General features: G+C 35.9%; 2 protein-coding genes and 3 pseudogenes across 4 annotated transcripts; 3 read left to right on the top strand and 2 right to left on the bottom strand.

The window, feature by feature from the left end:
- Positions 1-6,700: 6,700 nt before the first annotated feature.
- Positions 6,701-9,662, top strand: LOC125192440 (beta carbonic anhydrase 5, chloroplastic-like; annotated as a pseudogene). The gene is made up of 9 exons (XR_016137687.1): positions 6,701-6,964; positions 7,083-7,135; positions 7,831-7,992; positions 8,078-8,126; positions 8,206-8,319; positions 8,407-8,460; positions 8,821-8,903; positions 8,997-9,102; positions 9,233-9,662. The product of XR_016137687.1 is annotated as a beta carbonic anhydrase 5, chloroplastic-like (transcript).
- Positions 9,663-20,960: 11,298 nt separating this feature from the next.
- Positions 20,961-23,819, top strand: LOC125197284 (terpene synthase 10-like). Its single transcript, XM_048096009.2, has 7 exons — positions 20,961-21,212; positions 21,355-21,619; positions 21,722-22,100; positions 22,193-22,414; positions 22,738-22,876; positions 22,959-23,207; positions 23,296-23,819. The coding sequence occupies exons 1-7, from the start codon at positions 20,961-20,963 to the stop codon at positions 23,584-23,586; spliced, it is 1,797 nt and encodes a 598-aa protein (XP_047951966.2). The 3' UTR covers positions 23,587-23,819.
- Positions 23,820-35,207: 11,388 nt separating this feature from the next.
- LOC148927407 (putative late blight resistance protein homolog R1A-10) lies at positions 35,208-37,678 on the bottom strand (annotated as a pseudogene).
- Positions 37,679-40,000: 2,322 nt separating this feature from the next.
- LOC125197010 (2-oxoglutarate-dependent dioxygenase 19-like) lies at positions 40,001-42,056 on the bottom strand (annotated as a pseudogene). The gene is made up of 5 exons (XR_016128670.1): positions 41,791-42,056; positions 41,461-41,709; positions 40,963-41,168; positions 40,666-40,787; positions 40,001-40,437 (listed from the first exon to the last, which is right to left on the bottom strand). The product of XR_016128670.1 is annotated as a 2-oxoglutarate-dependent dioxygenase 19-like (transcript).
- Positions 42,057-48,195: 6,139 nt separating this feature from the next.
- Positions 48,196-52,903, top strand: LOC148927406 (uncharacterized). Its single transcript, XM_089056110.1, has 2 exons — positions 48,196-48,328; positions 48,871-52,903. Exon 2 carries the CDS (start codon positions 49,216-49,218, stop codon positions 49,741-49,743), a length of 528 nt encoding a protein of 175 aa, XP_088912236.1. The 5' UTR covers positions 48,196-48,328; positions 48,871-49,215; the 3' UTR covers positions 49,744-52,903.
- Positions 52,904-63,443: the final 10,540 nt, after the last annotated feature.

Raw genomic sequence — 63,443 nt, 5'->3', positions numbered from 1 at the left:
GAAAATTGGAAAAACCGAAAAACGAAAATTCCGAATATAATTTTATAGTATCGATTTTATTAGTAATTAGATCCAATCATTTTCCGATTCCCAATATTTTTCGTCACCTAAGAAAATGGTCAGTTTTACTTTTATACTTTAATGATCAGTTTTGTTATTATGACAAATGATAAATGCTTGGTGTTGGTGGTTGATTGAAATTAATTATTTGATTTGTGCTATGATACATATGACACAGAAAAATCTTCTAATAGTATCTACTTCCGCATTAAGGTACTCCATTGGACTCACTCGGATCCTCTACTGTGCCTCAAGGCACAGCATGAGATGCTGTGCTCAAAACGCAGAGATTTCTATATGAAACGCATATGTTTGTTTTCAATGCACTTTTTCATTCTTTTCAATAGTTTAAACATTAAATACGCATACATTGTCGTCTAATTTTAGCCTTTCATTTTATATTCTTTGGCATACTTAAAACCTTTATAAAATTCAGTTTTTTGTAATACAAGTATTTTCGTCACATTAGATTTTTATTTTATTTTATTATTTAATATCCATTTTAAATTATCACTGAATTATTTTAATTTCATTTCTAAGTATTGTAATATTATTACTGTGTGTTTGATTATTTAATACTCACTCCGTCTCATGTTACTTGCACTATTACATTTCAGTCCGTCTCGAACTACTTATATTTTTCTAGTTTAAGTTAGAATTAATGTATTTAATTAATATACTCCCTTCGTCCCATGTTACTCGCACTTTTAATTTTAGGCCGCAAATTTGGGACTGAATTTTTAGTCTAATTAAATTAGAATTTTAAGTGTAATGAGACATCACATAATAAAGGGACTCTTAACTTAATCTAACATATTAATTAAAAACATTAATTCTAACTTAAACTATAAATATTGTAAGTAGTTTGTGACGAGCTGAAATGGAAGAGTGCAAGTAACATCGGACGGAGAGAGTATTAGATTAAGTTAAGAGCCCCTTTATTAAGTTATGTCTCATTACACTTAAAATTTTAATTTAATTATACTAAAAAATCAATCTCAAATTTACGGCCTAAAATGAAAAGTACGAGTAATATGAGACGGATATCTATTTAATTCCCTAATTATAATTATCATTCGTTAAGTAAAATAATAATCAGCTAAAATAAAATAAAACAAAATAAATAATAATAATCAGCTAAAAGCTAAAATCATCAGAATATAAAATAATCAACTAAGAATGTGCATATAAAAGGTTGGATAACAGAATATGAATTGTGAAATAATTAATACTTATACGTACTACTAGTGTTTTTCAAAAACATAGAACTACAGTAAAAAGGATAGGTGTATTTAATGTTTAAAATATTGAAAAGAATGAGAAAGTGCATTGAAACCAAACATCTGCGTTTCATATAGAAACCTCTACGTTTGGAGCACAACATCTCATGTTGTGCCTTGAGGCACAACAGAGGATCCGAGTCCGTTTTATAAATGCCTGGGGTGTTTGTGGTTCATAAATTGTCTTTTTTTTTTCTGCCTCATTTTAAAATTTAAAACGATTTTATTTTATCATGCTTTGGCTTCAATTCTTTTTTTATTCATCTCACATTTAAAATTAAGCGACACTGGGTTTGTTAAATCGATACTATATCTGTCCACAAGAAAAATAGGCTTAGAAGTGAACAACATGTGTTTTGGTAGAATAGAGAGATAGAGTGAAAAATGTCTGAAGTGTTATTAGTGAAAAATGAGACCCGCATTATTGGAGAAAAACATAGTACTTATTATAAATAAATAGAGACTAATTTTGGTAGAAATTAAAAAAAAAAAAAAAACTCATAATTATTTTTTTGGTAGTTTTATTTGGAACATCATAGGTTGTGACTTGTGGTTGTGACCTTAATTACATTTACCTTGAAATCACACAATAGTTTACAACGGACAGTTTCATTTTTTAAAAAATTAATCCAATTAATGATGATGTATGTTGATAATTTTTCGCACTATTATATACTATCAAATAGTACTATAGAATAAAAGATAAAACATATTTCATATAATAAGTTTTAAAATTGGCCGACTTCCTAAGAAATTACTTATAAAATTACCCACAAGAGGAAATTGGCCAAAAGTTATTTGGCTTTTGTAACAATTTTTGGCTATAACTTTAGGATGCACCACATAAATACTACTAATACCGCAACAATACCCTACCGAGTGTGTTAGGTATTGTAAGAGAGAGACATAGAGATTGGTCTATTACGACAATTCAAGATTAATCTATTAATAGAAATCCTTGAACTTTGCAAGTGTGTATTCTCTTCTATTTTCAGACATTTGACCTTCAATCTCATAAGTTTCCCATGACTTTCCACTTTCTACAAGCATCAAATGCATCAGATTTATTCTTAAAAAAAATAAATTTATATATTTTGAATGGAATCATGGATGAAGGTCGTGTAATACTCAGAGCTTCCTAGGAACTTTATAGGGGTTGCCGTGTTGAACCCCCTTAGATTACTACGAACCAACTTCAACTTCTATGTCTTTAAGTTTCTGTCTCTTCTCGATAAATTTACCATATTCTCTATTTCCTGAACACATAATCTTCACATAAGCTAACTTCAACAGTTTTTCACGTCGAACAATATATCTCTTGAACATATTATTTTCATCATCTTCTTGCTCATGTGGCCAAGACGATAATATTACAAAACATGCATTATTTGTTTCTCATGCAAGCTCAATGCAATAATTTGAGTTAGTTGTGGTGTACAACATATCCTCATTCTTATCTAGACATACTATCATAGTTCCCTTAGTGATTTTTCAATTGTTTCTCTTTTCTCACAATATCCAAGGTCTCGTCATTAGCATGATGTACCTTCCCAAAATCGGGATAAACATACTTTTCTACTATTTCGGTCTCTTAAAAATGGAAACTATTTTTATTTTGGGTTGTCCCTTAAAAATAGAAACCTTCTAAACTTCCTATTTTAGGAGGTTGACATCACTTCCACTACATTTATCTTCCTCTATCTTACTTTACTAATTCTTCTCTCTTACTTTACCAATTATGCATTGAAAACCATACTATTTTAAAAGTTTCTATTTTTCAAGAACATAAGTAGTATTATGCTCACATTGTTGCATGAATGAAACGACACTCTAGATTCAACACCCATGATTTCACAGGACTACTCACACTCAAGACTAGCGTCTCACTATCATCAGACACGGTAGAATTTGTTATCTTCTTCTCTTTTTGATCCTTAAACTTATACTCCCTTTTATTCCACTCTAAGTGGAACATTTCTAATTCGACATGAAATTTTATGTAGTGTTGTTTTGTAGGTAAAGTATAGAGAAGTAAGTAAAAGAGAGGAAAAAAGTAGAGACAATGATGTTTCTATATTTAGAAATGTGTTATTTAGAGTGAGATATCCTAAAAAGGAAAATTTGTCACTTAGAGTGGTACGGAATGAGTATTTCTTTGATGCCTCATATTGATTCTTATAGTGTCTAAACTCCTCACAATTCCAACATTTAACTTGACCATATCCTTTTTAGACCATATACTTTTTAGATTGGTTCATTCATCTGAAATTTGATTCTTATAGTGTCAAAAAAAAATACTCTCTCCGTCCTATAAAAGTGACAGAATGAGACTATTGTTTGTGGACGAAGAGCGTATAAGACTTTTATGCAAGTATTATTCCAGATAATTCTATTTTATTAGAAATGAAATTGTAATGGTAATTGAAATTGAAACTGAAATTAAAACTAAAATTGAAAATAAAATTTTTGAGTTTTTATTTCCAAAAAGGTAGACTTAGGGCTAACAATTTTTGATCTGACACGATAATCCGACACGAATCCGCACGAAGTTAACCCGACATGAACACGCATGTTTAGGATTTGGTCCTTATAAGGTCGACCCAATAAGAACCCGGAAATTTTGGGTGGATCAGGTTGGGTTATCCGTTAAGAAAAAAAATAATTATTTTTATTAATTAAAATAATATATTAAATTTTAATTTTAATTATTTTTATTAATTAAAAAATATTATAATTTTAATTTTATTAGTAAAATATGATTAATACTATTATTAATTATTTTTTATAATAAAAAAATATTACTGCATTCTTAAATTTTATTAAAAAATAATTATTTTAATTATTTTAACTTTGATTAGTTAGATTTAATTTTAATATACTTTAATTTTATTATTTGGATTTAAAAAATATTTAAATTAATTATTTTAATTTTGTAATATCTTACTTTATCGTGTAATATCAAATTTTAATTATATAATATCATATGTCGGTCGTTATCGTATAACGCTTATATTGTTTAGTAACTTACTATCATTAAAAGATGACTGATATTTTTTTGGATGACACGAAATCTGCACGAATCAGACACGAATCTGTTTGGGTTGAATCCGATAAGAACACGAGATTTCGGATTGGATTGGGACTCGATAAGGTTGGGTCGATATTGAGTTGACCCAATAGGAACCCAATCAACACGATTTGCCAGTCCCAGTTAGACTTACCTTGCGGCGATGGACTACTGCTTCTGTGCTTTACTGAAATTAACCTCGTGTGTGTTAGAGCACTCCCAATGGAGTTCCCTTATTTCTCCCTTATTTCTCCCTAACTCCTGCCACATCAGCGCCACATCAGCATCACATTTTATCCCCAGTTTTTAGCCAACCCCTACAATGGTTTCTCCCTTATTTCTCCCTTATTTCTCCCTAACTCAACATTTCATTTTTACATCATCACTAATTTAATTGTTTTATTTTTATATATAATAAAGCTAGCTTATTTAATTTATAAAGATAAATCAAATAAATAGTAATAAAGTTCGTTGTATTAAACACGGGTACACATTACAACGAAGAAAATTAAAAAAAAAAAAAGTACACGAATGGAAATAAAAAATCAAAAAAAAAATTCAAAGAAAAAAAAATTCAAGGGCGGTGGGCGCGGTTTCTATTTGCCCACAATTCTTCGATGATATCGTGTTGTAGTGCTTGATGGGCCTCCTTCTGGTGTATGTCCATGAACGCCTGGAACCGTTCATGTTCGTTGTGCGGTACACCCTGGCGGGCGGACTCGGTTGAGACACCGTGACTCGATGATGCAACACTTGGGTCGTTGGTGACGTCGAGGACGCCTTCGTGTTCATCTTCGATGATCATGTTATGCATGATGATGCACGCATACATGATATCGGCAATATCCCCCTGGTAGAAAAAGCGCGTCGGACCCTTTACCAGTGCAAATCGCGATTGGAGCACCCCAAATGCCCTCTCCACATCCTTGCGCGCAGACTCTTGCGCTCGGGCAAAATACCTTCTTCTATCTCCGAGTGGGCATCTGATCGTCTTCAGAAACACGGGCCATTGCGGATAGATGCCGTCAGCCAGGTAGTACCCCATGTTATGCACATTGCCATTGGCCGTGAATTCGATGGAGGGGCCTAATCCGTTGATCCGCTCGTTGAAAAGGGGCGAGGAATTGAGAACATTTAGGTCGTTGTTCGACCCGGCTATACCAAAATAAGCATGCCAAATCCAAAGCCGTTGGTCGGCAACGGCTTCAAGAATGATGGTGGGATGCGTACCTTTGTAGCCGGTAGTAAACTGGCCTCGCCACGCGGTTGGGCAGTTCTTCCACTGCCAGTGCATACAGTCGATGCTGCCGAGCATCCCCGGAAAGCCGTGGGTCCTCCAGTGCCAATCCAGTAGGAACTGGCAGTCAGCTGCGTCCGGCGAGCGAAGGTAGTGCTCCCCAAATATCTCTCGCACGCCCTGACAGAAATTCTTCAGGCACTCGTTGCCAGTCGTCTCGCCGCATTGCAGATACTCATCGAACATGTCGGCGGACCCTCCATATGCCAACTGCCGGATGGCAACAGTGCATTTCTGTAGGGGCGATAGTCCGGGCTTCCCTGCTGCGTCTCGCTGGAGCCGGAACTCGGGGTAACGCGCGGACAACGCATTAACAATGCGCAGGAAGAGGGAGCGGCGCATTCTGAACCGGCGACGAAATACATCTGCCGGATAACGTGGTTCCTCCGCGAAATAATCGGCGAACAGCCGATCGTGCGCACCAGTGTGGTTGCGAGGGATGTATCGGCGCCGCCGGCGGATTGGCCGTTGGGGGGGTGGCTGCTGCATTCGAGCGATCTCGCTTTGTATGCAGCGGGAGATATAGTTGTTGATTGGGTTGTTGGCGAAACCCGCTACATCCCATCCGGTGGGAGCGGGAGGTACCTCTTCTTCGGAAGAAGAATGTGATATTTCCTCGTCGGACTGAGCACGAGACGATGAATCAGAACTCATTTAATAAAGATGGAGAGAAAAAAGATTGAAAATTTGTGTGAATGAAGTTTGTGGGTGATGAATGGAGGAAGAGGATGAAATATTTATAGGGGTGGGATAAAATAGCCGTTCGGCCAAAAAAAAAAAAAAAAATTTTAAAAATCGCCGATTATCGCCGAGCGTCGCCCACAGTGGCCGGCGATCGCTCGGCGATAATCCGGCGATAAATCGCCACTCGGCGAAGCAACGGTAACATTATCGCCGAATTATCGCCGACTTCGCCACAATGGCCGGCGATAATTCGGCGATAATCGGCGATTTATCGCCGAGAATTCGCCACCTCCATTGGGAGTGCTCTTATTGTTCTTGCACACATTGTTCTCTCCGCGAGAACATGTGTCCATTCTGATCAACCTATATTTATCTACTTTAATGATCTGTTTCCCTTTCGGTTATGTTTATACACATTCTTTATCTTCCACGAATTAACGAAGAAAGCCCTTTCAAATTGAGCAGTGAGAGAGGGTGGTGCAGAGATCTGCAATGGCCAAGGCGCTTTTCCAATCCTCGTCTCTTGCTTGCTCCTCTTCTATGGATATCTCCAACAATTCATCTAAAGCATCTCATGTAGGAGTATAAATTATTGCTTATTTGTAGAGCATGTGTTCGATTGTACAATCCAATTTCTTGAAATTGATGCACTGCTTAATTGTTTTGTTTTGTGTGGAAGATATTTGGTTCCCAGTTGAGATCTCTGGAAATTGAGCAGACCCAATTGAGATTCTTGGGTTCTTCTAAGTAAGTGCCCCAAAGTTTGAATCTTTATTTTGTAATTATCTTGAGATTATTGGATGCACCTTCCTTGTGCTTGTGCTCTGCATAAGTTCATTTCAGGCAACTGCAATCGTTATTATGTTGTGAGATTGTCTTATTCGTCGATAAAATGTCTAGAATCAACAATCATAGTAGCAGCATAACTAGTCAGTCTATCTCGTTGTTGGTTTGCTCTGAAACTCTGCTTTATATCAACAGCTTTAAATTCTTATGTATCTAGACATTTAGGTGTGACTATGTGTTGCTAGAAATCGAGTTTGCTAATGATTGTTATAGAGGTCAGAAAATTGGTTAGTTAAAGTGAAGTCCCTGCGAATTTGCATAGCACTTGCTTTGATTCTTTACCTGAAATTAGGGTTGTGTTGTTGGTCCTTGGATTGCCTGCGTCACAATGAGATAAAAACAATGAAGCAATTAGTAATAGTTCTGAATCTCAGATTCTTGCACTTTGAGGCTCTGATCATATTGTTTGATGATGGTTTATAGGACCTACTTACTTTATAATATTAAAGATTAAAGCCTTCCATGCAACACTCAGAGGTTGATCCAAAGAGATAAGCATGTTAGATTCTGATTTAATTTATGTGCGTCTTGGTAAATTGGATGTTATACTAATGTCATATTTTCTGTGTTGTATGACTTCCCTTATTGGATAACAGAAGAAACTCCACTGTGAGATTGAAGGCCTTAATGGAGTCCCTGGGCCTAGTTCAGGATACTGTCGAGAGCAGGCCGAAAGTCACAAGGGTGAGCAAGGAAGTGTCAGATCCTTTCAAGGAGTTGAAACACAGATTTCTTAGTTTCAAAAAGGATAAATACTTGTAAGAATTGTGTGACCATTTTCTCTGTTAAATGTAATGTAAAATAGGAGTTTCATTTGTTCTTATGCTTGTTCCATCATTTCAGGAGCAACTTAGAACACTACAAAGGGCTGGCTGAGGCCCAGGCGCCAAAGGTACTTCCTTTTGATACTTTGTAGCATTTTGAATGTTTCAAACGTTATTATGGCCAGAATATGATGTATTGAAGGACAGTTCATGGTGATTGCTTGTGCGGATTCACGAGTGTGACCCTCGAGTATCCTTGGTTTCCAACCAGGAGAAGCATTTGTGGTCCGGAATGTGGCAAACTTGGTACCACCACATGAGGTATGTAAAGTATACCCTTTTGAGTTCGTAGCACTTGAAACTAAGAAGCATGAGTGACGATTTGGAAGATTTCATTTCATTATGCAGAATGGACCTACAGAAACAAATGCTGCCCTTGAATTTGCCATCAATTCTCTTGAAGTAAGTTAATATCTGCTTAAATCATGCCTTCCTTCCTTTTGTAGTTATTGAATGGATGTGGTGCTTGTATACACGTTGTCTGCAATGGTAAATCTTTTTCTACAACCCATTTACGCACAAAGTTTCGATGACATGAAATATAAACTAGTGATATTTAGATATAATGACACTGAAAGTTAATAAGCCACCTGAGGTTTTATATTGTCAATGGTCCAGATATAGCCTTGATCAGGTGATCTCTTTCTGTTTTTTCCTTCTTAGTAAGGCGAGAGGGATCTTGTAAAGCTGTATATTCTCATTCACTTGTCAATTGGACTGCAAAACATCGAACTATATGCATATGTATGTATATTTCTTCAGGTCGAAAATGTACTAGTTGTTGGTCACAGCTGTTGTGGAGGGATTAAAGCATTGATGAGCTTGCAAGATGAAGTAATTACAAGGTTGTTCTGTTAATTGATTTACTTTCACTGATATGCATGCAATCCATCTGGCATCTGTTTTTTATTTCTCACAACTTCACGTACGCTGTCCAGTAGCTTCATCAGAAACTGGGTGGTTGTCGGAAAGCCTGCCAGGTTGCAAGCGAATGCTGCTGCTTCAGACCTCAGCTTTGATCAGCAATGCAGGCACTGTGAGAAGGTTTGCTTCGATCCTCTTGCTTGCTTATTAGCTTTATTTGGTTTGCAAGTTGCATTTGCTTTTTGTATGTTGATAACCATAGATGAGGAACAGGAAAGCTGTGATATTAGTATTGTTGTATTTTATCCAGGAATCAATTAACCGGTCGTTGATGAACTTACTGACTTATCCATGGATCGAAGAACGGGTGATAAGGGGGAAGCTTTCGATCCATGGTGGTTACTATGACTTCACCGACTGTACATTTGAGAAGTGGACACTCGACTACAAGGGTAGCACCATGGTATCCGAGAGCTCATGCTCTATAAAAAACCGAGAATTCTGGGCCTGAATTTCTCTTATAGGTTGTCTTGGTTGTACTGCTTAGTACACTTATATTCAAAATTGTGTGGGTGTGTGTGTGTATGGTATAAATAATTAGAACAACTCTGTCCTTTAAAATTCTTATGTTAATCATTTAATTTGTTATACTTTGAAGCAGCAACTTAGAGTAGATTTTTAGCTGTGAATTCTTGTAGTAGTATATATTCATTTTTCCTTATTTGTTTTGTTTTTAAGAATGTGAATTTTGTCCCTTATTTGTACATTCAATTTAGTTTGTGTATTTATCGGCTATTAACCCTAAATTAAAGACGAACACCATACGAAAGACGAACTACAAAGTGCAATTACCCGGTTGAACTTTTAGAAGAAGCTTATTTTGACCTGATTAAAACTTTTGAGTAAAATATACCATGACAAAACATTACAATTTCTTTGTGTTCATTTTTGTCGCTCTATCAATCCATGCGACGTCGCCTGGGAATCGTCGTCTCCTAAATATCCAGGGCTTCGAGATGCCTCCCTACATGACAATCCCAGCTCCCTCATTGCTACCACCACTTCTTCTTTCTCCAACTAACCTTCCACCAGTCACATTCCCCGGCACCTCCCCTTCTAATCCTATAGCCCAATATTCCCATAATCATTCCACCTCCATCAGCTATCAATAGTGCACCTTAGAAACAAAATGTGTTAAGTTGCTTAATTATGTCCCTCGGTTTCATAGTAGTGGAGTTATTTCGTCATTTTGGTATGTGATTATGGATTGAGACCAAAATAGGATAAGATTAACCGGTATGCATACCAATTCATCTTGCACCTCTATTCACAAATCACAAGTCAATCATCATCCATAACTATTTAGTTTTGGAAATAGGTATTTATGGTATATAAGTTAAATATAACTGTTATTTTAAGTGAATCATAAGGAGTTGTTGGTTGTACTAATTTGTTAACAATGAGACATTAAAAAACAGAGAAGAAGCAAATAAGTTAGAGAACAACAGGACCATCGAGGAACCAAACACTCCCATAAAATTACAAATTAATTAATGAAGACTCACTTACAGGTCAAAGAAAGCCAATTCTACAAGAGCATCTCCAAGGAGAGAGGTAAATGAAGAGGTAAACTAATATAATTATCATATTTATTTATTTTTTCATGAAAAATCATTCTCTAAAGAGAGAGGTATTTGAGAAATTATACCTTTTCCCATTTTGAAGAGGTATCTTTATCTCCCCACCAATGAAGAGATAAAATCTTATAACTACCATATTTGCCTTCTTTTCATGAAAAATATACTTTTACCTTTGGAATATATTACTTTTAGAAGGGTATATTTCACTTTTTAAGAAGATAAATACATAATATGCCTCGTCTCCTTGGAGACGCTCTAACAATGATTACTAGTAGCTAGAAACATCTAAAATTGACAAATATAAAAAATGTTCAGTTCTTTCATTGCATGCTAAAAATTTCTTGTCTTCTTAAGTCCAATAGAATAAAATAAAAATCAAGTGTATTAAAATCCACCAAGAAGTCATGTGAGGAAACCTAATTATAATTCTCTTAAAAAAACATATCGAAGTAACTAGGAACTAGAATAAAGCCAATGGAACTCAAGGATTTAATAATGTAATAGTTGACACTTATTTATTCAACCTCACATGGTGCTTGATAAAATTACAAATATACCTGGTATAATAAGATAGGAGTACTAATTAAATTAATCAAACCATATGAATATCGTGCTTGATAAATAACAAATATACCTGGTATAATACTAGTTTATATAAATCTTTAATATTGAGAGGGTGTCATGTAGCTTTCGTCATTTGTGGTCGTACATGTATATTAATTAGTTGTTCAAATCTTAAATGAGGCATCTTCCTATCTTCCATCTCCCATCAAAATATTTTCTTTATTCTTGCACATTGATATATACTATGACTCTTCTTACACCTAGCATCAGCCCACCAATTTCAAATCTTCCAAATGGAATCATATAAAAATATTACAAACATGTTCTTGATGTTTATTTGTATTGATATAATTTGATATTTGGATAATTGGATTACATACTTTTTTTATAAATCTTACTAGAGGAGAGTGGTTTGACGTAATTTTCGTGATTTGTGTATTTGAGTTAATATACTAAAATGTGAATTTGTTGTACAAATCTCTAGTAGTGCAAGCGTGTAATTTAGCTTTCTGGTTTGTGGTTTATGTATTTTAATTTGAATATTTAGTCCAAATCTGAATCAATTTCGATTATACATATACTTGCCCAACTAAGAGAAAGTTTTAAAATTATAATAATTAAAATAAAAAACATATATAATTGAAATATAAAGATACACAAGTGATAGAAACAAGGGAGAAGTTCGAAATAAAATAGGGAATAATTGGAGTGTCGAAAATGAGATGAAATTAAAGTGTTTATAAATGTTGATATGAATTTAAAAAGGCTTAGGTGTTGTTGACTGGCTACTTCTTATAAAAATAATAATTTTTAATTCAAATTTAAGAGTAGCATGAAGGTTGATTTGAAAAAATATTAAAATAAATTTGATATCTATAATTTAAAAAGAATTGAAGTTCATAATTGGTCTACAAACGATCGCACTCTCAATGACGTGGTCCTTGAAAAAATTCGTACCATATGTTCTAAACTACGATGAAAATATACGAATTAGAATTTTTTCACTTATTGACCTTTTTAAACAGGCCTCACATTCCTTTTGGTTATTACTTTTCATCCAAAAATAAAAAAATTTTCTGTTTGGATCCATATATTAAAACTAGAAACTTATTATTTTACCCCTTCAATCCGTCAAATATTGACCATTTTTGTCATTTTGATCCACCAAAATGTTGTTCATTTCTTATTACACTTATATTCTATTATAAAATTTATTTTGTAAATATAAGGCTCATATTTAACTAACTTTTTTTCATTCAATTTTTACATTTCTTGAAATCTTCGTCAAGTCAAACGTGGATAATATTTTGCAGATGGAAGAGTATAATATCTCTTTTTTTTAATGGAGCGAGACTCATTTTCCACTAACACATTTTTCTTTCTACCTTTCTTATTTACTGCTCCCTCCATCCCAACTGAGTTGAGTTTATTCTTCTTGGGGATGTCCCAACTAAGTTGAGTCATTTTTTTAGCAAAAAATAAAATATTCAGTTACTCTTACTTTATTCTATCATCTTCTTTACTCTGTCTTTATATCTTTCCTACTTTTCAACATAATTTCTTAATCTCCATGTCCAAAAATTATGTCTCAACTTAGTTGGGACGGAGGAAACGGAGGAAGTATTTTATATTAAAATTTATATTATTTTAAATATTTCTATTTTTAGATAACCCCAACCTGTCACAATTTCGGTAAGATTGCGCATTTATGTGACAAGTAACAACTGCAACTTATAAAAAAAAAAGTTCATTTCTCTTTCATGTATGTTCCATGCTAAATTAATCTATTATGAAATGACTTATAAAAAATTATTTCTATTTCATGTAAGTTGCATGCTTAATTAATCAATTACTTCTTCCTGTCCTTAATTAATTAAAATAGTTTGACTTGACACATATTTTAAGAAACACAATAAAAAAGGATGGAAAAATTAATAGAATATGAATTCTATCTTTTTATATATATATATAGGGTCCTATTAAGTTGAGATTTTTGGACCTAATTGAGAATTGAGATGCAATCTCAGCCACTCATCTATAATATTTATAAAATGTCAACAGCATGTAGTTTATGTCAACAAGGGGGTATTATTGTCATTTCAGTTCTAAATGTTTAAATTATATTAAAAACCCCACTAAAACTCTCGAATGTTTCCCTCCCAAGTTTCTCTTCCAAACAATTATGCAAATCTTCAAAAATCACTTATACAATTCTGCAAATCTTCAAAAATCAATCAAACATTGTTATTCATCTCCTAATCCTAGATCTACGAAATCAGTTTCCTACATCAATAAGTTCCAAAAATGAGGATTGAAGAACTAAATGTAAGGGAATCGGCTGAAGCTGAAGCGCCGATTGTCGCCGGAAAAAGGCATCCAAATCGGCGATCGATGAAGCGACTTCTACAGGTTAAGAAATTTATTCAAATTTCAAGGAATATTGCTTCGATTTTAGTGTATTAAAACACTTCTGGATTTGTTTTCTTATGAATTCGATTTCTGCTGATTTTTTTTTTGATTAGCAATGGTAAAATCAGAAGAGATGGAATTGAACATTGCTGCTGGTAAAAAAAGGAAGAGAACAAGCATCTCGTTCCAGTTAAGGATTTGTTTACATTTTTAAGATTATTGACATTTTATACAATAGCTATTGACATAGTTATAATAATATACTTGTGTTTTCTATAAACAACATATACTTGTCATTGACATGATATTGTATACTGTTGACATATGTAATTGTTGCATCTTCTGCCAATTGTTTGATGAAAGTTCTCAATGAAGTTGGCTACTGAAAGTTCGTCAAAGTGTTTTTATTTATTTTATTTTTATGATTTTGATATCAATTAATTTCGTCTCGCTGTAAAAACATGTTTCTCAGTATGAAATATCGGAATAATGTTTTTGATACATGACTAAATTTAACAAATTTACAAAGTTCATTTGATATTCAACAGTAGTAAATAAATTATAGTTGAGGTCATGAACTGCTAGTAATCATGGAGAGCAAAAACTACCAATCAGGCCACTATGCCACCTAGGGCGACGATCAGACGTTGCTCCAGTGCCTGCATTAGAAGCTTTACAATCTCAAGTTTCTAATCGTCGTGGATGATGTCTGGGACACTAATGCTTGGGATTGGATCGCGCATACCTTGCCGGATAAGGAAACGGCAGCCGAATTCTTCTCACCACTAGGCCTCGGGAGGTCGTTGATAAAATTTTTGAAAAATCTAGTTTACTTCATGAGATGCAGCCGCTCGGGCTGGAGCACAACTGGCAGTTGCTCTGTTATCTGACCTTCGGTGATATGCTGAAAAATGATAATGATGATGTTACATTGCTCTGCCCTCCTCATTTGAAGGAAATTGGAAGATCGATCGCCGAGAAATGGAAAAGTCTTCCTCTGTCACTGGTTGTGGTTGGTGGTCTTCTCATTAGGAGACAAAAAAGATTGATTTCTGGAAAAAGATTGAAGAATATACTGCTGATGCAGCTGAAATGGAGGAGGGTTCCTACATGGAGATCTTGGCTCCTAGCTACATTTACTTGCCTGCTAGACTTCAAGGCTATTTCCTTTACCTGGGTGCATTCTCGGAAGATTGTGAGATATGTGCCTTTAAACTCATCAAACTTTGGGTTGCTGAAGCCTTCTTCCCAAAACCTGCACTTCCCACACAAACCATGGACTACTATTGTGGTTTCTGACTTTTGAACTTAGTAGTAATCAAATGTCAATCAGTTCAACAACTTGTATTGAAATGTCAACAACGCAAATACAATTCTTATAATTGAAAAAGAACAACTATTTTCTCTTAATTTTTTTATTTGAAACAAGTTCAAGTATCATGATTATACAATACATGTCAACAACTTTTATATCAAATGTCAACAACTTATATAAAAATGTCAACATCTTGTACATCAAATGTCAACAACTTTGTATATATAGTGTCAACAATTCAAAACAATTCTTGTAATTAAAAAATAACAACTATTTTATATTAATATTTTTTATTTGACACAAGTTCTGACATCATGATCATACACCACATGTCAATAGCTTGCATATCAAATATCAACAACTTATAACAATATGTCAACAGCTTGTCAACAATTTGTATAAAGTGTCAACAACTCAAAAATATTTCTTGTAATTAAAAAATAACAACTATTTTATCTTAATTTTTTTATTTGACACAAGTTCTGACATCATGGTCATACAATACACGTCAATAGCATGCATATCAAATGTCAACAACTTATAGCAAAATGTCAACAGCTTGTCAACAACTTTTATAGTGTGAACAACTCAAAAAACAAATCTTATAATTAAAAAAGAACAAGTATTTTTTTCTTTTTTTTTCCTTTTTACCACAAGTTCTGGTACGATGATCATACAATACACATCAATAGAGAGAGCAAAATTAAATATCAACAACTAATAAGAAAATGTCAATAACTTGTAGTATATGTCAAAAACTAAAAAACAACTCTGATTATTAAAAAAGAACAATTATGTCTTCTCTTTGCCACAACTTCTGGCATTATGATCATTCACTTTATGACATTTTCCACAATGCTTATGAGATTTATTTACTTTTTCAATTGCTTTCTCTATGTATGTAGATATATGTAGTTGACATTATATGTATGTAGTTGACACGAATTATATATATAATTGACATGGATTGTAGTTGACATTATATGTAGGTAGATGAGATGGATTATATATATAATTGACATGGATTGTACACTAGTTGACATTATATGCGTATAGTTGACATGAATTACATAGTTGATTTCAACATCTTCAATGGCGATTTCTGCAAATGGTTTGTCATTTATTTGTCAAATAAAAAAGCTTGATTTCCCAATCCAGCTCACATCCAGCACAATTGATAATCCAAACCCTAAAACTTTTAATTCCATAAACGAATCAATAATTGATTTTGTTTCGTCTCGCTCTTCGATGGCGCATTTATGGAGCTAGATTAGTTGGTTTACGTATTTTTTGTTTTTCTGCATTTCTTTTATCACTTCTAATTTCAGCTTCTCCAGGCTCGTGTACAACAGCTTCTGCCCCAATTCATCCATTTCTCCATGCTGCCATTAATTCAAACATCATTAATTTACACTGGACAATTGATTGATTAATTAAACTGAATGAATCATCATACATTTACTGTTTTGTGAGATAAAAATAAAGAGATTACATACCTCTGCGTAACTTCAAGATGAAGCCATTTCTCCCATACTCCAGAATTATGAATTTGTATGTATCGAATGAAATGTTGCACAAGAACACAACCTTTACGAGTTTTTGATGAGAGACAAAGAATTTGATGATTATATAGAATGGAAGGAGCAATAAAAGACAAGAAATCAGCAAGAAACTTTACTGAATAAAAACAACCTCTTTAATTCACATTTAGTAGCCAGAATATCAAATGTCAACAACTTGTATTAAAATGTCAAAAACTAAAAATATCACTTATAATTCACATATCAATAGCCAGAATATCAAATGTCAACAACTCGTATTAAAATGTCAACAACTAAAAAATAACACTGATAATTCACATATCAATAGCCAGAATATCAAATGTCAACAACTTATAGCAAAATGTCAACAACTTATAGTTGCCATTATATGTGTATAGTTGACATTATATCTGTTTAGTTGACATGAATTGTAAATGTAGTTGACATGAATTGTATATGTAGTTGACATGGATTGTACACATAGTTGACATTATATGTGTGTAGTTGACATGGATTGTACACATATTTGATATTATATGTGTGTAGTTGACATGATTTGTATATGTAGTTGACATAGATTATATATGTAGTTAACCATTTTTTGTCATTTGAAAAATCCCCAACCAATAATTCGAGATGAAAAGCACAGCCATAAGTCAAATTTCTAGAAGCAAAATGATTAATTACGTGCCTAAAGTGCAAAATTGAATAAGATCCATCAAATGTCAACAACTCGTATTAAAATGTCAACAACTAAAAAATAACACTTCTAATTCGCATATCAATAGCCAGAATATCAAATGTCAACAACTCCAACTCGTATTAAAATGTCAACAACTAAAAACTAACACTTATAGTTCACATATCAATAGCCAGAATATCAAATGTCAACAACTCGTATTAAAATGTCAACAACTAAAAAATAACACTTATAATTCACATATCAATAGTCAGAATATCAAATGTCAACAACTTATAGCAAAATGTCAATAGTTTGTCAACAAGGGTTTCCAAAATCCAGAATCAAAATCTCAAAAACTACGTCTCAAAATATGCATCACCAACACACCAGCACCAACATCTCAAACATACTTCTCAACCCCATCTCCTTACTCTCGGGAGCTCTAATTCCACAGATCTCTCTCTCACCGAGAAGCTGGAGCGTCAACTATATGTTCTTGCAGAGTTCTTCTAGTTTACTCGATCTCAGCTTCTCGCTTTCACTCGCCAACTGCAAAAATCAAACAACGTCAACAACAAATCTGCAAAAATTGAAATCAGTAAAGCAAGAGCTTCAACTACCTCTGCTAATTTCGCGAGGAGTTGCGCCTTTTCCTTCTTCTTCTCATCGAAAGCCTCAGCCGATTCTCTATACTCTTTCTCCTACAAAGTCCGAAGAATGAGATAAATCAATCTGGAAATCAGAGATGAGAATAGGAAAATTTGTAAAATCATGAAATCAAACCTTCTTCTGATAGTTGATCCCCAAAATCATCACATCTCAGTTCACGATTGCAACCTTTTTGCAGATCGCGGCAACTTCCTTCCTCATCGGATCCGTCACGGAATCGAGCTCCTAATTAGCCACGGATCGGCGCCACAGCTCCGATTCCTTTTCTCTCATGATTTTCTTCGTGAATTCACAAACCTCATCGATTTTCTCCCTATCAAAACACAAAAACAACAAACTGTGCCAAAATTTCATTATTGCATTTTTACTCCAGCTGTGATCAATTATATCGGAGAAATTCGACAGTTCGTCTTTGCTCTCCAGCATAAGAATAACAAAATTGAGCAAAATTTTGTTCAGAACCACGTTTGCAGCAACCAAAAAAGTACTCTGTATAGAAGAAACAACACGCACAAATCTCACCGGAAAAAAAATCATGTGTGAACGTCTTCGGCAAAAAGCTGATGAATGACAATTGATTCCAACCAAATATTCAATTAAATCCAACAAGTTATTATCCAAAAAATAAAACAACAGTATTTGAAGATTTTAAAACAAAAGCAACAGTGAAACATAATTCACCTGAGAAGAGCGGCACTATATGAATGCGCGCTCGAGAGAGACGAATAAGAAATACGCCGAGCACCCAATCTCTCCCTATTATGCGAAATTCCGAATTTCAACGAATTCCCCAAACCTAGGGTGCGATTGATCTTCCAGAGAAAAGGAATGCTCGAATTGAACCTCTCGCTGATCAAATTGAGAGCAGAATCAAACACATTCGCGAATTCAACCTCCGGCAACGAATTCGCTGAAGCTAACAATGCAGATTCCGACGAGATCGGTGATCTTCATAAAAAAATCAGCGATCTCGAAGAGGAGAATCGCAATATCATTCACGGAAGGCTGCGAAGAAGGAGAAGAGGAAGAACAACATAAAAGCATTGGCGGAGATCGCGCTCCGAGAGAAGTAGGTTGGCCTCAATGATCCCGCGGAGCAGCAGCGTATTCAAGCCGAGGAGGAGCAGGAGAGATTGCGAGTCGGAGAGGAAAGGAGAGATTAAAAACTAAAATTACCATTCTGCCCTTTCATAATAAATTAATCCAAAAATATTTTTTGTGTGGTAAAATATAGACCACTCATTTAATAATAATGAGTGGCTGATATTGCATCTCATTTCTCAATTGCCCTAAAAAATCTCATTTGATCACAATCCTATATATATATATATTAATTTATAATAAAATGTGAGTGTAATGAGTTAATGGAATGTAAAGTCCATTATCAAAGTAGTAAAATGTAAATGTGTCAATTAATTAAGAACGGATGAAAATGAAAATTGGTATCAATTAATGAAGGACAGACCGATTATAAAATATTTTTATTAATTCAGGTCAATAGTTGAAGGTGAAATGTTATCAATTTGGAGACTAATGATTGAAATTATACTTTTAATCAAACTAGGGAAATATTTTTATTAATTCAGGTCAATAGTTGAAGGTGAAATGTTATCAATTTGGAGACTAATGATTGAAATTATACTTTTAATCAAACTAGGGAAATATTTTTATTAATTCAGGTCAATAGTTGAAGGTGAAATGTTATCAATTTGGAGACTAATGATTGAAATTATACTTTTAATCAAACTAGGGCGAATCATTCATGTGGTAATAACATCATGAATCAATTAAAATAATTATAATCAAAATATATAAGTTATTTAAGAGTCTTTGATTTATAATTTTAATAACTTATATCCTATATTGAAATATCATTCTTGTAAGGCTAATGCCTAATAGTGAACTAATATCACAAAGTTTCAATTTGTTAATATTTCTTTTAGTGTAGGTTAATGAAGGGCTGTCAAATTGTGCGTGTTGGGTCGTTATCGTGTCAACCCATTATCGACCCAACTCAATCGTGTCCCAATCCAACCCAATCCGAAATTGTCGGGTTCTTATCGTGTCCCGACCCAACGGGTTCGTGTCGGGTTCGTGCGTGTTATCGTGTACCCCAAAAAAAAGTAAACTCTCTGTTAATGATAGTAAGTTAGCTTGACACGACACGATAACGACTAAAACATGATGTTATTATACGATTTAAACATGATATACACGATAAAATAAATAATTACCAAATTAAAATAATTATTTTCTTAATTAAAATAATAAAATTAATGTATAGTAATATTAAAAATCTATATAATAAAATTAAATAATTAAAAAAAATTATTTTTAATAAAATCTAATCATAATATTTTCTTAAAATTCATAAAATAAATAATTAATATTTTTTAATTAATAAAATTAAAGAATAATATATTTTTAATTAATTAAAATTAAAGTATAATATTTTTAGTCAACAAAAATAACTAAAAATTAAAGTTTAATAATTTTATAATTAATAAAAAATAATTATTTTTTTTTCTTAACGTGTAACCCAAACCTGACCCAAACACGACCCGACCCGACCCAACCCGTTATCTTCGTGTTCTTATTGGGTCGACCCTATAATGACCCAAATCCTGAACGTGCGTGTTCGTGTCGTGTTAATTTCGTGCGGATTCGTGTCGTATCAAAAATTGCCAGTCATTTATAAAAAACATGGTGACGTTTAGTATATTACTGATTCGTACCAAGTCGATAATTGTAATTGAAAATATGGCGACGTGTAGTATATTACTGATTTTCAATTATTTAAAAAAAACCCTTTCTACAAATTAAATATTCAAAAAACTAAGGTTTTTAGTGGTAAATACTTTGAGCAATTTAATGTTATCAACGTAAAGCTCAACCAATCCAAAATATATACTACAAAAATAATAAAGTTAGTGATAATTAAATGCAGAACTCAGTAAACTTTTATTCCATCCATCAGCCCGCCATTTTCGAACCTTCCATGCACTATCAGATAAAATTTAGTAGTACTTACAAACATGTTATTGATGTTAATACTTAATACAAATGAGTAATTTTTATTGAGGGGATATAAGTTTATGTTTGGTATACTTCATAGTATTTTTATACTAGTCACATCTAAATCATTGAAAGTCTATATATAGTTGAGATTGCAACACCGTAATTCGATCACATCCAACTTCGAGACAAAAAGCATCAAAATGTCTTATTTATTAATGCATACACCTCTTAATATTCCTCACAAGCCACCCCACCGCTCTTACACCACCTTCCACGGCGGAGCTCCGATGAAACTTTTGTGTATCGCGTCGTCTACCCGAACGAGCTCCTCCACCCGATGCAATGCTGTGCCTTCCACTCAGACGACGACCGGCCCTACACGACGATCTGCAAACTACAAACCTCCCTTCTGGGATTTCAACTATATTCAATCGCTCACCACCCAATATACGGTATCATTTATTGAAATGTACCTGATAAATTGATAGTTTTTTACTACTTTACATTTTTTGATATAGAACAACTCACGTGTAAATATGCCAATTAACATTTACTATAAAGGATTAATTGGTTTCTTATTAAATACCACTATAGGAGGAGATACATTCGAAGCGGGCTGATGAGCTGATTGCGCGAGTGAAGATGTTGTTGCTGCACCGAGAAATGGAAGGCGATCGACGACTGGAGTTGATTGATGATCTGCAGAGTCTCGCTATATCTCATCACTTCAACCAAGAAATCAACCAAATCTTGACTTGTATTTACCATGAGAATAATTTTGATACAAAGGAAAGGGATTTGTACTCAACATCTCTTGAATTCAGACTACTAAAAGAGCATGGTTTTCGAGTTTCTCAAGGTACATGTTATGTCTCATTACTCATTATATAACATGTATAGTAATATAAATGTTTGAAGCTTTGAACTTATAATGGGACTAATTATATTTGTTGTATGATAGATGTGTTTGATTGTCTCAAGAATGAGAATGGCAATTTCAAAGCAAGCCTTTGTGATGATAGGAGAGGAATGTTGCAATTATATGAAGCTTCTTTCCTACTTACACATGGAGAAGAAACCTTGGAGTTGGCCAATGAATTTGCCACCAAATATCTCCAAAGAATTGTTGATGAAGGTGATGATGATCATAATCTTTTAGAAAGGGTTCGCTACGCTTTGGATCTCCCAATCCATTGGAGGATTCGAAGGCCGAATGCAAGATGTTTCATTGAAGCGTATAGCAGAAGATCCGAGATGGATCCAACAATTTTTGAGCTTGCAAAATTGGATTTCAACATTACTCAATCAATGCATCAACAAGAACTCAAACTCATCTCCAGGTATATTATTATTTAATCATCTATAATAGTAGTGTTTTCTCACATATTCTCTCATAAACTTTACTACTACAATTTGTGAATGACATTTATAGATGGTGGAAGCAAACAAGACTAAGTGAAAAGCTACCATTTGCAAGAGATAGGATAGTGGAGTGTTACTTGTGGACATTATTTGATGGACTCTCCCAGCCTAAATATGGTTATTCAAGGATTATGGCCACCAAAGCCAACATCTTAATTACACTAATCGATGATATTTTTGATGTCTATGCTACCTTGGATGAACTACACCTCTTCAATGATGCAATTCAAAGGTGAGTTACTTTTTTAATACTCTAAATTAAGTTGGTATTTATTTTGACGCTGTTTAGAGGGACCACTTATACTTACAAATTATACACAATCGATATAACAATAATTAGTCTAATGCTATAATTTGCTCATTACTATATTAGAGTTTTCTTATTATTACCACAAAATTAATAAAATTAAGGTAACATAATATAATATAGCAGGCTTGAGATTAGACTTATAGAAAATGCCATGCTAACTCTTTTTTTTTCAATAGATTGTCACGTGTAGCAATATGATTCGTAAATATTCAAATCGAATGACTTAATAATTGTTATTTTTTCAGATGGGATCTAGAAGCAGTGAATCAACTCCCAAACTATATGCAAATTTGCTTTCTCACACTCAACAACTTCATAAATGAGATGGCATGCGATGTTCTGAAAGAACAAGACATTCTCATTATTAAATATTTGAGAAAATCAGTAAGACAACCTCAATATTTGAATCACCGTATACGTATGTTTTTATTTCTATAATTAATTAATGATTGTAATTGTTTGACAGTGGCAAGATTTATGCAAATCATTTATGCAAGAGGCGCAGTGGCATGTGGCAGGGTGCACACCATCACTAGATGAATATATCAACAATGGATGGATTTCAAGCTCAGCTCCTGTGATCTTGTCAAACACATTCTTCCTCAGCACAAATCCAATACAAAAAATCGTTGTTGATAGCTTGTACCAATACCCAGACTTAGTTAAATGTCCATCAATGATTTTAAGGCTTGCAAATGACATTGCAACATCACCGGTTCGTATGCTTAATTAAGTCTTACATATATTAGTATTAGCATTTAAGGTATGATCATATCGTAACACATTTTTTAATGCTTGTTTAGAATGAGATGGAAAGAGGCGATGTGGCAGAATCAATTCAATGCTACATGAAGGAATCGGGAGCTTCGATTGAAGAGGCGCGTGACCATGCAAGAATTTTAATATGGAATAGTTGGAAAAGGATGAACGAGGAAAGAGTTGGAGATTCTCGATTTTCGAAAGAATTTATAGCAAGCGCTGTTGATCTTGGTAGACTGGCACAATATATGTACCAACTTGGAGACGGGCATGGAATTCAGAACCCTCATATTAAGGACCGGATTTCAAGTTTGTTGTTTGAGCCCATCGTTTAGAAGTTGAGCATGTTAAGTTCACGAGAATTCGATAGTCTCATATTCAATGATTCCCAGATTTGGACCGCATTCAAGTAATTTGTTGTTACGAGTTGAGCATGTTAGATTTTACGAAGCTTAGATCGGATTAGATACGATCCAAGACTCGTAAGTCGTAATAAAGTCTACGAGAATTAGGGACGGTCTCATGTTAGATAATGAAAAGATATTTCGAATATTTTTATTTGATTCCATGACTTAATTATATTGATTGGATAATAAAGTTGCATAATAATATCGATTGCTTGAAATCCTTTTCATAATAATACACTCTCTTTGATTTGTTGTTTCTTATTTAATTTTTTTTAAGAAGTAAAGTTGTAATTTTAATATTAAAAGTAAAATTTGTAATATATGTTTCTGAAAAAAGGATGGCAGAAGAGAACCACTTTCATTATCTAATCGGCCCACCTTTTTTCGTTTTAAACTTTAATTATTGTTAGCAGGTTATTTATTAGTGACAGATTTGGACTATTTATTGGGCCAGTATTGGCTTATATTAATGGCCGAATATATTTACACCAACTAATTAAATTCATAGCACACATTCTACTAATTATAATCGCTTAAAATATAATTATAAATTTTGTATATTATTTTAGAGTCCATAACTCCTGAACTGAATACGTATACATATCTAAATCAAAATTCCAAATTTTTGTATTAATATCCATTCAAATAACTGCGTACTGATTAGGAATTGGGCTCAGGTATGGATCAGTTTCTTGTAGTATAAATTATCTCATACTGACTCTGTAAGGAATTAAGAAAATGTAAGGGAAAGTGACTAAAAGTTTAGTAGAACATGAATTCTTACTTGTATATAGTTTTAATTTTATAATATGAGTAAAATAAAATATTAAATTAGGAAGTTTTATTATTTTAATATGTGATACTAGGAATGCGATCAAATGAAAACTTTAAATATTGTATAAACTTAAAACTATGATTTGGACCATTGAAAAATATCAATAGATCACAAAAAAACATCAACAGGAAAATGTCAATAGAATTTCAACAGAAGTCAATGATTGATGTTGTGTTGATACTGAGTTGACACTGAAATCTTGAAACTTTACACAGTGTTGATATTGCATTGAAACTGTATTAAAGTTATGTTGAGAAATTTTGAGTTTGTACAATATATAAATTTGCATTTATCACTGCCCTGTGATACTATACGTAAAACAAGTCCCATTGTGAAATTAATAAGAAACCCATGACGCCCTTTTCATTTATAATTATGTTTCATAGCTTTAATCTAAAATACTGGTTTCAGTATTGAGATGGATAAAGTACATATAGAGTATAAAGTGACTGTATATTAAGTTATAAACATGTTGGCCGCGGTCAATCTAATAGGTTGAAAAGTTTTTAATTAAAAAATACTATTTCTTTCGTCCCATAAAAATATGTGCACTTTTCATTTTTATCTATCCTATAAAAATATGTGCATTCCAATTTTAGAAAGTTATATCAATTTAATAATATAGGTCATACTATCCACTGACACTATTTTAACTATTATCTCCTCTCCTCTCTTACTTTCCATACCATTTTCATCATCTCTCTTACTTTATCAATTTTTCCTTAATTCTCGTGCTGTCCCAAATGCACATATTTTTTTGGGATGGAGAGATTAAGTTTTAGTGTTTTTCTCGTACTTTTGGATTTCATATGCCACAATTTAGTCAGTTCCACATTACCAACTATCAAGTTGCACCAATTGATGCATTCTTCCGTCATCCAACGGTTTACCATCGTAAAAGTCAATTAAAACAAAATTGAGAATTATTCCATCCCATCAAAATTTTAATATGTTTATCGTTTTAGCAGTGATTCATGTAGGATATGATTTCTAATTTTCATAAATGATTGATTATAATTAATACCAAAATAATGATACAAACACAAACTTTAGTTCAAATTGATTGCTTTTATTTTGATTTGTCGATCTTTGTTTAATTATGTTGTAGTTGATCAAGATGAAAGACTCCTCTCCAACTATTATTGAGGAAACCATGAAAATATGAAGATTTTATGTGATTATACAACTAAGAAGAGAAAAATATCTAAAATTTAGAATCATATTAATGAGAAAATTTTGATTACGACAGATTGTTTTTGAAAGTTTTTGGCCGAAGAGCCCGATGGGTTAGGGTTATGGTTGAAAGTTTATGACTAAAAAATTTCATAATCCAAATAGCCCGACAACCGATTAAATTGGCCCAAACCCGATTAAATTGGCCCAAACCCAAACGGATTCGCTGTTGACATCCCTGTGTATAACTATTCATAGGGTTACTTTTAATAATCAATAATGGGTATGAAAATCTGTTAGCATGTAAATGAAGATAGGGGAGTGATCAATTGCTAACTCATCATTAATTGCTAACTATAACTAATTTAAGGCCACATAATTTTAAAAAACGTGTGGTCTACAATTTGCCACGTGTAATTTTCGTTTTTATTAATTAAATCGAAAAAAATTTAAAAAAATACGCCAAATTAGGGTTTTGGATGAAAATGTCAATATAGTGTTTCGAAAATATCAACACAATGCTTTGAGAATGTCAACACAAATTTAGGATTGACATTGTATATGCTTTATATTGACATATTATCTTAGCTGTATTGACATTAGCCTGTGTACGAAAAATACGAAAATTCTAGATTTTTTTTTTCAAATTTTGACGTCGGAACATATGCATGTAGTATATCGTTGGAATCCTTATAAAATTATCTTTAATTTGATATATGTTATATGAATTTAAAGTTTTGGGATTTCTTTTAAAAGTTAGTTATAACTAACTTGACATTAATACCCCTATTGATTTTTATTGGAATTAATCCTATAGCTTTATTGACGTTTTTCGTTGATCGTATTAACATTTTGTGGTTAATGATCTAGGCCTTTAATTTGAATATCTAATGGCTATTATTGAGTTGTAGTTAACAATTAAGCATTGAGTTAGCAATATAACACTCCCCGATGAAGATATCTACCCACACAGTCGACGATCAAACACACACAAATACAATCGATCGTATCTCAATTCAAATTCCTATCCTTTAAATTCGATTCTGAAAAGGAGGCTCTTTTAATCTTTTAAATTAATAGCGATTTCATCCAAAAATATATTCTTGAAAAAGAGAAAAAAAAGGAATGAAAAATGAAACGAGAAATAAGAACATGATATTTCTGCACACATGCACCAAAAACAGTTGCATAAATAATTTTGAATTTGGAATCGAGTTAGGCTAAAGAACAAAGCCTATTGCAGAATAATTATTGGAACAAGTCCCCATGCCAAATCTAAAAATCTAGCATGACCCTTTTCTTTAATACTCAGTCCGTTCGCCGTTAAGAGTCACAATTCTTGGCGTCACGAGTTCTAAGAAAAGTTATGAAAAGTGAATTATAAAAAAGTTAGTGGAATAAAAATTTCACCGGTGTATATTAATTTTAAATGAAATTTGAGTGAAATAAGTTAGTGGAAGGTGAGACCACATTACTATTTATGGTAAAAGTGAACCTGGACTTCTATTCGCGGACGGATTAAAATGGAAAAATGAGACTCCTATTCGCGGATAGAGGAGGTAGATAAAATGTTGCATAGCTCTAATAAAAATAGAATGTTTATATCCGTGAACTTTGAAAATATTATTTGGGGTCTGTCAACTATGACTTCATATTAATTGAAATAATTTTTTATTATTTTCAAATTTTTGCGGATGAAAATACTCTTAATGTCTTGAAGGGCATATATTTTTGTACTACTAAACTTATCACATACTCGTACTATATTTTATAAATATCTTTACTATATATTTTTGACAAATTTTCTAAATATAATTTGATATTCAATGAGACTCCAAAAAGACACACTTATTGTTGGACGGAAGAAATAATCTGTATCTGATAAACATAATATTTCCATCGGTACTAAACTAAATATCTCATACTTTAGTTAATGAGAATTTTAAGAATTTATTTAATGTTAAGTTAAAAATGGGAGAAAAAATTAATGGTGTATGAGCCTAATTTTATAACAATTTTTTTACTACACACGAACATGAGTTAATAATAGAATGCGAGTCTTTATATTAAAAATATAAAATTAAAATACGACATTTATTAGAGTCCATCCAATTAAAGAAATATGAAAAAATTTATTGGCAATTAGTTTGGTAAATGACTAAGGCCAGCCGATATGGGTGAGCCAAATTGCCTCAGTCTCGTTGCCGACATGAGATGAGGGAGGGACCCCGTTGCACGGGATTCATCTTGACGAGTGGCTCAGTGCCACCCCACGTGGCATCCTTTAATTAAAATAACCTCAACTGCCAATTTATTATACTACTGGTATCACACTTGTGCTACGCATTAATATATTTTTAAAATATTAAATTTTAATTTTAAATTAATTAAATAAAATTAGAATTAATAACAATGAAGAACCCATATATAAAATAACTCGTTTGTCATTTTTAAAGCCGTCTGTCTCACTTAAAACTACAATAAAATAAGCAATAAAATCAATTTGCGATGCACAAAAATCAATAATCAATACGTATAGCTACTTTTACCTAACAATTTGTATAGTTTTCACCTTGCTCGTGTTTTCATCGTTGCCCAAAAGCAGAAAGAGCCGGCTAATGGAAAATGAGAAGACTACAGTAGATGAGAGAGATATCCATAGGAGAAGGATGAAAGTATTCAATGTAGTTTTTTTTTTTTTTCGTCAACATTACATGAAAAGTAAATACTTATAGGAAGATTTCATGTGCTCCACTACTCCACTAAACCAACTACATAGCAGTTACGTATAATTACTACCATAATTTATGATTTATGATTGTGAAGGGTTTATTTCGTTTTATTTTATTATAGTAATATTTATAATTGTAGTTTTGTAAATATCTCAAAAACTCCTCTTTTATATGTTTATAGATTGCATTTACATCACTCAGCATAAAATGATTATTCAAAACCTCCCAAAACTCCATTTTATATTGTATAGATTACATCCTTTTAAGATATTTTCGTCCCTTGGACAAAAATAAAATAAAATATTTGGGCCCGTATTTTAATACTCCCTCTGTCGTCTAAATATTGTCCTACTTTGATCCGGCACAAATTTTAAGAAATGTAATGTAAAGTAAGTTTAAAAAGTTAGTAGAATATGAGTCCTACTTTTATACTCCTCCGTCCCGGCTAAAATGACACATTCCTTGGTTAGCTAAGGATTTTAGGAGTTATTGGTTAATGTGTTTAATTGGAGAGAGAAAATGTGAGTGTAAGTATTAAAAACAGAGAGAGAAAGAGAGATGAATATTGTAATAGGAGTGGAAAAAGTGGTTGAGTGTATTAATTGGAGAGAAAAAGTTTTCAAAAAATGAAATGTGTCGTCTTAGTTAGGACAAAGTAAAAAGGAAAACACGTCATCTTAAGTGGGACGGAGGGAATATATTAGTTTTATAATAAAATGTAAGTATGAATGAGTTAGTAGAATATGAGGTCCACTATAAGAAAGTAGTAAAAAGTGAAATGAGACAAAATTTGTGTGACGAACGGAAATGAAAAATGGGACACACTTTCAGGGACGGAGGGAGTAAATATTTTGAGACGATCATTTATTTAGGATGGACCAAACCAAAATATTTAAAAATTTATAAGAATTAAAAATTGATTTAAAAAACATCCGTTTAAGCAAATTTTTCTATATGAGTATTACTTAAAAAATCAATACTATTCAAAAATAAGAAAATAATTGAATTTTGTATCTTTTGTTGTAATTTTGTTCAATTTAATTGGAATATTCGGATTACAATATTTTGATTTCTCTTAGAATTAGCCGATTATCAAATCAGGTTAAACCTAACTGAATACCCGACTTGGTGAAGTCTAGCATAGCCCGAATCTCATATTTTAACATTAAATTATTATAGTCTTGCTAAAACTCCTCCGTATTCAAAAAATAGAAACATTTGAAATGACATGATTTTTAATGCACAATTGATAAAGTAAGTGAGAAAAATTAGTAAAGTAAGAGAGATGAAAAGAAAAATGAATAAGGTAAGAGAGAGGAAGAAAAAGTAGTGAAAGTAGAGTTAGTGAATTGTGGAGTCCATGTTCTAAAATAGAAAGATTCTAAAGTTTCTATTTTTAAGGGTCAGTCTTAGTCTATAATAGAAATAGTTGCTATATTTAAAAAACGGAGAGAGTAGGTGATAAAGTTAATGGATTAAAATGAAAATAGAGATTATTTGTTAATGGATTAAAATGAAAATAGAGATTATTTTTTGTAAAGAGAGGGGAGGGGAGAGCACCACAAAATGAAAAAAAATGAACCCTATTTTGAGGTCTCTAAGTTAATGCCAGTCTTTATTCTGTCTTAGTAGGAGTGATTGTCATAATCGTATACTTCCTCCGTCCATAAAAAATAGAGCATATTTGACATTTTTGGTTATCCACGAAAAATAGAGCACATTTAAAAAATGAAAATTTTCAACAACTTCTCTCTTACTTTTTTCCTTTCTCTGTTGCTAATAAGATGGATCCCACATTCCACTAACACTACTTATCTCTTACTTTTGTCCTTTCTCTCTTACTTTACCAATTTCACATTAAAACCCGTGTCATTCACAATGAGTCCTATTTACTTTACCAATTCCACATTAAACCCGTGCCATTCACAATGTGTCCTATTTTTCGTGCACGGATGGAGTATGTCATTTTGGAGAAATTTCAGAATATGGGCTCGAGACATATAAATTTTTCAGAATAAGAGTTTTTTAATTTTTTATATATATTCTCTTAATTTTTCTTATTATTCCCACCTGGTAATTATAAATTGACCAAACTACCTTTTGATCTAACTTCTCAAAAATTTCAATATGTTAGGAGACCAATATTCTGAAAAGTCAGCAAATTTAATTCTTAATCTATTCTGAAAAGTAAAACCTTTATTCTGAAAAATTCGCCTATAAATATTAACATGAATTACATCCCTATTTTTCAGAATATAGGCTCACCTATTTACCATTTGAATATTTACATCCCTATTCAATCCATATCTTGAGATAGTCATGCTTGACCTAATGTTTGTAAAGTTCTGATCTATGATAGGAGTTGTGGATTTATTGGACTCCTTGCTATGGACTTCTATTATTTATTGGTTGGACTGCCATGTACTGAGCCCATATGATTAATTGCTGGCCCAAACTACCCTGGTAATTACAAATTGACCAAACTACCCTTTAATCTAACTTCTCAAAAATTTCAATATGTTAGGAGACCAATATTCTGAAAAGTCAACAAATTTAATCCTTAATCTATTCTGAAAAGTAAAAACCTTTATTCTGAAAAATTCGCCTATAAATATTAACATGAATTACATCCCTATTTTTCAGAATATAGGCTCACCTATTTACCATTTGAATATTTACATCCCTATTCAATCCATATCTTGAGATATTCCTGCTTGATCTAATGTTTGTAAAGTTCTGATCTATGATAGGAGTTGTGGATTTATTGGACTCCTTGCTATGGACTTCTATTATTTATTGGTTGGACTGCCATGTACTGAGCCCATATGATTAATTGCTGGCCCAAATTAAGTCAGGCCCGTTTCCTTGTGAGGGCTGCTGGATGTGCGCCACCTGGCAACTCCACGCGGATCAAGCTCCACAGCCGTCGGATGTGAGGTGTGTTTGTTAAGTGAGAGAAGGCCTTTTGGCTTCTCTCATTCGACATCTCTCTCTCTCTCTCTTGCTCTCAGAAACCGTCGTCTCTCTCTCTTCTCTCTAAGATTCCGGTGTATCCAGCCGGAGTTCTCCTTCGAGCTTTCTGTTCCACCGATGATTCTCAGTTCCTAAGAGTTCTACCAGTGTAGATTGAGTGTTAGGCAACTTCTTCGGTTTCCTTCTCTATCTAGGGTTTGGTCTGTTGTCTGTGACCAATCCCGAAGTGCTTGGAGTGTTTTGAGGGTTCTTGTGTTCGTGGTAGCGTTCTGAGTTGTGTGGGCTTGTCCGCGTGTGAGAAGGCCGTGGTGATCGTTGACCGGTGAGATCTAGGGTTCCAATGATCTCTGGTTTGAGTTCGTTCAATGGTGCTCTCCTTTGTGACTTGCTGTGAGGATTGGGGAGGTCTGAGGCCTAGTGCAGTCACTGCCGTGACCTGAGCCACTCGTGGCCCGATTATCTGACTTAGTCTCTTTTGTTCTTTGATCCTTCGGGATCATCTTTCTTGTGTGACTAATCTTTCTACTAAGTGTGCAGGTGATAAATCAGATGGAGCTAAGTGTTGAGTCTGGTTGAAGACTTACCTAGAGCTAGGGTTTCTGATTGTATCTTCTTGTATCATACTTAGTGTGTAATCGTGATACCACTGTTGTATTGGCTTGTACCTTTGAGATTAGCCATCTCAGAACCAATCAATAAAAGAGGTCCCGGTAATTAGTGAATCCTAAGTGATCTGATCCCTACAGTGGTATTAGAGCCACGAGGGAGTTACTTAGGCACGCTGGGTCGCAAATTAAAAGGAGGTGGGCTCTTCAGAGTAAAGCTCAAGCCTCCGGCATAGGCTCTCAGGTATAATCGGGTTCTCCTTAACGATAGGGTTCCTGCTCTGGTAAATTGGCTGAACCTCTCATTTACTGCTTTCTTAGAACCCTAGGCTTGGGCTTTTGATGCTGGTAGTAACCGCTGGCTGTGGTCTAGGTTCTGTGCTCTTGTTTTCTTACATGTTCTTGGTGCTTACTGCTTTATTTCTTTTCCGCTGCTTGCTTGCTCTTCTTTTCTTACTCAGGGTGTGTATCTCTGAGCTCAGTTCTGTGTCTTGAGTGAATTACCTATCCACCATGTGCCTTAACTTCCTTGAGTGACCCCCTGCGCCCTATACATTGGGTGATTGTGAAATGGGAAATCCTCTTGCCGGGGTACACGTGACGTGACAGATAGGGAGGAGCTCCCCTGGACTTGATAATAGTGTGTCTGGGATCACCTTGAGTTGTTCTTCCTGTGCGTGTGTGCTTGTTACAAGAGTAAAGGCTAATGAACAATAATATAAACTAGTTTGAAGCTCTAAGATTTAAAGAACAGAAACTGACACTATTGAAATTTTAATCAAAAAGAAGAAATTTCAGAAAATAATCCTCACAAAAGGATGCCAATTCTCCGCATAGGCCTACAGCTACCGCCACCCTATTTCTGATATCTCCAAAAAATATCAGCTGACTCTTACTGACCCGCCTTATAGGCGGCTGGACAAATTTGCGATAATTCAAATAACAATATCAATCTGCCATTCTCAACTTCAAATACTGGTGTCTTGCTAATAGTCATCTTTTTAAGTTCTTGCTGTCTGAATTTATATCTTTATTAACATAGATTGTGCGCAAGATTATAAAGCTAGGCGATCAAGGAAAAGAAATCTCCGTGGTCAGGTAGCGTCATCAATTATGCATGCAGACAATATTGTGTACATCTGGAAATACTAAGACAACAATTGGCATATCAAGTGAAGCCAATCTCCACTTAGAGCATCCAAAATGGCAATAGGCCAGCCCTAGGGTAGCCACAAACTCCTCCTGCCACTTCATCAGCAAAAAAATTCCTCCTGCCACATCATCAGGACAAGCAACTGGACAAGCAATAGGCTAGCCATAGGCTAGCCACATCATCAGCACTATTAAAAAAAACAACTAAATTTACGGAATTAAACACAAAATACGGAATTAAATTTACGACACATATATGGGAAAATTCATTAATTTCATTAAAAAAAAGTACATTAATTATAAAAAAGTTACATAATAAAAAAAATACATAAAACAAAAAAAACTATCGTCGTGCAGTCCTCCGCGCCCACAACTCTTCAATTAAATCCTTTTGGAGTTGAATATGAGCATCCACTTGGCGTATGTCGGCATGTGCCTGGAGGCGGCCGATTTCATCGTGAGGTACCCCCCTTCGTACGTTGGGGATGGCCACGTCGTGGCTTGGACCGGCTTCATCGTCATTGGCCCAAATAGTCAGTTGTACACCTTCATCTTCGACGATCATGTTGTGCATGATAATACAGGCGTACATTATAGAAGCAATGCAGTCGACATGCCACAAACACGTTGGACCCCTATTTGCCGCCCATCGGGACTGGAGCACACCAAATGCGCGCTCCACGTCCTTGCGCGACGACTCTTGCCATTCCGTAAAGTAGGCCTTCCTGTCCTCATTTGCGCATCTAATCGTCTTCACAAAGATGGGCCACCTAGGGTATATCCCATCCGCCAAGTAGTAGCCCATATTACGTCGGTTGTCGTTGGCGACAAAACTGATGGTCGGACCGACGCCCTGACACTGCTCGTTGAAAAGGGGCGACGAGTTGAGGTCGTTGTTCGACCCGGCTACCCCAAAATACGCGTGCCAAATCCACAGCCGATAATCAGCTACGACCTTGAGGATCATCTTGAGATTCTTTCCCTTGTAGCCGGTGGTGTAGAACCCTTCCAGGAAGCGGGACAGTTCTTTCATTCCCAATGCACACAATCTATGCTGGCTAACATCCCCGGGAACCCATGATTCTCCCCATGCCTGCATCAGATCCTGACAGTCTATTGGGGTAGGGCTTCTAAGTTACTGGTCCTTGAATATTTCAACGACGGCCTCACATAAATGCTTCAGACACTTCAGGGTAGTCGTCTCACCAATGTGGAGGTACTCGTCCCACATTTCTGCCGCGCCTCCGTAGGCCAACTGCCTGATTGCCGCAGTGCACTTTTGAATAGGGGTGTGGCCGGGTCTGCCAGCCGCATCGTGCCTGAAGCGAAAGCACTTATATCGACGCTCCAAAGCGTCAACGATACGCATAAACAACTCCCTGTGCATCCAAAAACGCCGCCTGAATAGGTTGGCGTTAAACCGCGGCTCCGGAGCGAAGTAGTCGTCATATAGCCGCTGATGTGCAGCTACGTGATCCGAGCAATCACTGCTCGGCGGTGGACAAGGGGTCTAGGTCGAGGTACCGCCGGCTGCATAGCCCTTCGTAGCAGCCGGTCTATCTCACTGGACGTATAGGCCTCCAATGCTTCGTCCATTTGCCGTTCGTACTCCTCATCACTACTACCACTACTACCACCCGCGTTACTCATTTCGCATTGTTGCTCTTGTACAAAAATTAAGAGAGAGAGAAAACTCATTAAGAAAAGTGGTGCGAATGAAAATGACGTGAAAATCGTGTATATATAGTGTTTCGAAAATTTAATTAAAAAAAAATGAAGCTGGCCGATCACTCGCCGATCGCCAGCCTACAATGGCGGAAAGTGGATCGGTGAGCGCATCGGCCAGCGCTCGCCGAAATTCTCACCGAAATGGCGCTCGCCAATTGAATGGTTTGACGAGCGGACCGGCCAGCGCCTAGAATTGGCTAGCCGGTCGCTCGCCGACCATTGTGGATGCTCTTATGGGTTCACCTATTTACGACAAGGAAAAAAAAAGCCCACAAGAAAATCCCTTGAAGAACTACAATCATGTTCATATCTTAAAAAAATAATACAAAAGCATTAGAAGTCGTTAGATAACTACCGCCTTGGTTCATCATCGGAACGCCAGACATCACAAACATAAAGAGGATCAAATCCCAAACTTTCCCGATCATCTCGAATCCATTTGGCTGAGCGCAGTAAAGACTGGTTATCTCTATCAATATCCCAAGTAGATATATTTGAGTGTTAGAATTTTTCGGATATCACTGGGAACCTCGTTGAGATACCAACAGCGACGAAGCACTAGGGAGTTGAGTCGGAAGTGAGTAGCTTCCGTTATCCAATGCTCCAGATTGGACTCCTGGATCAGCAAATAGGTAAGCTGACTGAATCCTCCCTCACTTGTTTCCCATGTCTTACCAATGCAAGCCAGCTTTCTTAGTTTAAGCACTTGAAGATTAGGCAATAAACCAACACTTTTCATGTCATCCCATCCAAGTCTCACATTACTCAAACTCAACTTCTTCAATGTTGGAGGAAAAACACAACTCATTATCTTTTGCTGTTCCACGAAAGACCAATCCATTTCTATCTTGAGAATTTCAAGTTTCTGCAGATATATTAGATTGTGGAGCTCATAATCACTCCACCTCTTGGCATACAAAAGAGCCAACTTTTTCAAGTTTGGGATCATTTTGAGGTTCTCTCTTAGACATACAAAATCTACTACTGTAGAAAGTGTTTGTAGATCTTCAAGAGCTCCTTTTGGAGCGGGTAACTCAAAACAAAATAAGAGGAGATGTCTTAGCTGTGGCATCCTCCAAATCTCCTCTGCGAAACTTCCTATGATCATAAAGCCACTTTCCCTTGGATAAATGATCAAGGTTTGAAGATTCACAAGGCTTGAAATGGCTTCCGAAATACTGAACCCATAGTGGAAAGCAAGGTATCTGAGATGAACTAGCTCAAACACTTCCTCATGCAAGTCATAGTGGTAAACATATGACAAATCCAGTATTCTCAGCAGTCTAACGTTTCCTATCGACAAGCTAAAATCTCTTTGACTCTTGGACGTGCATAACATTATAGTTCGAATAGTAGAGCCATTTACACCTTCAAGGAAATCACCTTCAACACGGGCACTTACATGGCGGTGGTTGCACGAATTCAGTTCCAAGGGCAAACAGTCTATACGAAGAATGGAACTATCAACATGGCCTTGCTTTAGGAAAAAATCCCGAATGTCATAATCCATTCTGACACTCTTGATTCGGCCATTGGACTTCCTTTCTATTACCGACACTAGATTTCTTCGGACAAGTTCCTCCACATAATCTTCTCCCGCCTCTTCAAAACTTTTACATTCACTTTCATAAAGAAACCCCTCAGCCACCCACAGTTTGATGAGTGTGGAGACATGTAAACCAACACCATACTCGTTAAACATAAGCAGATATAAGAAACACGACCTCAAATGATGAGGCAAGTATGTGTAACCAAGGGATAGTATACTAGATTTTCTGTTATCAAAGTCAGAAGAAGCAGCAAACTTGATGTTATCTGAAATATCTTCCCACGCAACTTCAGTCTGGTCGGCAACAACGAGTATTACAGATATCACCCCAATACAATCTGGAACCCATCTGCAGCTTCTGGCAATCATCTTTCCTGCAAATACCAAGTGACTAGGACAAGGATCCCCTTTGAATATCTCTTCTAGAAGCAATTTCCAAGCACGATCCTCATACATAAAACCCACCCTAATAAAATTGTGGGTGAATTCAACGTACGCAATAGTTTTCGTGGTTACGATTATTCGACTTCCATTGTTTTTGTTGGGCAAGATATCAAATATTAGTCTATCAAAATCAAAAAACTCGGAAGCCGTTTGATCATCAAGCACAATAAGATACCTCATCCCCCTCAGATTTTCAAATAAAGCCTGAATCAGTTTATTCTCGCTATTTGAAGAACTCTTGACTTTCATGGAACGCAGAAGGTCTCGAATCACTGCAGGCAGATGATATTTGCCGGATACTGTGGCCCAAGCACGGATGTAATTCTCCACAACTGGTGGATCACTGTAGGCAGTTCTGGCTAGGAACGTATTCCACAAGCCTTCCACTTCATATATTGCCACAAGTCTTAGCTTCGATGGCCCTTGAGAAATTACTTCGATTAATTCGTCGTTGGGATCATCCATGGTCTTAATGCCCTTGACTTCTCCAATGATCGACTGGATTTCCTCTGTGCTCATCAAAACCGTAAGGGAGATGATATTTCCCCTGTTCAGGCTTAGATCTGTACGATCCAACAGTCGGTTCCAGCAAGGAATCCGCCAATGGAATGTGGCCTCACTTGATAATCCTTTCAGCCATGGCTGTGGCCTCACTGATGATTTCTTCCCATCGGTTCATTTCGTGTTGAAAGTCGTCGAAAAACCGTTGCAGGAAAACAATGTGTGTATGAAGGGATGTAATTGCATCTTTGAGTTGAGGGGAAATGGAATGTTGATGATAACTGAGGACGAGATTTATGGTGTGTGAAAGTGAAGCAACAGCAGCATACGTGATAAGTCATATTCTAAGCCTTAGTTACTGGTCAGTATGTCGTGAATTGCATGTATTATCTGCAAAACTGTTGCTTAAGTGTGCAGGATTAAAAGATCCAAGTCAGTAGGAGACGGTTAGAACGTCGCAGGTGAAAAGAGCGCAAGATGGGTGCAATATTAACCAGGATGCATGCCAGAGAAAAGGCTCGAGATGGGGAAGAAGGATAGCTGGGATGATCAATAACAAGGGCAAGAAAGTCAATTTGCAAAGGAAGTCTACTGTAAAAGCAAGGGCAAGCCTCCCTATAAAAGAAGCCAGTTGGAGAGAGAGGAGAGAGATGAGAGTTCGAAAACCCAACCACCACACTTAGTTAAAATTCTCTCTAGAAGATCAGTTCCTTCAGCATTGTCCAGTTCTTCTCGTTCCTCGCCACAACTATGGTCACCTAAAGTACAGAAGTCCACTGAAGATTCATCATCCTATCGTTCCAGCCAGTTCGTCGTCGTAGTATAGCAGTTTCATCGCCCGGAGTGGCATAAACAATCTTTAATCGCTTTCCTAGTTTAAATTTTACTTGCTTTCTTCGTTGGATCTGTTGCAAACATTATTCCTTGTTGCCTTTTGAAGTATTTCGTAAAGATCCGAACGTTTAAGTTATGAAGTTTCTATTTCTCATGTCTCTTTGGTTTGAATTTGCTTCATTCTGCCTAGGAAAGCTAGATCTAGTTATCACTTTTAATTTTTAAATGTTTACGCATGTTTCCTGTTGAGTAGGCTGAATCTGGGATTGTTGATCTAAGGTTGTAGTTAAGTTCCAGTTTAAATTGTTGTGCATGAGTTTCTTGTTCTACGTTGTTATTACCACCTTGCATGTTAGTCAGTAGAAGTAATCTGCAGTCTCAACCGTTCATCTTAAGTTAGAGCATTTTAATTAATGGATCTTGAGTTTGAAATCATAAATCTAAGTTTATCCATGGAGTTTGTGTTCATATGATTTCTGTTAATACTTGTTGAAGAAGAAAACATCACAATCTACTTTTGCTTGGATCACTTTTGCTTTTTTGACTACTTTTTTCTTTTGTCTTTTACTTTTCAGTTGTACCTTCCAAACCTGTCAGAAAGTCACCCAGCCACCAGATATACCCTGTTGTATATATTTCCCAAATTAGTAACTGTCTTCTTTTCACATGTTTCTAAGATACCTTGTCCCCTACTTTCACGAACACAACCACATGTCTGTTACTTTCAGGCCTACTAGTCAGTAGGGTACCACCTTTACTTTCTGCCTAGATAAAGTCTCAACCCAAAAGCGTGGTAGCTAACCAAAACCACCCAGGAGTATCACCACAGTTATCCGAACGTGTCCATCCTTGTGGGATTCGACCCTTACCTCCACTATACTAACCAGTAGAAGTGGGTTGAAGAATTTATTTGATATGTCAGGTTTCGGTTGTCGTGCCAACGACTCAGCTAGTTTGGGATTTTCATCCTGATCAGTTGGACACACTCTCTTAATTTAACACAACACCCGTAAACCCACTTTCATCCTGATCAGTTGGACGCAGTCTCTCAATTAAACGTGGACGGAGCGAAGTACTTTATCTAATTAAATGTCCCATTTTATCTGACTTTATATTTAAAAAAATTTAAAGAAAATGAGTAAAAGAGGGTGAAATGTAAGTCTAATTCTTATATACTTCCTTCGTCCTATAAAAATATGTTTATTAGAAATGACATGAGAATTAATTTATAATTGGTAAAGCAAGAGAGAGGAGCATGGTAGTTAATTTTTTTTTTATATAGTGGGGTCCAAATTATTATTAGTTGTAATGGTGAGCATAGTGGTATAAGTTAAAAATAAATTGATGTGCAACTATGAATAATGAGTTGGGGACAACTTTTCATAAATGGAAATGCTCATATTTTTATGGGACAGACGGGGACAATTAAATGGAAATGCTCATATTTTTATGGGACGAACGATATAGAAGCACAAATATTTATATGGGACGAAGGAAGTATCAAAGTTATAATAAATGTAGAAATAATTAGCAGTTGTTTTCAATTAAAATTAAACGTTGAATTTCGATATAATATTATATCATTAAGGAATTGAATTTAACTTTTCGTTTCCAATTAGTAATAGAATTTTTTTTTAGGCTTTATTGTTAGTTTGAATGATAGATAGAGAATAATTTAATAAATGAAATTTAGTAACTCGAGTTTGCATATGGGTTGTTATTTGCTTCTCTCATATGATTGAATACCAATTGGTGCCGATCGCTATTGAGAAAGACCGAAAATATGCGTGATTGCAGAGATACAGTGACAACCGAATGAAAACATCCGTCGATATATAAATTTTATCTTTATTACTATCCGGGAAAGAACTGACAAAGAAAACCCGAACATTCACTCCATTACGTAAATTAAAACAAATAAAACAAGGGAAAGCACTAGGTTAAAAATAATCTTATTAGCGGATGACAGTGGGTGGAGACGCTGAAGGCGGCTCACTAGATGCCTTGGACTATGAGTTGTTGCTCGAACAAGGATTTACCACCAAGACGGCTTTGAGCGATGCTTGTCTCCAAATATTGTTTATACTCCATAGAATGGTATAATGCTGAGCCATCCTTTTCGACCAGTGGCGCAGCCGGCCCAACTATGGCGTCCCATGCCGAGGCATTCAATACCACGAGTGAAATTCTCTCTCTGTCCTTATTCACCACAGCTCTATGCTTTAGAGACTTAAACCTTCCATTCGTAAATATCTGTCCAATTTTACACACAAATTATCAATATGAATTAATATTTATATAAAGAGAGAGTCATGTTAGATCTTAAACCCTTCCCTCTCCCTCTTCTTCTCTTGAAAATAATTAAAAAGGTATCATTTTTATAAATGTAATCGAACAAAACATGCACTACATTCTATGAGTTATTATTGGATGTTCCCTTTTTATTTAATTTTAATAGAAATAATAGTGATAATGAATTACCTCAAAGTGGTCAGCAACATTAACCAAAATAGAATTGGGAGGAGATTGAACGTTGATCCACTTGCCATCATGCTCAATTTGTAGACCCTCAACTCCATTATTTATCAGAAATGTCAGCAAACCTGATTTTGAGTAGTATAGTTTGGTTTAACAAATAAGAGAGAAATAAACCAAAGAAAGAAAAGTGGAAGAAGAAGAAGAAGAAGAAGAAGAAGAAGAAGAAGAAGAAGAAGAAGAAGAAGAAGAAGAAGAAGAAGAAGAAGAAGAAGAAGAAGAAGAAGAAGAAGAAGAAGAAACCTGGATCGGTATGCGGCGGGAGGCCAACGGCCTGATCAGGTTGAGGGCATGCAGGATAGCAATTTCCGACAAACATTTGTGCCATTGAATCCATCTTCAAAACTTGATGCACATAATGTTCATCCAATTTCAGATATTCAGTTGCGGCTTCCATTATCTTCATATACAATTCTCGGATTTTTTTACTGTGATCCATCACAACTTTCCTACCATTCATCACAATATATAAAGATATGTTTAGTAGTAATTGCTATAAAATTCTTCTAATTCCAAATTCTTTATTTGATCAATGTATGGCATTGTTTTTTAATTTAATACCTTTTAAATTTTTATAGTTTGTGTGTTTTGTGTGTATAGTGTACGTAGGTAATGTTGCTGTGTGTAGTGTGCAGTGTTTGATTACTACCAAATACTCCAACTTTATGGTATTATTGTTAATTTCATTGTACCACATTCCATACCACATTCCATATATAGAGAAGTAGAAGAAGATGTAACCTCAGGTGTTGAGGGTGGTGAGGGCAGTGGAAGTCGGGATGGACACGCAGCCTTAGATACTCTCTCCAAAATGTGATGCTTTGGTTTGAAGTATTTGCAAATTGCAAGTGTCAAATTGCCACATTGAATTGAATCTAACACTAATTTCGATTCGTACTGCTTCTTCTCCGAATCTGGCAAATCGAAGAACTCTCTCGCAGCTGCAATCGCGTCCTTCATCAAGCCCTCTGGTATCCCATGATTCACAAGCTGCAATTTAATTATAATCATTATTAATCACATAATTAGAGGAATTTATTTCGCAAAAATATAGTACTAGTATGTTCTTACGATGAAGAAGCCCCAATCTCGACATGCTTCCGCGAAATTTTGGATGGCTTTGGAGCGTTGATGAGGATCATCGGATATAAGGGCAGAGAAATCAACAATTGCGATTGAATCACATGGCAAAGCTGTGTAGTCATTAGCATAGATGAATTTAGAAGGCACGGCTTCTAGAGCTTTTAGGCTTTCATGAATTGAAGCTGATGCCATTTTCTTTTTTCCTTTCTCTTTTTGGTTGTTTTTGGGGTGTGAGGATTGTTATTGGTTGTCCTATACTAGTATATATAGTAGATTTATGGAAGACTAGTTTTCCATTGCCACTCATATAAGTTTACATGGGCACAATGAGTATTCGATTGTTCAAGATTAATTGTGCTTATTAATTAGAGATTGTTCAAGAAAAGATTCATTAGTCGAGACTAATACTATATGGTATTATTTCAACTTTCAAGATTGAGTATTAGCTATTCCAAACAATATTCGCACGATTCAATTTTGTCTATTGCTTTCTCTGCTCCTCTGTATCTGAGACGTTTTTATTAGGCACGAAGATTAAGGAAATAATATTTAGTTAGTTAAGTGGAATAAGAATAAAATAGGAGATATAGAAATTTGAAAATAAAATAAAATAAATAATTAAAGAGAGAGTAAGGTGGGAAAAATAATAAAGTAAGACAAATTAAATGTGCTGCTTTTGCAAAAAAAAGAAGAAATAATTCAATTATAACAAAACAACCTTAAAAAAAGATACTACTCCCTCCATTTCCTAAAAATAGAATTTTTTTCATTTTCTGTCCGTTACCTAAAAATAAAAACTTTCTATTTTAAAAAATAAACCGCACAATCCAATAACACTAATTCCACTGTCAAAACTCAACTATAGTAAAACAATTAAGTACATTATACGGAACACCGTCATATTAGACGGTAGGAGTACATAAGATCACCGAGAAGGCCGAAGGGTGTTAGATAAATGAGCCACTATAATTTAGTTGTCATAATAAATGCTATAGTTGACCTGGAGCTTGTTCACTCTTGTGAAAACAAACTGTGATGCTCCCTCCGTCCCAAGATAGGTGAAATATTTCTTTTGAATACGAAATTTAAGAAATTGATATTTAAAGAGTTAAAATTGAGAGAGTAAAGTATGTGAGAATGAAAAGTAAAGAAGTAAAGAGAGAATAAAGTAAACGTAGAATAAAGTAAGATATATATTTTTTGCTAAAAAGAGAAATGACTCACTTGTGGTGGAACATTCCAAAAAGGAATATGACTCGCTTAATTATCTTGAGACGAAGGGAGTTTTATACTTACGCAAAAGTGAAAGAACGGTGAACTTTTAAGGAAACATATGAATTTAAAATTAACTCATCAAATGAATATAGAAAATTGTGATGAATGTCATTTAAAGAAAGAGCAAGAAGATATCATATCGATTATCGCCATATGGGTAAAACATCTTCAATGCATGTTTAATATTTCAATTAAATATATTTCCGCTGACGATATCAATAACATATTTCTATTTTATCAAATTCTCTTTAAAACTTTGTATCATTTTCAAATTTTGTGATCTGTGGGGTGTCTTTATTACCACTATCATAGGATGATGATACTATACTTATCTCATTAAAATATGAGTTTATGTTATTAAACCTGAAAATAGATGCATTTGATAAGTTTGTATATTCACAAGTCCTATTGTCAAGATTGAAGTCTACGCAAATAAATTCAGCCACGACTTTGGATTTACAAATAAATTCAGTCCTATTCACAAGTCCTATTGTCCAACTAAAGTTGGACAATAAATGTAGAAGAAATAAATTTTTCATTAATGTAGTTAGCTAAAATTCAAACTAATACGTTTGAACAATTGAATAACTCAACAACTATATATAGACTGTTGCAACCGACTCTAAATGGACAGAAATCAAACTCATAAAACAACTGTATATAATTGCAAAAATTAATTAAAATAATCGTATTGAAAAACGAATCAAAATTTAATAGAACAAAAATCATTGTTCCATGTCAGTCAGTAAATGGCAATATTGTACAAGTGTAATTAACGAATTAAACGATTTAATCCAACTTAATTTAAATTTTAGGAGCAACATGTATATTACATAATACTACATACTAAATATCTTGATTCTAATTATAAATGCCAAGTCTAAATTTATAACAAATGTCACGTCCCATGCGATGCACGATCCAATTAGTTTTCTATATGATTATTTTGAAACTGTGAGTTCACATTTATGAAATAAAAAACTATATAATTATATGAAGTTCTAAATTTAAAAAATACAATAACAATTTATTTTAAACACTTTTTTACCGCTAGTACAAAAAGGTCAACCACAAAACACTCGAATACATTTTATTGTTTAATGAAAGAAAACAAAAAATTATTGACATATGCAATGGGGCATGATTGACACGTGCAAAACCAAGTTAAAATATCATAAATTACATGTTTCAACTTATTTAATAAATTTATTATTACAGAAAATTCTATACTTAGATACATAAATTTAGTGGCGGATGCAGGAATTTTATACTGGGGGTCCAAATTATATTAACGATAGTTGCATATTTTTTAGTGTCGACGATTATAGAAACAACCCGAGATATTTCGAAGCTACAGGAGAGATGAATAGTTTGAGATGCATTTTTCTCCTCTTATGTGCTGTATGTGTTGCTTCATATTTATTAGTTACATTTTCTCTTCTCCGGTACCTTTTATATTCTCCCGTCCATAAAAAATAGTCTCATTTGTTGATGAAAGTAAGAGAGAGGAGAGAAAAAGTAGATAAAGTAGAAGATGGAAAGTAAAAAAGTAAGAGAGAAAAGGTGAAAAAGTGGGCAAAACATGAAAAAAAGTTTCTATTTTTAAATTGAGATTATTTTTCGTAGATGGATGAAGTATTTTTATTTGATTTCTATTATGCTTTTACTTTTTTATTCCAGCCCTTTAGATGTCAAGGTGAAAAAATTGCTCACAATTAAAAAGATAGAAAAAATTGCTCACAATAAAAAAAAACACCTCACTTGTAGTGGAACGGGAGTAGCAATCAACTAAAGACTCATATTAAAAATTCAACAAAATTCAACAATAAATGCCAGCAAGGGAATTTAAACATGTGATCAAGTGGTTACAAGACCAAATCACCAACCAACTGAGCTAACTAATAACTTGAAAAATGTTGTCTAATTATAAATAATATACTTAGTAAATAGCAAAATGGGTGAGGGTTCCAAGGAACCCCCATACCCCCACATAGGTCCGTCCAACATAAATTTTATGTTTAATATAAATATTGTATAGTGTATTTTTGATTTTTTATATTTCACAACAAATTTGATTAAATTAGTGAATTCAATTATAACAATGGTGGGACATTTAAACTCAAAATATGATTTTTATATATGCTGAATTTTAGTATTTTCACATTAAAAAAAAACTCTTTTTAAGTATTTTAAAAATTTATTCAAATCAAAGGAAGATTCTGCCCTGTTAATATTTTTGAGAAAAATTAAAGTGTAGGGAAAAAAATTGAAGCTTTATTTCATTACAATTGTAGTAAATCTATTTGGAGATTTTGTTTATAAGACCAATTATTACTACTATTGTTCTAAATAGACAAAAATAATCAATAAATACCTTTATTTTGGCCCTTTTAATAATCATTAACCACGATTATGGGATAAAATTATGAATATATGTCATCAAAATAATTCATAAATATATATTAAAAGATACCTAAAGATCAACATCATCATCAACAACAAATATAATATGATAACATGCTAACCAAAAATATAAAATTGCATAGAGTGATGGACGAATACCGATAGCAAAAAAATAATGAACAATCAAGAAACCAATTAGTAAATGAACAAATCAAGAAACCAATTATTATTACTATTGGGTCTAAACACTAAAAAATAATTAATAGGAAATACCTTTATTTGGCCTTTCCATAACCATTATCAACGAATCTTTGATGAGACCTCGAATATATATCATCAAAATAATCTATAAAATATTAAAAAAAGATACCAAAAATTCAAAAATCATCAGCAGCAATACATATAATGGTATAATAACATAATAATCAAAATATAAAAATGCATAAAATGATACGCGAATTAAGAAAAGCAAAAAGGTAGTACATATTGGATGGATAAATAGATAATTCCTTCAAAATGAAGGTCTTTGCTAAAAATGTCACAATACAATACTCTTTTTCTTTGTTTGGTGCCTTTTCTCAAACCTCCCGAGGCATACACACACATATATATAATGGTTATAAATTTGAATCATGAAAAGAACATAAATGACAATATAATGATAATAATGGAAAATAGAATGCACCTTCCTCCACTTCTTGTAACAGCCAAAAATTTTAAATTTTTATATTCATAATGATGAATTTGCCAACCCACTTTCTCATGCATTAAAGATTGAAAATTTAATAAAATTGTTAATATTGGTGTCAACTTAATACTACTATGAATTATTATTAGTTTTGATATATTAATAAAATTGTAACGGTTGTAACTTATTATGTTTGAATTATATGCTTATTATGCTTGTTCTAACTTATTATGTTTGAATTATATGCTTATTATGCTTGAATTATATAGTGAGGTTAAAATTTACAAATATTCAAATTCATATCCAAAATTCATAGATATTCAAATTAAGGTCAAAACTCGTCCTTTATATATACTAGTATCACCCCCGTACGTTGCACGACCTACTGAGATGTCAATTAAGTAAATGATAAAAGATAAAATTATATAAAGTTTATATATCACAAATAAAAATACATCTCACCTACTGAGATGTCAATTAAGTAAATGAAATAATAAAAGATAAAATTATATAAAGTTTATATATCACAAATAAAAATAAAACTCATGAAGCGCTGCCCAACCAGCCTTCATCTATATCAAATAACCTTCATCTTCTCCACTCATCGTTTCCAAAACTTTAATCGTCCTGTATTGACACCATTTTCTATCAAGACACTTTGTCCCCATTTGTAGGTATGAACTTCAAACAAAAATCAACTATAGACCCTATATTACAATTCTAATAAATATTTGCGTTCGTTAACAATGCAAACACAACTTTGTGTTTGCACTGTAAAAGTCACAATTCGTAGGAGTTCATGACTATAAAATTTTACAAAATACTCATCGATTTCAAGACCAAATTCTGTCAGGTGAACGCTTCCATGATTTCAACTGATTGATGATGTCACAGTATATTATAAATAACTGCGAAAGATGGATTTTATTTCCATGATTTCAACTTTCTTTCTTCAGTAAAATCACAAACAACAAATATTAGTAACATAATAATAATCATGCAAAAAAGTGCATAAAACAAATATTCAATAACGCAATAGGAGAAGGTGGTGAATGTGTTGCGAGCTTGCGAATGACATATATTTATAGCAATCGATTTGAATTGTATCTATTACTTCTCAATTGGTAACGACGCTAATATTAAATAGTGCTACTGACAAATCAATTATGAGGAAATTAAAAATAATTAGTATGAGTAATTAAATAAAAATGATATTGATTCATTCACTCTTTTAGCACCGTTCTATATAAATAAAATCGTGATTACAATACCCCTTACAAAAAAACCAAATAATTTTGTATAATAGTTAATCATTATTACAACTAATTATCACAATAAATTAAATTATTTAATTTATAACTGAATGGGTTGATTGGAAGAGTTAATTCAGTTTATAACTGAAAGTTCAAGATTCACAATTTGTACATCAATGATGGTTTATATTAATGTTTGTCTACAAATTAAGGCAATTTTAATTATTTTCCTACACCATTGGCGGTTACATCAATTGTGGCCATGGAATCCGTTACATGATTTATAAGTCATGGATTTAAATTAGATGCAAAATATAGAACGTTTCAACAATTACCATTGAGTAATAAAGTCAATATTATTGCCAAAATATTAAAAATTCATTACCCAAAACTCCTCAATATTAAACATTTAACCCAAAACTCATGAATATTCAAAATATAGCCAAAACTCGGCTTTTATATATGTATAGATATAGATCATTCTTTGCTCTGTTGTTTGCAAACATCGAATAAGATCCATAATTATTACCGACATTGTGTGGGACCGAAGTATACAAAACACATACTACTTCTAATTCTTTATTCACTACTCCATTTTCTATCCATTTCTTTATTTAATTAAAAATAAAGTCGGCTAGATCAATTTTTTTTTCATTGAGCAGCATCTAATTATAATATTATAGAACACTTATTTTAGTATTTTGTTTTAGAATCATGATATACCAATGCCACTTTTACATACCTAAAAGTTAGTTTTTCTTTCTCTTTTCTTCATCTTTTCTCTCCATTCTTTCTTGCACACAACCCCCACTCAAAATTCTTCAACAAATTCCACACACCCACACTCAAATTCATCCATTGCATCTAAATCTTCAGGTTTTCATCGTTCGAATCACTCCAAACTAAGGTATGAATCCTAACTTAAATTTCTGAGCTTTTGCTTAAATTCTTCTATGAATTTTGCATTATTTGATGATTTGTTCGGTTGAAAGTTTGTTTTAGCATGGGGGATGAGTTTGATGTGGTTATTTCATGATTTCATTGGCTGTATTTGTGAATTGGGTGATGAATCGTGAGTATTGATAGTGAATTTTCCTCTTGATTTTTGTTGCTATACTTTGCAATCATGTTCATAGCATTGTGAGACTATTGTTATTTCCATGAATTACATTACATAAGTAGATAATAGAGATTGTTGGTTTCATTGTTTATATTGATGCATCTCTGCATGAGAGATTAATTCACGTAGGGGGATGGTTTATGGTTTGTTCTTTGGTGTTGATACAGTTTTACATGTCGTCATGAATCACCTTAGAACGCATGCTAGATACAAACTTGCATAACGTGATTTATTTTTGGATTATTATTTGGTTGATAGCAAGTTTGGGGGAAACCCTTGTTATTCACTTGTTTTGTGCTCTTTTTATCGAGCTTGGTCTTTCTTTGAAGGAAAATGACAACACGAGGCAAGCCCGAGAACGCGAAGAGCTGCGGGATTAGCCTTCCGTTGGAAGCACAGAAGGCGATGTGGAAGAAAGTCTCGGCTAAAGAGACTACGCCTTCGAGGTACCCACATGATCTTCCCCTCGCCACTTTGGGGATTATTGAAGACTTTTGGGCGTTGTGCGATGTCAGTGAATGGAATGGCCTCGGCCATATGTTTCGTGGGAGGTGGCCATCATACCGGAGACTCACTCTTGAGTTTCTAAGTACTCTTAGGGTCAATAAGGACCGACGCACCCGCATTCCAAGTCCATTGACTTCCGCATCGGCAACCACAACCACACATTCACGATGATGGATTTGTGCGAGGTGTTCCAGTGCTACAACCCCTACCTCGACGAGGAGGTGGAGTATGACTACTCCGAAATGTGGAGAGCTATGACGATCGAAGGGGAGGACTTCGTGACGGCTTATGAAAAGTCTTCCTCCATCCGCAACCCCGTCCTTCGATACCTCCACCGGGCGATGACGCAGTTAATGTTTGCCCGGATTGAGGATGGGAGTGTCTCCCAAACCGAGATGGACGTGATATGGAGTTTGCTCAACAGGAAGGGGATCAACTTTGGAATCCTCTTCACCATCTACGTCGACCGCATCTCCAATAAGGATGAGAGCCCTATTTGTTGCGGTGGGTGGATTATGGCGATTGCCGAATATGTTGGCATCCCGACGGTGGACTTCACTCCGGATATGGGTGAGATGTTCATCACCTATGAGGTTTTTTTCGCGGTGGGACTCTTGAAGACCGATTCGAGCGGTCAAGCATTCTTCCTACAGCCGGCGCAGGATCACTTTCCTCCGACAATTGACCAAGGTTGATACGTGGGAAAACAAGGCCAATTGGAGGCTCGACACAGCCGCCCACTGGAGTGCAATTGAAGCTAACCCCAACGCAGGGGAGTTTAGGAGGCAGAACATGTCGCTGCGCGTCCCCAACTTCCAACCGGAAGTTGATTCCACCTACGACGCCATCGATGAATATATGGAAGGTGGAGAGCATTAATTTGCTCAAGGAAGTGGGGCACTGCCGCCGCCGCCGCCGCCTCGATATGAAGAGGACGAGGAGGACGAAGTAGTAGGCTACCGCCGCCGCAATAGGAGGAACCGCCGCTGAGCCGACCGGATCCACAAGAGGAGTTCCAAGCCGGTACTTCCGCCCAAATAGGAGAGGTGTTCTCCTATTTGCAAAACATGTCCAACACTTGGGACAATCGTTGGGCAGAGCAACAGCAGTTGAAAAACTTCAACCAACAAGGTTGGGAGGCCCAAGGCGATTGGCGGGTGGCGGAGACGAACTTTTGGGAAGCTCAAAGGCTCGAGGACGTTCATCAACGACAACAACTTGCCGAGCTTCGCCAAATGGCCACGGAGGCTCAAGAAGACCATCACACCATGAGGGAGGACATCACTTACCTCATCGGCGCCTTCAAGGACCTTAGTGCTCGTTTCCCTCCTCGTCAAGAATGAAGTCAAGCTCATGACTTTAAATGAGCGCTTGTATCATTATTTTTTTTAGACAATTTTTTTTGAATGTTTTTGACAATTTTTTGATTAAGTTTTTGGCTATTTTTGTCTTAAATTTTCTTTTTTAAGCCTTGGAATTTTTCGCAGGTTTCTGGACTCCCGCACAGCGAGCGCTGCACAGCTCGCAGCGGTCCGCTGAGCGTGCACTGGAAAGGGCTGACTCATCCGTAGAGACCGCTGCCCAATTACAGTTCCAACGCGTTTTTTCGATCTTTTCGAATTTTCGCACAGTCCGGACCCCACGAGAAAAATTCAAGGTATCTTTATTGCTTTTTAGCTTACTCACGCCCCTACCGACTCTACAAACTTATTTTACACTTTGTTGTAAATAAGTTTGGGGGGATGAAGTGGTGGACCGTGAGTTTAGGGTTTTTGTTTTGTTTTAATTTTTGTTTCTGTTTTTGCTTTTTGTTTTTGAAATAAAACTCGAAGATGAATCCTTGTGTAAACCTTGGAAAATGTCGTGAACTTAACATGAAGAACTTAGAAACACGCATACTTAGGGACACACTTTAGACCGAGATGCCGATGATATTACATTCCATCTATGTTTAAGTATGGCCTAACGTTTTGATTTGACGGTTTGGTAAAAAGGTGCATAAGTAGTGAATTGCTTGTTCGCCTTGAATCATGCTTTATACCTTGTGAGATTTTAACTTTAAATTTCTTTCTGGTGTGATTTATCCGCATTCATGTGTATGTTTCTAGAACTTGCTCCTAGTCTTGCCTAAGTCTACATAGTGTTTAAGTTGATTTAGGAGGATGTTAGGCCATCTTTTCTAGCCTACTTTTATACTCAAATTTTCGACCCTCTCAAAAGTTTAAATTTTTCCCTTTGGAGCCAATTTTGAGTCTTTAAGCCTTTTCCTTGGAAGCCAAATTAAATGGGGATAATTCCTTGGATTAGTATAGTTTCTATATCTTTTGTAAAGCAATTGGAGAGATAAGGAGAAAAAGTATAAAAAGTAGTGTGCTTAAATGTAGAGAAAGTACAAATTGTGAAATAGTGAAAAATTCAAAAGTATTTGCTTGATCTAGAAAGAAAAAAAATAGGAAAGAAAGGTTGTGAAAAAGAAAAAAGTAAAAGGAAAAGAAAAAAAAATCAGAGGAATTTGGGAAGTGAGAAGAAATATAGACAAAATCTAAGTTTACTAAGATTTGAATTGTTGGTTGGGTGCTAAGTTTGATGTGGTAGAAATTGATAACTTTTGCTATGTTTGGGTTTAGTCACTTTTTAGCCAAATATTCCCCACCTACCAAAGAGCCTACATTACAACCAAAAAGAAAGACCTTTCTAACTTTTGATGCTTAATCACATCTAGTAGAGGAGGGATTAGACTTTGAGCAAGCATATGGTAAAATTTGCATGATGCATGATGTGAGTGCTATACACTTAACCTTTATACACTTTGAGAATGAGAGAAAGAACACTTCCCATGTTTGGAAATTTTCCACGTGGGAGTGCTTGAATTCAAGGTGTTCCACGAGTTAGTAATGAAAGTGCACTAATAAGCCTTGCTTGATTTGATTGCATTAATGCATGTTTAAACTGCTCTTTCATCTTTTGAGGCAATGATGACGTCTAGTCCTTGTGCATTCTGTGCGTCTATATTTGTGTCTTTATTGTTTTGTTCGAGGACAAACAAAAATGAAAGTTTGGGGGAGTTGATACGCTCGGATTCTGCACTATTTTAGGACCCTTATTTGGTCTGTTTTTAGTGTCTAAACCATGATTCATGTCTATATTTCGTATATTTTTTATCTATTTTGGTATTTTGACATGTTTTGTGAGAATTGTGCATATTTGAGCCAAAAAGATAAGAAAAAGTCGAAGATGGAATTCTAGCGCGTTCAAAGAAGCCCAGCGGCCCGCTGCGTGTGTCGCAGCGACCGCTGGACCACATCGACCACTGCGTTTGAAGCGGTCTGGTCCGGAAAGTTGTGCTGAAAAGTCTGAAGATGCCCAGTGACCGCTGGGACGCGTGCAGCGACCGCTCGAGAAGATCCCGTAGCCACTGGACTAATTTGCCGCGACCGCTGCAGGATGTGCAACGACTGCTACCCAAATCCACAGAGGCTTCGGACAATCCACAACGACCGTTGGCCAAGGGGCAGCTGTCCGCTGCGAGAAGGCGGTGCACGAATTTAATTAGATTTTCTCCAGATTTTACCAAGATTAGCCCATCTTTTCCTTTCCTCCATAGGATTTGACTTACTACTATATATTCCCCCTTAAACCTCTTCATTCAGGACACACACACTCTTTACTTCCCAATTTTAGAGCAAAAATATTTGAGAGTTCATAAGTGTGCAAGAGTTTGAAGACGAAGTCAAGTGAAGATCAAGGCTACAGTATTTTACCTTTGGGTTTTATCACTTTAGTTCTTATCTTTACATTGTTTTCCCTTTTGGTTTATACAACTCCGTTTTCTATTTAATATCCGTTTTGTTTACACTTCGTTTCTTCCTTAAACTGTTCCGTAATACTGCATGTTTGAGTGACACATTCAAACTGATTTGCTATAACCTACTACATAATCGTGAGAGGAGGTTGGCGAGTTAGATCCACATAATAGACACTACAATTAGCTTCCCTTAAAACGGCACTGTTAATTGAGAGTGAGGACTTTTCAAGTGTCTTAGGAGCTTCTAGGAGTTACGTTTCTAGGATTGACAACCTGAAGCCTGCTGTATTTTGCTAAGTACTGTGTGCACAGAAAGGAATAACAAGTCCCCTAGGTCCAGCGAATCCATTAGATCACAAGGTCTAGGAACTCACGGATCGTTGGAAGATCTCGGTTGTCGGACACATAATATCGCTTCAAAAACCCTCAACCACGTATACTAAAATTAGCACAGAGAAGTAGGGATCGATCCCACAGAGATGAATGCGTAATTTAACATGCTCAAGGATTCGATACTATTTTTGGGTTGGCTGCTGCCACGCATTTTTGGGTTGAGGAAATTAAACTAACTTGAGTGAAATCTGCTACGCTAACAACTAGATCTAGGCAAAACAGAAATTATGCATGAAAACCGGAAATCGAGACAATCACTAGATCTAAGAAACTATTTCCTAAACTACCTAGACCTGGGAAATAAACTAACGGTGGGGACCATTTGCTGAAAAGGTAAAGTACGGATGAAAAGCTGGAAAACAACTAACTAAAGTACTAACTAACAGCGACATCATCTTCTCCAATCGATTTGCATAAAATTTCAGTAGAAACGGAGATGGAACGTGAATCGGAAACGAAGTAGACTGAATTTAAAGCAATTTAACGAAGAACAATTAAAGACTAAGCAGATCTACGGCTACTAGACGAAGTAAATTGAAAAGAGAGCAAAAGAGTTCGAAATCCATGCACAACTTGATTCCCCTGTTCAGATCCAACCTCGGATGCTAAATCCACTCCGGATCCAAGCATCCGACACAAACTCCGACCAAAAGTATATCCATAGCTACAGATTCAACAAACAACCACCGATCAACAACAACAATTCAGATCCACAACGTCTTCCCCAGATCAAGCACATAATTATCCAAAACAGAGATTAACATTCAACTGCCGGAATAAAACCTCAAACAAATAACTCAGAATCGTAAATCAACACAAGATAACACCAACATGACATAAACTAAATGCATAGATAACCGATAAGTAGCAACAACCAAATCGACTTCCAAAACAATGAAGTTCAACACAAGATTGTTTCTTCACCCTCCGTGAGGACGGTGTTACCACTGACTTTCGCCGAAGATGAACCCCTTATAAACCCTAAACTATCCTAGAATTCCCATTTCCCAAGTGTGTGTGTGAGTGTGTGAGCTAAGAGCAAAAATCATGTATATCGTGTGCGCTGCATGCTCCCTTATTTATAGGCGTTGAAGTGGGTCCAGCGAGGTATGAATAGTCTTTGTTGCCCTCAGCTATTGACTTCCTTCTTCTAGCCATTCTTTTCTCTTCAATTCTGCTCACTTTCCTTCTTTTTCCTTTGCTAGTCCATCGCCTCCAGCTCTTCCTGGATCTAGCATTTCCTTCACACACCTGGCTTAAAAACTGCGTTAGACCCATCAAAATAAAGTGTTTTCTCACCACATAATTGATGCATGAAATTAGCCTTATCAAACTGCTCACACTTAAACCATACTTGTCCTCAAGTATAAAGACAAGAAAAAGAATAAGGCGAATTTCAAAGCACGGTTATCCCCTGACCGACTCTTTAGACTCTAGACAGACTCCTAGACCTAGACACAACTAATGCACAGATAACAAACACTTAAAATAAAAACACATAGACACATATGCATGAACTAGCTTCAACTTTTAGGCAATTGTCCCTACAAGATTAAGGTCAATTCAACAGGCTGCACTTCTCCAAATTTGCCCCTTCCCTTCTTCTACCTAATCAATCTGTCAGTTTGTCAAGATAGCCTTTTACTTCCCCAATTGTTGGATTCACTCGATCACTCATTCCTCACCAGGGATGTTAGGATCGATTCTCTCATAAGTTATTGCCATACCACTGAAGCGTCGGGTTATGAGAGTTTTCTTCTTTTATAGTTCTTTCTCCCCTTTTTTACTGGGTCAGGTTACTATTGTTTTCTCCTTAGACGTATTCCCTCTGGACTTCGTCCAGCTTATACCTCCTTTTTATTTTTCTGTTTTTAGCATTTTATTTATTTATTTATTTATTTTTTCCTCTGGTCTTTGTCCAGCTTATTCCTCCATTTCTCTCTTCTCTCCTCTGGACTTCGTCCAGCTTGTAACTCCTTCACCTGGACTTCATCCAGCTTATACCTTCATAACCCAATTCCCCTTTTTTTCTCCGTCATGACTCTTCTCCCTAAGCATTCAGTGGCAGCCCCTTAACATGTGTTAGTTCAAAGTTATTTAAGGCTTATAACTCACTCTTATAGTGGGGCTTCACAACGAAGTAAGCTAAGACAACCTCTATCGTTCTTACTTCGTCCAGATTGATTTGGCTTATTAAAGGAAAAGGCTTCTAAGTTGAAATACATCCTATCTTCAATTACTTTCACTAAGGAGATCATGCCATATTATATTCACCAGCTCATGCGACGCAAACAAAACCTAGACTTAACGACTCCTAATGTACTGAACAACTACAAACATTGACTCCTCTCCCCCTCTCACTTCACTCAAGCTTGTCCCCAAGCCATCGTTGTGAAGGGGGGAAACAGAGTAGGCAATGCATCATACAACAAACAATTTAACAAAATAAAAACTTCTCACACTTAGACCGAGCATCGGGCTAAGTGGGAGTAGACACAATAAACAGAAAACAGAAACTTCTCACACTTAGACCAAGCATTGGGCTAAGTGGAAGAAGAGAAACAGATATAGCAAATATTCACAAAGACACATAATATCAAAGACAAAAACAAATATAACCGAAAGCAGAAAATAAAAGTTACTTGGTCATGGGGGTGATTCACTTCTGGGTCTGGCTCCCTCGAGAGCCAGGTTGGGGTGGGATCCCGGGTCGGGTCATCTTCACTTTCTTTTTCGCCGGCAGCTCCGACTCTTCCTCCTCTTCCTCAGGTTGATTAGACACTGGCTTCTTTAACATCATGGACTTTGACCTGGATAGAATTGACACTGGTTTAGACGCGGATGGGGTAACCATTTGCGCGAGCGGGTGCGGTGGTCGCTGGACGGAGGGACTGTTCTGGCCTGGTTGCTTGACCTCGCTACTGGACCCAGGAGTTGCCTTCGACTGGGTCAAGGGGAGTGTCTTCTCCAACCATTTCAACATCTTCATTACAAGCTCCACAGCCTCCGTCATCCTCTCGTTCTGCTTGGTGGACTTCACCACTAGATCCGCAATATTTCCCCGCAGGGTCTTCACTTCTTCACGGCTCCCATTCAGCTCTTTCCTTATCCCACCAAGTTCTCTCACTATTTCTTTCCTCATCACCTGCATTTCTTTCCTCACATCCTGGACATCCTTTCTCAGCTCCTCGACCTCTTCACTCGGCATAGCCTCCGCAGCCTCTTCAGCCTCCGCCTTCACCTTGTCTCCTACCCTGTAGAAGAAAGTTTGTTTGCCGTGAGCTTGGAGTAACCCCTTGTTGAAAAAGTATTCAACACTGAAAGTCTCCGGGGGGTCACACATCACGACCAAGGGAGCGGTTTTGGAGGTAGGCGCCTAGGAGATGGCAGGTATACATATGTCGAGCAGGGTTGCTAGTCATTTGATGACATGCTTAAGCCAACCAATAGCCTAGATGCACCTTTACGCCTTTTGCCATGCACCAAGTGAAATAGAGGTCGGTTGTCGTCAGAGCTGAATTTGCAGTTCCCATTAAGTTGTAGCTGATAAACGTCTGAGCAAAACGGAGGATTCTGTCCTCGATGTGAGAAGCCTTGGAGTAGCTTGACTTGAATGCCCCTGCCTTGGAGTGAGTGATTAGTTCCCATGCTGCTTGTACTTTGAATCCTGGCGTGTTCTTCGGTACGCCAACTATCCTCTCATTCCATATGCCTTCATCGTCCTCAGCCTTGGTAAACAATGTTAGAGTTTGTATACTAGAAATCACGTTTCGAGTGATTGAATACTGTAAAACTCTTATTTTATTTTCCAATAAATAAAACAAATTATTTTTTGTCATAATGTTGTTATGTTTTACTTTTAATGGATTTAATGCATGTTTAAATTTATAAGTTAACCTAACAAAGTCTAAGTCTTTGTTTTAGTAGACCGGTTGTGGGCGTCGTCCACTTTATGGTAATACGGTCAGTTCTAACGAGAAAGGTTTCAATGTCAGTCCGCATATTTATAAGCCTTACTGAAATAAGATGACATTGGTGTGGTATAGCACTGAACGGATCTAACAGCAAGACTTGCCTTAGGCTATCTACTGAAAGGCGAGGTCTTGATAAATATTTATTTAATCAATGTAGGTTAGCATTGAGCATACGGTATTGATTATGCACTGCTTTGACTTATCAAATGGTGCGGGTTTTTCGTAACCCAATTATCCTGATATATTGGGTAGTGGTGATCAGTATCTAGCGGTCCTAGAATTGCTATTATATTGAATCGTGCACGAGCTGAGTCTCGTTTGATAATGTCCTCAAGAGGAGCGCAAAACAAGGTTTCATTATTCAGAACCTAGCTAGTTGGAGTGTGATTACTCTATGAATAATAAATAAGCGTTTCATGCTAAGTCCACTCTTGGAATTAATAAGAAGTTAATTAATTAAGTCAATAGCAAACATTAATTAATTAATGGACATTTTAATCTTAAGCACGGGAAATGAAAGTTAAACGGAAACCTGGATTACTTGTAATTTCGGATTTGGATGGGGAGAGTTCAATATTACTTCTGTAGTGGCTGCTCGTAATATTCCAATTATAACTTATATTAAATTGTGGGTTCAATTTAATTAGTAAAAAGTAAATTGGATGAGCCCATATCCAAAACATTCCATAGATCCCTGTCTGGGCCCAAAAGGAACTTAATATAAATAGGGGAATAAAGGAGACAGAAATAACAAAATTTTATTATTGTAATTTTCGAAAATTCCCCTCCCAAGCTGAGGAGATTTTCGAATTCCTCTCATATTCCAAAAAGGATTTCTTCTGTCTTATTTATTTAAGTCCTAGTATTCTAGTAAGATCAGCCCACACTGATATTGGGATACAGTTCGGGAACCAGAGAGAAGATTTGTGGTTTAGTAGTCAAAGCATCACGTGGAGAAGAAGCTAGCCATCTTCAATTCTTTGGAGAATTAATTAGGTATTTTTCTGCTCCGTAGAAAAGCATGTTTTAGGTTTCATTATTCTTAAAGCATGATTAATTCAAGTTATGAACATGATACATGTGATAATTACGTGAATAGGTTTTGTCTAAATAATCTGCTAAATAGATCTGATTATTATGTGATTGTTATTTACGCCCGCTTCCGTTGCCAGTTCCAAAAATTGGTATCAGAGCCAGTCTTTGGCTCTGATTATTTGGATTTAAATTTTGCGAAATTCATGTATGCATGTATTATTTGATTACGAAGCATGTTCTTGTGTTTTTGTTATTTTTGTATATGCATGTTGAACTCAAGAACATTCGAATCATAGAACTTGAATTATTCGAACGCACGAGATGTGCGATTCATCGGCGCTTGCGCCGGGACGAATCGCACTACATGCGATCGGAGTAGGGTTGTCGAATTGAGTGGGAGCCGAGGGAGACGGGCAAGGGGCGATGTGCCGGCGAGATTGGACTCGCGCGCGCCACCAGCCGAACCCGCCTAACCCTAGCCGGCGCCCGAACGAATTCGACGAACTAGTCGACGAAAGGGGAGCCGAGGGTCGACGATCAAGGGGCGACGCGCCGGCGAGCATGGGCTCGCGCGCGCCGCCGGCCAAGATTCGTCGCAACCCTAGGCGGCACCCGATCGAGCTCGACGATTGCCGACAGACCAGTGGGAGCCGAGGGACATGATCACGCGGCGACGCGCCGACGAGCATGGGCTCGTGCGCATCGCCGGGCGAGACCGCGACCCTAGCCAGAATCCGCAACGTCGCGCGGAAGAGAGAGGCACGGTGGCTCGTCCGTGAGCCACCGAGGCGCCGAGCCTCAACCCTAACCCTAACCTTAGAACCCTAGTCGCCTAGCCCTAGCGGCGCACGACCGAGAGCAGCATCGCCGGAGACGGCGGCTGCTGGTTCGCGCAAGGCCGCCGGAGCAGAGAGAAGACGCCGGAGCTGCGCGGCTCTTGCTGCGCAGCTGGATTGTCAGCGACGGAAAGGGGTTCGCGGCGTGCAATCGCCGCGAAGAAGGGAGGAAGCGGCGCGCCCAGTGCTTACGCCTGCCGGCGGCAGTCGGGCGGCGATCTCGCCGCTCCAGCAAGTGTCTCCGGGAAGATATCTTCGAATCTTCACCGTGTAGATTCGTGCCAACCTCGAATCGCAAGATATTGACGAATGATTATTTTGATGATTATTTAATTGTTTAATTAATAGAAATCATTAAAAATAGTATTATTTAATGAAATAAAATATTTTGGGAAGATTTCCCTAGATTTTAGGAATATTTGGATTATTTTCTATATCTCTGAATATTTTATATCCTAGATGATATAGATAAGAATAATTTAATAGTTTCCTAAATATAATATATCTAGAATCTATAATAAGGTAGATATATATAAGATTACATTAAATAATATAATTAATTTTTTTCCTAAATCTTGAACTTGGAAATTATATGAATTTAATTTTTCATGTCTAGTTAAGATTATAAATAATGTACTTTATTTTAGATATATCTTAAAGTATGACATGAATAAGAATTAATTTCTAGATTTATAATTCCTAAACTAAGATATTAAAGATAATAAAAGATTTAATTATCCAGTCAATTAAATACCATCATAATTTAATTAGTCTTAATATGCCTTAAGGCTAAAGGATAATTAATTAAAACCATAACTCAAATATCTAAGCGATAATTATGAACTAAAAGTTTATATATGGTCTCCATCGGTTGGACTGCCAAATATTGTGAAGCTGATTTTCTAATATTATCGCCACCTACAGAGTAGGGACAATAATCCTGCAAAAACAGTAAGTTCATAAGGGCGGACTTCTCAAATAATAAATAGAATGAACTAGAAAGTGGTTCCTAATATTATCGCCACCTACAGAGTAGGGACAATAATCCTAAGGAACTACGAGTTTCAGGGTTCAATCAGAATTTATGAGATAGCTTGGTTTTGTTATCAACACATGAACATTGTTATGGGAGTGTGTTGTAGAAATAAAATTCTGTAATGCTAAACCTGATGGTCGTGCTTAGGCAACATTAGATGTGTCGACCTCCAGAGGAGGAAGCTATTGATACGTCGGTGTTGTGACCAGTAAATTATCGAATTTTTAATGCGTATTAACCTCCAGAGGAGGATACAATTTATTAATTTTGCTGTTGTAAGATTTTGAAAAGTTTTATGGTTAATCTACTCAATTTCCTTACATAAGTTTATGACAAATAGTAAAATCTTCTGTTTGCAGTGCAATAAAATCCGTCAAGATGTCTTATAATCCTTTTTCTGCCATTCTCAAAGAAAACAAACTCGAGGGCTAAAATTACATAGAATGGAAACAAAACTTGGATATCGTTCTCACAGCCGATGAGTACAAGTTTGTGCTCACTACTCCACGCCCAGCTGTGCCGGCAGCTAATGCCGCGCAAGCACTACGAGATGCGCATAGACGGTGGCATAAGGCGAATGAGATGGCTAAGTACTATATGTTGGCTTCTATGTCATCAGTACTCAAGCATCAGCATTCTGCCATGGAAACTGCCGCCGAGATCATAACGAATCTCGCAAATATTTTTGGTACTCAGAATCGAATGGCTAAGTCTCAAGCTTTTCGGAGTATCATGATGAAGTCTATGAAGGAAGGTTCGTCTGTGAGGCAACACGTCCTCGAGATGATGAGTCACCTCAACCAGATTGAGGTTTTGGGAGGGACGATCGATCCCGAGTCCCAGGTTCCTATAATCCTTCAGAGTCTTCCCCCTAGCTTCCAACAGTTCAAGCTCAATTTCGAGATGAACAAGCGGAATTACACTTTGGCAGAGCTGCTGGCTGAACTTCAGTCGGCGGAGGACCCCATGGTTCAAGCTAAGGTAGCTATGCTGAGTTTGGCGCCTAATTCCTCTGGCTCTAAGCCTAGAAAAGGAAAGAACAAGGCACCGAACCCAGTGGCAGGTAAGAATGCTAAGGGAAAGAAGAAACAACGGGGTGACAAGAAGCCTAATGGAAAGTTCTTCAAATGTGGAGAGAAGGGTCATTAGAAGCCAGATTGTCCTAAGAAGGTCAAGGCTACAGGTATGCACCATGCTCTAGTAGTCGAGTCATGTTTGGCTTCGACATCTACTCATACTTGGGTTATTGATACTGGAGCAACTGATCATATTTGTTTTGATCCTGACTTAATGCATGTGACAAGATGGTTACATGATCGTGAGATCGAAGTCCAGCTGGGCGACGCTACGAAAGTGGCGGCCGTTGCAGTGGGAGACGTTTATTTACGTTTTTCTAGTGATAGATTTTTTATTTTGAAGAATGTTTTGTTGATACCTCTTTTAGAAGAAATTTAATTTCAGTTTCTAAATTGTCTTTTGATGGATATTCGATTTCTTTTAATGACAATTGCGTTATTAAGAAAGATGGTTCTTATATCTGTCGTGGTATCATGGAAAACAATCTGTACACAATCACTTCTACACAATTTAATCAACGTAAATCAGAACTCAATGCTACATCGAATATTTCTAAGAAAAGAAAAGAACCTTCAACTTCAATGAATGAAACGTACTTATGGCACCTTAGACTTGGTCATGCCAACGAAAGAAGGATTCATGCGATGGTTGATCAAGATCTTATCAAAGGTCTTGAGAAGGAACCGTTATCGAAGTGTGAGTCCTGCTTCGAAGGCAAGATGACTAAGAGACCTTTTAGGTCAAAGGGGAATAGGGCCAAGGAAGTACTTGAGCTCATTCATACTGATGTGTGTGGACCAATGTCAACCGAGGCAAGGGGCGGTTTTCGATATTTCGTCACCTTTACAGATGACTACTCGAAAATCGGATACATCTATTTGATGCGCTACAAGTCTGAAACTTTTGACAAGTTCAAGGAGTCTAAGTCTAAAGTGGAGACGCATCATGGAAAGAGTATCAAATGCCTGCGATCAGATCGCGGAGGCGAATACCTAAGTGCCGAGTTTTTGGACTATTTATCAGTGGCGGGAATTGAATCCCAAACGACTACGCCGGGCACACCCCAGCAGAATGGCGTGGCTGAAAGAAGGAGTAGGACCTTATTGAATATGGTTCGCTCGATGATGAGTTATGCGCGGTTACCTGTTTCGTTTTGGGGTCATGCTTTGCTTTCAGCAAACTATCTCTTAGACAACTTACCTTCTAAATTAGTTCCTACTACCCCATATGAGTTGTGGAATGGGCGAAAGCCCAATCTGGAACATCTCAGAGTATGGGGGTGTCCGGCTCATGTTTGGAAAACGGTCCAACTAAGCAGGAATCTAGGACGGAGGTTTGTGTGTTTATAGGATACCCTAGAGGAACGAAAGCTTATGAATTCTATAGTCTCAGAGATCAGAAAGTGATTGTGGGCGCTCATGCCACATTCTTAGAGGAAGACTATGTAATGAATCATAAGCCCAGCAGTGAGATAGCTCTTAAAGAGCTCACTCAAGTTACAACTTCCATTAACCAAGAACAATTACCTAGTGTATCAACAATTCCAGAAATTTCAACTAATACTCCAGATATTGTAGTGCCGCGCCGCAGTGGAAGGGTCTCTGAAGGCTACCTGTGTTTCTTGGTTGAGACAGTACAAGTGTGGTGTGTGTGCAGTGTTGCGATGTTCAAATAAGGCAGGTTCCTCAGATCCAGCAAGTCCACTAGATCACTTGGTCTAGGAACTCGCAGGTTGCGTGGAATCCCGGTCGTCGGACACACAAGTACTTCCCCGCTTCAAAAACCCTCAACCACTTTACTAAACCTAGTATAGGGAAGTAGGGATCGATCCCACAGAGAAGGATGCGTAAGAATCGTAATCAAGGATTTGAGAGTATTTTTGGTGTTGGCTGCTGCCACGCATTTTCTTGGGTTGAGGAAAAATTAAAATTAACTTGACTTGGGAATATTAGAAAGAAACTTAACCTAACAGCTAGACCTAGGAAATAATTCTACGATGGGACCAACTCTGAGAAAAAGCAGAGTACGACTGGAAAGTGGCAGAATAACTAACTCTAGTACTAACTGACAGTGACATCGTCTTCTACAACCAAATTCGCATAAACTTCTTGAGAAAAACACATGAGCAAATCAAAAACAGAGCTACTAACTTGGAATCAAATCTATGCATAAATCACGAAGAACTTACAGATCTGCATACCTAGACGAAGGGAAATAGAAAACAAAGGAAATAAAACAA

The sequence above is a fragment of the Salvia hispanica genome, chromosome 4 (genome assembly GCF_029641045.1).
Source record: "Salvia hispanica isolate PSC_SH4W2 chromosome 4, Shi_PSC_v1, whole genome shotgun sequence".
NCBI lineage: Eukaryota > Viridiplantae > Streptophyta > Magnoliopsida > Lamiales > Lamiaceae > Salvia > Salvia hispanica.
The sequence above is the reverse complement of the archived record's forward strand: the minus strand, read 5'-3'. Positions and strand labels throughout refer to the sequence as shown.

Excerpts from the sequence above, each read along its gene's own strand:
- LOC148927406 (XM_089056110.1), top strand. The coding sequence starts at position 49,216 with ATGATGGATTTGTGCGAGGTGTTCCAGTGCTACAACCCCTACCTCGAC.
- LOC125197284 (XM_048096009.2), top strand. The coding sequence starts at position 20,961 with ATGTCTTATTTATTAATGCATACACCTCTTAATATTCCTCACAAGCCA. Across the intron at positions 21,213-21,354 it reads CGCTCACCACCCAATATACG|GAGGAGATACATTCGAAGCG; the intron begins GTATCATTTATT and ends ATACCACTATAG. Across the intron at positions 22,101-22,192 it reads GAACTCAAACTCATCTCCAG|ATGGTGGAAGCAAACAAGAC; the intron begins GTATATTATTAT and ends TGACATTTATAG.